Raw genomic sequence first — 70,623 nt, 5'->3', positions numbered from 1 at the left:
TCGCACTGTGTCAAAAACTGATCACGTTTTGTTTTTGGCTTTGTGAACACACCGAGTGAACCTGACAATCGTTGATGGTCTCATTTCTTTATATTGAATGTTAATAGATTTAACCGAATGGGGAGCTTCGTACTTGTGGCAGTGGGTTCAGAGGATTATTCATTAACATGCATGATCTTTTTAGAGAGAGGTGTTGCTTTTGAATGGTTGAATGTCATTTATTTTTGCTGTGCAGTTTCACAAACTGAACTCGACTCGCCACCATTGCATTGGGGTGAAAGCAAAAATGTCAATGATTTCAGCAAACAAAAAACACAAAAAGCTTTGACATGCACGCAAAACAAAGTCACTTTCCACAGCCCAGAACAACAATGGCGAGAAATAAAACACTCATTGTAATTAAATGTTCTGCATTTGACTCCTGACATACAGCTGGATTAAAAACCTGGTTTGAAGTTCAAGTGAACAAAATGGGTCTAAAATACAAATATATAAAAACACATTGATTGTTAAACAGAACAGTGATGGACTGACAGACTAAATTACATCATTACTTTTAAGTGTTCATACTGTATGACATCATTAATCTGTAACGTCATTAAATTAATTTCAATGTTTCAATCAGACTGCTGATGGGTAACCAGATTTTTGGAAAGCTTTGTTTAAGCCTTGCTTTGTTTAATGTTGTGTATTTAATTTTCTCTAAGTCTAGCACATTTCCTAATTCCTTCAGCTATTTATGAAAAGTTTAAGGTGTTTGAAACTTTCAGAATTTTTCCAGAACCAGCAGAGTTTGTTTGTTTTCTAACAATGCTGAATAAGAAAATGGCTGAACTATATTTTGATCTATGTTTGCTGTCTCGGTCCATTTCTCTATTCAGTTTTCACGAATGATTTGCCGTATGTCCTGGATAAATCTCATCTTGTAATGTATGCTGATGATTCTACCATGTGGCAACTGTGTCGAAATGACAAGTGTATTACAACACGATTTGCTTAAATGTATCCAAATCCAAATATATGTTCATAGGAAGTAGAGTACACTTAGTCAACAGCCCACAACTAAATCTTTCCATAGCTGGATCGGTATTAGAACAGGTCACCCAGATTAAATTACTTACCATACCATAAACCACCACCTTTCATGGTCTCAGCACATTGACTATTAAAATTGGGGCAGGGCATAGCTATTATGACCCTGATGAAGGCCACAAGCCGAAACGCGTTGGTCAATTATTAAAGTGTTCATCTTACCTCAAGTGTTGCTGGAGTTCCTGCACAGGGCATAGCTATGGCCAGGAAAAGCTTTTATATTACTTCTTCAGTTATGAAAAATGTCATTAATGCACTAGTATTATCTCATCTAGAGTACTGTTCAATCATTTGGTCAGCAGCTAATAAGACCGATCTGAACAGACTTCAGTTAGTCCAGAACAAGGCGGCCAGATTAGTGTTAAGGTGTTCATATTATACAAATATCAATAAAATCCATGATAAACTTTCTTGGCTTTCTGTACAAGCTAAATTATACTATGGCTTACTTGTATTTTTAAAGAAAGCAATACTGTTAAACACACCATATTGTTTTTCTGCTCAGTCGCAGCATCCAGATGAAATACATAATCAGTACACGATTTTCAACAAACCGCAATTTACTAACTCCTCGAGTTAAAAGTAACTTTTTGAAAAACTCTGTTATATTTAGAGCATCTTTTCACTGGAATAAGTTGCCTTATGCAATTAGAGAATTGGCTTCTATTCATAATTTTAAAAATCACTTAAAAGCCTATTTAGGCAGCTTTTAAATTTAATTTATTAGAAATACTGTAAAAGGGCAATGTCATTTGTAATGGAAACTTGTTATTATTATATAAATATAAATATTTATATGCTTCACAACTGTAAAACCTTACTGTGGATGTAAGAGTCAAGTTATGCGGATATTTAGTATCCACTTTATTGTGTAATATCTTATTTGATTGTATTTGATAGTTTGGGCCCCAGAAAGACTAGCAACCACTGTTGTGGAAGCTAATGGGGTTCCTTATAAAAAGACAAATAAACATGTACCCAAATACTATATCTCTGGTACTGATCTCTGGTAAACAATGAAGTGTCCAGCAAGTCCAGTTTCAAGGGATAAGTCCTTTCTCAGGCAGCCAAACATGGCACAAAGATCAGTTTGAAGTGTGATGATGAAGCTTGTTTTAACATAAAAATGAAAAATCAAAAGTGCTTACATTAAGGTAAGCACTGTTTTGGTATGATGAATGCAAACAGAGCCATGAAGTCACAAACGTCCCTGCTCTGCCTCTAAAGTAATGTGGACTCTCAAGGTTAAATCACTATTTCAACACAACTGGCTGGAAGCCTTTTTAAGGTTACATCCTCTATATTCTCCCATATTCTTGAGCACTCTCAACTTATATTGTTTGCTGAAAAGAAGGGTGGTATGCAGTCAAAATGGTCTGCAGTCTCTCCAAATAACCAAAATTGGGACAACCCAGAGGAAGAACACATCACCATTCAGCTCATCCCCAAAGACAAAAGTGTCCCGCTGTACATGAATTAAACAGGAGAAAAGGGGGAAGAAAGAAACAGTATAGGTGGGCAGTTTTCAGGGGGTGTCTGAAACAAACACAACTTCAAAGCAAGATGGAGAAACAGCTTCCAGTTCGGTCCATCCAGGTCGAGACTTGTGGGGTGGTACATTTGCTCAAAGGCAACTTTCTAAAGTGTAATAACAGTAAGTTCAGACTGAAGACATCTGAGTTGGTAAAAGCTGACAACGTTGTCACATTTGTTCACAATGTAGAAAATTTTTTTCTTATTAATGAGCGTGCACAGGTCCATATAAGCTGATGTAGTGTAGTGTTTTATAAGCCACCTCTGTCTTAGTTTGGTGCCTTGACATGTCAAACATGATGATACTGACCACAAAGAAATAAACTGGTCCGCCAGGAGACCTTGATTTTATGTTTTGCTTTTTTTGTCCAGTTGCGGATTTATTTCATTTTATTTTCACTTGCTTTTTACTTTCTTTACCTTCTGGCTAGGTCAAAGAGCTAACAGCTATTAGATTGAATCTATAGAAACTACTGAATTAAAAATATCAGTTTCTCATCGGTACCACTTCACACTGGAAAACTGACATAAATATTAATATATGGTATAATAATACTTGTGCATGAAGCATTTCCACCAAAAAACATTTTGTGGGTAAATGATCGACACCAATTGCTTTAACAAAACATTATTAACTGTATTAACTCATGCCCTGGGAATGACAACGACCTAAATAAGTCACAAGTTGCATATTTCTTTTTATGAGTTTAAAGTAAATGATCTCATTTTCCAAGTCCCAGTTTGCACATTACAGATCTCATCAGACAGGCCTCCAAGCTAATATTTGTCTCCTTTTTAAAATATAATGTAGGTTATTTAGCTCATCGTGTTGCCTTCCACACTCTTGAAATACACATCTGCCTTAGACTGCAACAAATTAACCTAATTGGTAACAATAAACAGTTGCTGTAGTTTTATAAGAGGTTTTATGTTAAAATGACAAAAACTGTTCACAGTACGAACTCGGGGCAGGTTTACGGGCTGTGTTTTTAGCTGCTTCTTCTTCTTAAAAACTGTACTTGTTCCATCCTGTGTTTCTGGGGCCTCAACTTTTTGAATGTAGTTTCTAACTGTTTATCAGCAGCTGACAGATGTGTTGAATGCTCAGTAGGTTATACAAAGATGTTTTCGGTGGGCTTTTTGGGAGATATGACACTTACCTTGCAACCACAGCATCCAGGGATGGATTTCAGCTGTGAATACAAACTCAACAATAATGCAGGAAATGCATCAAAAATTGTTAAAAGATAAAATTGTCGATATTTGCACCCATTCACCTTCAAGTTTTTTGACAGAACAAAAACCCGCTAAATTCTCTGGGCAGCACAAAAGTCTGCACAACTGTCGTGGTGAAAGTGGCAGACCAACTGACTGACACCGCCATGCCAGCATGGCTAAAAGTAGCTGCTATTTGGCTTTAAAATATCTTAATTTCCATAAAAGTGCTTCCACTGAAAAATAGAACACAAAAGTGTGTCATGTTCAAGTTCAAATTTTTATTCGCCACATGCAGTGGCAGGTGGCCCTGCAGTGGAATGAACCCGCCCCCGACCTTACACACACAACACAGACATCACATGGGGATACAAGTCAGAGAACGGTTGCATTACAGAAAAACCACTGAAATGTACACTACAATGGGAAAGTACAAGAGGGAAAAAAGGGCTATAGGAGGACAGCATGAGAACAGGAAACAAAAAAACTCCTCTGCACAGAAAGCACATAAATGTCCACAGTACAACATTATAGAGCACGTGACCAGCAACAGGGGTGGGTAGGGGATGAGGAGTAATCCTAGGCAACAGCAGCCATCCTGCCAGTGCGCCGACTCTCCAGCGGGGGCCCAAACCCGACCGTGTTCCCCAGGAGGATACAAGCATCGAAGGCGTTGGAAGGGGAGGGGGGATGAGTGAGTGCTTATCAGTGTAAGTATATGTGTGTGCGTGTCCATAGTTCAGCTGAGATAGTGTCCTTCGCCCTGCCAGGCTAAGTAAGCAGTCTACCAGCCAACCCAGGTGACCTTGCATAGAGTGGGAAGAACAGTCTAAACACAGTTGTTATCAGGGAGTTTTGTTCAGCTCCAGCTATGAGCCCACAGCTGGCGCCAAAAGGATAGCCACATTATGATGGTGGTTTTTCTTTTGTGCGAACAGCTCATGAGAATTTCAAAGCTGTTCTTTAAAACTCCAACACGTTCAGAAACATGAAGACTGTTTTGCCCTGCGGTCATAAGAAGTTTGAAAAAGTGGGTCACAAAGCACGAGACAGTGATACAGGCTGTGAAGCTGTGTTGTGTTTTCCTTGGAGTTCCTTATAAGTTTGCATGCACTTTTACTTCCTGGTTAGGGTTATGCAACTACTTGGTTTAGGAAGGGGATAAAGGCCACCACACCACCTTGATTCTTTTCTGTTTCAGACATTCTGCTGTAGATTTGGGCCAAGCTGTAACTGTAGGACAGACGGCCTAACATTTGACCCTTTTAACATTTTTCTAATTGAACTGTTATGAACTTTAACATTTGACTTGCTAACTGAGGCCTGTAGAGTCTGAAATGTAAATCTTGGGCTTTTCCTCTTTGTATTGCAGAGTTGGATTTTCAGGATGAATTTGCTGGGGTGTCCACTTATGGAAAGACCATCAGCTGATTTGAGTGTGTTTCACTTGTGAGTAATCTTTCTTAGTGCAGTAGAATTACTTCAAACATCTTATAACAAACCCCAGAGTGTCATTTCTATTTTAGATGACTTTATATACTATTTTGAAATGCACTGGAAGCATCAAGTGCTGTGTATGGCAGGCAGGAATGGAAGACCCAAAATCCAGACTCCGGGAGGCAAACATGAACTAAAGACTTAGATTTATTACTTGGTGGCAGGAAAAACAGGAAACAAACTAAACTAGAAATAGTAACAAGGTTTAGACAGGCAGAACATACAGCACAGAATGAGGGAGATCGCAACACGGGACAGAGGGAGACGCTGAGATAAATACACAGAAGGATAACGAGGAAATGAGAACACATGAGGAACACAGCAAATAACCACAACCAGACAGGGGAAGCAAAACTAAACATAACACATGAGACGAGATACCTTCAAAGTAAGAGGAGCAAAACAACAAATCACAGGGGACTACCAAAATAAAACAGGAAGTATGGCTAACACATGCAACGAGAACATGACTGGGGAAACATGGATAACATGACAGGAAGGGGAACACAGAAGGAAACATGAGGGAAATAGGAACTCACAACAAAGACAATCACAGCCACACAGAGGGAGACACAGAGGGCAAAGACACAAGGGGGGAAATACTAACTAATACAAATCTAAACAGGGACAACCTCGGCACTAGAGAATCAACTTAACCAAAGACGACTTAAACATGAGACATAATACAAAATGACATCAAAACACAAGAAAACTCAAAACGCTGGGTCAATGATCCAGGATCGTGACAGGAAGTGAGAGACATGTTCCCTTTTTTTGCCATAACCCTTTTGCATGTGACAAGTATTCATTTATATCACCTTCTCTTTTTTGTGCCATGTATTCATGTCAGTTCATATTCTCTGATAACGGTTTTCACAGTTTGTGTTTAATGAACTCTCTCCCTGAAACAGTGGGAGCCTTTCACTCACTCTTACTCACTTAGTTGCTTCTGTAAAGCTGAATTGTTGATGGCAGCAGAGAAAATGAGACACAAAGATCATAGTTTTGATTCACTGCATGAGGGAGCCCTCCCTATAGGAGGAAGCTGTAACCGTCTGGGTAATTGGAAAGTAATCTGTTCTTTCTTTTAGTCAGCTCTCTCAACTCAGCTGGGACCTGAATACAAACAAACAGGAACAAGTTTAAAGAAATCTCATCTTGTTGTTGCTTCATGTAAAAATTGGATAAGATGCTCTAGACATTTCATTTTTTAGTACAAATGTTCTTAGCATAATTGTATATTCCTTATACTTTAAAGTGAAAGAAAACTGGTGGTAGGTTGGGGGGATTTTTAGTACCCAAGACCTGGATCACTCCAGCACTGAATCAATGCTTTGAATTAAGGCTTTGAGGCCTCAGTGTTGTCACTGCAGTAGATCAAGCAGTCAATATAATAATCCTGACATGTTTGTATAGTTGCATGTAGATCAAGTGTAAGCATACCACAGGTTATTATTTATTTATTATTTGCTACTACATATGTCATATTAGGTAAACTGACATAAGATTTGATGCCAAGAAGCATTTTTACAACAAAGAAATAAATGACCAGACACAACTTTCCTTACATTTCATACAAAGTTTAGATAGTTTTCCATGTTTTTGTTTGTTTGTTTCAGAAATACTAGAACATGGATTCTCCTTTATCGAGCTATTTCACTGCTAACCTCTAAATCCTCTCACCTCCAGAAACCCTGGATGGATGGATGTTAAGACATTATTACTTTATTGCAACAGCAGAGAGTCCAGCCAAACTGATCATTTCATCAGAGCACATTTTTAACTTTTCAGTGGTTGTTTGTTTTGGGGAACTGAGCAGCAGTTAGCCTGGGAAATAACTATCAACATCAGATTTAAGGAGATAGCAGCATAACTAAAGGCTGCTTTAGCATCACTGCCCTTTTTATTTAAAAATAAAGTTTTATACCCTATATCTTAAAAGTGGCGTTTGGCCTCAATTATGATCTCTGGACCTGAACTCCACGTAAGACTGAATGATGAATAATTCAACATAACACTGGATGAGAGAAATTAAGGCATGCACCCTGGCAAAATAAAAACACAATGAAAGTGAAAAAAAGTGAAAATGAAAAGTGTTGGTTGTTTGTAAATGATGTCGTACTTGCATAGGTCCTGTCTACTCACAGCACTTTCTGCTACATGTCTCATGTACCCAGTCACACACATTCATGCAGCACTTCTATCTGTGCCTGAGGGCTTTAGCCAACATTCACACACGCTGATGGACTTGGGGTTCAGTGTCTTGTCCAAGGATACTTTGGCATGTGGACTGGAGGAAACTGTGGACCAATCCACTGAGCCTGTGACTGGTACCAATTGTACCACCTGAACCACAGCTGGGACAAGATTAAAGCTGCTTAATAAAAGAAAACAGCAAGAGCAAAAAATAAAGAACACTTGGGAAAGTCCGAATAGAGATGACATGTGTTCACTGCTTGAGCCGCAATCTACTAGCTAACCTGAGTGAAGGAAAAGATTTGTCACGATTAACCTCTAAAGTTGGCAGCTCCTTGTAATGAATCATTTGACATTTCCATTTACTGCCAGTCTTTAGTGACTGAAACACTAACATGTGAAATTGGCTGTCAGAATTCACAGTTATGTTCTGCAGCAGATTTTAATCAAACTTCATGCAGCCTGGCGGGTGTTCATCGGCCTTCCTGGTGATTGAATTGGCCAGCACCTTAGCGTGCAAGGTGAATACAGCATGAATCACACAGGCTGCCATAAACAAAGTTACGCCCAAGACACATATTTGAAATTAAAATCAGCTGAGGACCTCGGTGCTGCTGCATACACACCTCCACACCACGTTATACACCTGAACACCACAGGGCTCATCAAACCTGTCACGATGAGCCAGACGACTGAAAATATGTTGTTTTTCTTTCTGGAATTTATTTTTTACTTAGAGATTGATGTTCTTTAAGTAAGTTTAAAAGTATTTAAGAGATTTATTTTTACAAATCATTATCAATTCAATTCAGTTTTATTGATATTGCACCAAATCACAACTACAGTTGCCTCAATGCCTTTTCTATTGTAAAGTAAAGAACCTACAATAATACAGAAAACAGAGAAAACACCAACAATCATATGACCTTTATGAGCAAGTGCTTTGGTGACAGTGCTGCTGGGTTTTAATACAGTGAGCCTATAAAAAGGTGTCTGTCTCTGTCATTTCCCATAAATGACTCTTTTTATCTTTAATCTCTTTTTTGTGCTACAATCAGAAAGCGGTAAAATATACTTAATAAAGTATAAATAACTTTTTTCATGCAGCTGTACTTAAAGTAAAAAAGAAAAGAACGTGACCCAGTTTGGGAAGTTACTTTCTCAATAAAACTTTATCACTGAGTATTAAAAGTTTTGAGGCAGAAGTTGAGGAGACTTTTGCACATCCCCATGCTGCTGCTGTGAGCGCTTCATTTGATCAGATGTAGCTTTAACATGACCGTGCCTCTGCAGACAGCTGCAGCTCAACGTCTGCAGGTTTATGGAAAATAAAGGCGTTTACGGCAACAGTTGCTTTAGATCGCGCCTGTCGCATCCAACAAAAAGTCAGCGCCTTTAGCTACAATTAAAGGAAATTTAATCCATCAGCAGGCTTTTGAGAAGCAGCTCAGAGCAGATGAGAAATGTACCGTAGCTGGAGACGACTCAGTGCCTGCTCAGTTTTATGAAAGAAATCTTCAGTCTTTCAGTTCCTGCTGAGGACTCCAGAGGTATAAACATCTGTTTTGTTTCCTGGAGCTCAAAGAGTTTGTCAGAGTCAGAAGCCACAGACTACAGACGAGCTCTTTTCTCCTCCAGTCCTATCAGCACATCTCCAGTTTAAAGCTTATACATGAAAATGGAAAGTATTTACTTAAATCCACCTGCTCTGTCAAACTCAGTTCATTCAATAAAGACAAAAACATCAGAATAACTCAAATGATTATGAGATGAATCAGTTAATTTACAGCCAGAAAATTAATCTGCCTCAATTTTAATGACTGAGTTTTTTGTTTGAATAGTTTTGAATAGTTTTTCTCTATTTCTGCTTCCTCAAATCACTAAAGCTTTTCTTTAGTGCTTTGCTTCATTGTGCATGTTGGAGTGTGTACTACACTGAAGGCTAGATGAAACAGATCAGTTCCTAAGACCAGCCGGTGAAGTGATTAATTGAGAAAATAAAGAGCATCCATTCATCTTCATCCGCTTTATCCGAGGCCGGGTCGCGGGGACAGCAGCCTAAGCAGAGAGGCCCAGACCTCACTCTTCCCAGCCACCTCCTCCAGCTTATCCGGGGGAACACCAAGGCGTTCCCAGGCCAGCCGAGAGATATAATCTCTCCAGCGTGTCCTGGGTCTGCCCCGGGGCCTCCTCCCGGTGGGACATGCCCGGAACACCTCACCCAGTAGGCGCCCAGGGGGCATCCTTGTCAGATGCCCGAACCACCTCAGCTGGCTCCTTTCGATGTGGAGCAGCAGCGGCTCTACTCTGAGCCCCTCCCGGATGGCCGAACTTCTCACCCTATCTCTAAGGGAGAGGCCAGCCACCCTTCGGAGGAAGCTCATTTCCGCCGCTTGTATCCGCGATCTCGTTCTTTCGGTCACTACCCACAGCTCGTGGCCATAGGTGAGGGTAGGGACGTAGATCGACCGGTAAATTGAGAGCTTTGCTTTTACACTCAGCTCCCTCTTCACCACGACGGACCGGTGCAGCGTCTGCATTACTGCAGCTGCAGCCCCAATCCGTCTGTCGATCTCTGGCTCCCTTCTCCCATCACTCACAAACAAGACCCCGAGATACTTGAACTCCTCCACTTGGGGCAGGAACTCATCCCTGACCCGGAGTGGGCACTCCACCCTTTTCCGGCTGAGAACCATGGCCTCAGATTTGGAGGTGCTGATCCTCATTCCCGCTGCTTCACACTCGGCTGCGAACCGTTCCAGTGCGAGCTGGAGGCCTTCACCCGATGAAGCCAACAGAACCACATCATCCGCAAAAATCAGAGATGAGATTCTGAGGCCACCAAAGTGAAAGCCCTCCGCCACTTGGCTGCGCCTAGAAATCCTGTCCATAAAACTAAAGTTAAAATAAACAGCAGATTAACCAAATGCAAAAAATATTTTAAAATTTATTAAATTGTACCTGCACATGTTGTATAGCAAAATAATTTTTTCTGATAAAGGCGATGATTATTCCTCATTTATTGTATTTAGATCCCTTATAACAAAGGTTTCAAACATAAAGCTCGGGGGCAGAATCAGCCTCCAGAAACTGGAAAATGTGAAATGAATTTTAACATTTATCACTACTACTACTAATAACAATTTTAGGTTTTCTTGACATTGTAAAGAATCCCCCTTAGTTGCTATTCATACTACACCAAAGTCATTAGGTGACAGTTAAACAATTAAAGTTCCTGTTTTTTTTTCCCACTAAATTTGTAATTTATTTCTTTGTCTTTTTTTTTTATAGTGGATTCTTGAAAAATAGGACATTATTTTTAAGTTAATGAAAGACTTTATATTTTATAATTACAGGACAGTCTGGGGAATCAACTAAAAGAACTTGTCTGTAATTTTACACATTAATCGTGCAGCTTCACATGTCCGGCCCACTTATGATCAAAGTTACCTGTAAGTGACCCACAGTGTAAAATGAGTTTGTCTTATAGATTCTGTGACATGATTAGTAATACTCAGTAACATCCATCAACCTCGGGTTTAACTGGGCAAAAGGCAGCGTTCACCCTGCACAGGGTTAACACACAGTGACAGAATAGAAAAGAAACAATAGAAAATATTTGACACAGAGCACTATGGTTACTGGTTTTGTCTCACCTTCCTTGACTGAAAATAGGAGGCCTGGTGCTCTGGCTCTGCAGGGATGACATGAAACATTGAACAGACTGCACCCCGGCAGCTTTGGAAACTCCTGTTTTGGATGGTTTGACACATGAACCAGAAGCTTCTGCATGCATGGACACTGGAGGCACCAGCCTGAGGTTTGATAACACAAGACCATCATTCTGCCCTAGAAACAGGAAGATAATCTGAAGTTACCTTCAGGTGCTTTTAAGAGACTCTTCAAGTGGAATCTGAAAACTGAACTTTACAGAATACCTTTCAATGAAAAAGGTTAATGTCTGACTGTCATGCTCCTGGGAATTTGACCCAGGTTTTTGAGTTTGTTGGACATTTTATTCATTCTTCAGAATTATGAAATAGTTAGGTTCAGGTTTTGAGAGCCTCTGAGTTTTGTTGCTTATGTTTCTAGGTTTTGGTTCCTTTTTCTGTTCATGTTTGTCCCCTTTTCATGTCTAGTCTGTATTTGTCTCATCTTTGTGTTGTCTTTAGTCTCTCCTGTTGTCATCTCTCTGTCTCTCTATCATCTGTGTTTTGTCCTTTTGTCTCCAGGTCTGTTTATTCCCCAGTATCAAGCTTACATGTCTGAGTCTCAGTGTGCATCACTTGCTGCTTTATTTTGTTCGTTTTCTGTCTCCTATACACTGAAAAAAATATGTTGTTGGATTTACTTAATTCAATGGTGGACATTTGTTGCACACAGATGTTTTGCTTTGGCAGCAACTTAAACAATTGAGTTAAATTAACACAATTTATTCATGTTCAATAAACCTGTGCAATTTGTGTTGATAAAATGTGACTTAAACATGTTTTGATGAAGTAATTTGAGCTCTTGAAATATTTTAATCCTTCACAATTTTCTCACTTTATCCCAACACCATTCAATAACTTTTACCCAATACTACTTGGTCACTTAAATACTACATGTTATCTTCAAATTACATTTTGCTATTATATTCTAGTATCAAATACACAATTTTCAAATGGAGGCCTTATAACAGATTGTATTGTTCTCTTCCAAGATGGTTGCTGGCATCCACCAGTAACCTTTCAAAACAACATGTCTAATTTCACTGCAGTAGGTAAAGAATTAAACTGACATTACTCCTCTACTGAATCTATATAAATCAACAGTTAAATAATGTCAGTTCTTCCGTGTTCTCTGGAATCAATCGCAGCAAAGAAATTAGACTGTTTCTTTTGAAAAATGTTGGGAAAGAACAATACAAAACATTCTATTTAAGGCCTCTGACGTCAAGATTCAGTTAAACAACAATTATAACTAAACAATTTGAGGTAATGTTAGTTTCCATTAACATTAAATTAGGTTACTGAATTGGCAAACACCTTCCTATTAACACTACCCATTTTACCCCAATAACTAAAGAAATTAGCACCTGCAGGTCAAAAACTTTATTCAAGAGATGCAAAAATAACATTGATACAGTGACTGTCAAAAATTACAGCACTGATCATACTGTGACATCTTGGTTCAAAACAGCACACTTAGAAATATTCAACGTTCTTTACTTCAACTGAATGAAATTGAAAATACCATTTCACACGACCCATATGGGATATTTAGACTGCATAACTGTTCACGCTACATCTCTTCACTAGTAAAAGAAAGAAAAAATACAAAGAGAAATTTAAAAATGCTGCCAAACAGACAAACAGAACTTGTACAGAGCAAAAGGAAAAACAAACAACAACAAAAAACAGCTCGTCCTCATGGCAGTTGCAGAGTATATAAAAATGAACCCTGCGATCCGTTCCTGGAATTGAGCTTCAAAAATGCAGCAGAACAAGTGTGAGATTTAAATGTCCTCTCACCTAGAGCTGGTCACCTCACATGCATAACAGTGAGCTTCGTTGCAGGAGCAGTTTTGTCTTAGTTGTGAGCTTTTCTTGAGAGCTGAGTTGCATCCAACTCCATTACCACCCTTTGAATCACCTCAAAAGTGTAGCAGAGTTGTGATGGGTAACTCATGTTGAAGGAATAAAAAAGGTCCAAACAGCATGGCTACTGCAAAGGTCACGTTATCCAGATCTTGAAGAACAACATCAGAAAAGTCATTGCCTGGTGCATCTCTGGAGACAGATGTTCATTGTGGTTTTCTCAATCTGTGCAGTGGCCTCAGTCAAGTCCTGGTTAAACACAAAACATTTCTTTAAGATTCCTTTTTAAACTCATCTCTTTTGAATCTACCAGTTCTAATGTTAGAGTAATTTAAACCAATGCAAGCAACATAGTAAATAGCTATAGCCAAAGAGTGGCCTGCCATGCTGCCATTCATGGTCTAACAGAGTTTCTAAGAGAGGGTGAAAAACATAATTTTACATTAGTTTTTGTTAGAAAGACACCGGCCCATCAGAAATCCAGGTTATGTCACTCAGAAGATGTTAGAATTTAGACTTTCAGCCCCACAATTTGGTTAGCTGTTGGTCAGTTGGTCTTTTTTTTTTTTTTTCAAACAAAAGCTAATGTAAATACTGGTGGGATTTTCCTTTGTTCATTAGAATGACAAATTTAAAGTTTTTTTCACACTGATGTGACCCCTAATACAGGGGTGGGGCCTCAAGGGCCGGCGGCCGAGTTCACTACCAGGCCTCATGTGAACTTCAAATTATTAAAGAGGACTACTGGTCCTAACCAGTCCAATGAGGATCAAGTGGATAACTAAATGCATTTTTAAATGTTGCAAAGCCACAATCTACTCATAAAACACTCACCATGAACTCCTGCACCAAGATGTTGCAATTGTCTTTCACACAGATGCGGAGCACTTTGATGAGGGACTCCGAGCATTAATGTCATCCTTGAGTATTATAACAAAGAAAACAAAGATTTGTGAACTTTTCAGTAGCACAGAAGAAAATGATCCCAGACCAAAACTTAAACCAGTCAACATGCAACACCAGCATCTACAAAGCAATATCAAAAGTTCCTGTTTGACATCAACTTTATGGATATATAGTTTCCAGAACATTTATTTTTAACAAAAAGATAAATTTTTCTCAGTGGGCCAGTAAATGCATGACGAAAATTATGGCATCCTTTTAGTGGAATCATTACTCACAGGTAATAGTTGACTGTTTCAATGGATGCAGCATAAAAATCTTTTACTGACCTAATGCAATACATATACACTTTGTAGTTAAAGAATTTTAAAGTTCTTACTGTCATCATGGCAGCTACATCCTTTAGCTTTGTGCCCTGTTCCCCCGATCACTTTGCAAACACTTTCAGCAGACTGTCAGAGAGAAACTCAGCTCCGTCAGAAACCTTGACTGTAAAGGCATGGTTGGGATGCACTGGAATGCTGCATTTCATCTGAAATGACATAAAATTATTTTGAAATAACAGCAGGCACTGTGCTTGGTTAATCAGTAATGTTTTGTTGAATAAAAACTGTGTTTCCAGATCTTATGGGATTAAAAAAAATCCAAAGATGTTTGTTTCTGATTTGCAACCCAACAACCCACAAGTTACAACCTCATTTCAGTTCAAGTGTGCATTAATGCGAGTCCAGTAATCACCTTTCTGACAATACATACAGGTTAAACCTATGGCAGATTTTGGATTTCTCAGTTGTATTAATAGGGTGAGTATGCATGCACCTAATAATTATAAAAAACCTATTATAATTAAGTTACAGAAACGAAAATAGAATATACTTTCTTACCATAACACCTTGAACCCACAATCCATCAGCTGACTCCTGGTGAAATGCAGAATAGAGGTCGTCTCTCAATGTGCAGCAAAAAAAACAAAAACAAAAGGACAGCAGGTGAGGGCAGGAGGGGTAGGGATGTAAGCTAGCATAATGCCGCTGATGATATTAGCTAAAGCTGTTCAATGTCCAAAATCTCACTAACACCACGGTGCAGTAAATACACAATGTAACTGAAGAGTCAGTTGACAAATCTATTCACACAGAAAACCAAATTAGGTTATGAGTGCCTCGTAATTAGGTTTAATGTGATATTACGGCTCTTGTGCCAAAGACAAATTCAAATGAAAAAGCGCCAATTCTTTGACAACAGATAAAACAGCAAATAAGCTAACGGCTCTTTTTTAGCATGTTACATGGCGACACTCTAGACGTTTAACTACATTTGGCTGAAATATGGTAAATATTAATTCAAAAAATCAAGACATACCAAAAACGTAGAGTTGGCTGCTCGACTTGACTGAGATGGATGCCTTTTTTAAACCACGATCCAAAGCCCGCGAGATGAAATCACGCGTGGTTTCACGAGATTTAACGTTGCTATCTTATTGACTTACTTCACCTGAACATGATATGAACAATTTAATACACCCTTTCTGCATATCATGTAGTTTTTACACTATATAGTTACATTTAACTTTAAAACATGAGGCAATTGTGTTAAATACATGCAAGATGCTTACATAAATCCAAGAGATGGCCAGTCCCTTTTTTTCAGTGTAGCTGAGCCACATTTAGTCATGCCAACATATTAAACGAACAATATTTGTCTCTTATATGATACATCTATATATACACTGTCAAAGATACTTGTCTTTGAGTGAATATTTAAGGTGATAGGAAATATAAATAACTGCAACTTGAATCTTTACTGAAGCTCAGTATTTGACACAGAGTTCAAACTCACTGCTGTAATAACTAATAATGATTAATATAATAACTTTAATATTGGCTATATTATATTTACATTACCAAAGTGAGATGACTTTAGTCTCATGAACAACATTAGCTAATTGTTATTTACTAGCTAATCTTAAAATGACCGTTCAGTACAGAAATGAAGCCCAACAATCATGTTTTACAGTCCTGTGGTCTCAGCCTCAGATACTTATTAAATCACACAGAGCTCATGTAGAAACAAATGAACAAAATATCTTCTCCTTCATTTCTGTCAAACAAAGCTGAATGAAACGTTTCCAGCTGTTAGTATCATGGTTGCTAGGCAACCTGGGCAGCGCGACGGAGGCTTTAACAAGCCTACAAGCCTCGCACTTCCGGTCTTAGCGGTCTTTGAGTACGCGGACCTTGAGGACCGTTAAGGCTGCCTACTTTATTGGGATACAGCCCTTGCCAGGAGCTCACGCTTGCTGTGTGTCTTGTCTGTGTTGTAGTCTAGCTTCCTAGTGAAGTTCTTTGCACTATGGTTTCCTGCAAGCCCAGCAATAAAGCTGCCTTTTAGGTTCACTTCTACATCTGAGTATCTGCATATTGGGTTTATGCCTCTGTCTGCTGCACAGCACATCATGACCAAGACAGTGTTAAATTATTGAAACTGTTCCCTGCTGTTGGTGGAGGTTTTGTCCACAATATGGAGTTACTGAAGGTCACAAAACATACTTTCATAAAACAAAAACATGTAAAATTAGATTAAATATTTCACTGACACTTGAGAGTAGCAATACACCTTAAAAGTGTCGATTTACTTTTGGACACTGATTAACAGAAGAGACGTGTAAAGACTTTTGGGAGGTTTTTGAGAAATGTGAATTTGTGAAACCTGTTTGCTATGGGGATGTTTCTCAGGTGGTGAAATTGGATGAATATTTGGCTTTGCCCTCAAAAAAAAGTTTTATTGCCAAAAAATATTTAACTTACCAAAGAATTTCTCCTCAGTTTTCTATTTAAATATATAAAATAGGAGAATTTGCAAAATAACAGAAAAATGTTCAAGTTCAATGTGAAAACAAAAATGTTAAAGTGAAAAAAACGCAGTTCTCTGTCCTTGCAGTGAGTTTCCATCTTTAGCAAACTGTTATTAATCTGTATTTAAGTTCATTTTGTCTGAGGATCTCCTCACCATGAAATAATCATTCGATCAGGAGCTGGGTCTCAGGTCGGACTAGAGGTTTGTTTTGATGCCGTTTTATTACTTACAAGCTAATATCGCCATCTGGTGGTTATACAGTTTATGACAAAAGTTAATGCTTGTCATTTAAAGACTGCTTCCAAAAGAGGACTGAAGAGTCGTTTAGCTTCTAGTTTAATCGGCTTTGCGGTGTAATCTTTGCTGCCAACAGTGTAGTGAAACATTTAAGATGTACATGAAAGTTAATGGGTAATTATGATGATCTTTACCACAAAGATTTTAAATGAAAGAATAAACAAAGGGCATGAAAACTGATTCTTATGTCTACTGTGTATCTTCAGTGTGAATGTTGAGTTATATTTGAGTGTCTGCATATAAAGCACATATTAATGTATTGCTTCGAAATCCATGGAGGTACACAGGAAACATTACTAAAGAATGTAGAATTAGAACACTATCTGTATTTGTTTTTTAAATAGTTTTACATATATTTTACCATTTAAAAAATAAATAATCAAGAAATCAAGCTTGCTGCCAGTTAAACCAGTTTGCCTGGGTCAGACTTGTTACTGCATGCTGTAACCAAACATACCACACCCTGCGTCATGTGATTGGCTCTTGGTCGCTCTGTAAGAATATTTCTTTAGTGCCTCCCTTCACAGATGTGTCTGTGTCAGGATGGGTCTAAACAACATGGTGTAAATGCAGTTGCTGGTGAGCCTCATTTCCTGTAGGAGGTGAACAAGAGCAGAGATCTGTTTCCCTTCAGAGCACAGAGGTTGTTTGTGTTCAGAGGAAGTGAAACTGTCTGACAGTCACTGAGAGACGGTGAAACGGCACAGCACATGAATCAAATGGATCAAACAAAAATCTGCTGTTCAGTCTGTTTGGATCTACTGAAGGATCCGGTGACTATTCCCTGTGGACACAGCTACTGCATGAACTGTATTAAAAGCTTCTGGGATGAAGAGGAAAAGAAGAAAGTCTACAGCTGCCCTCAGTGCCGGAGGACTTTCACAGCGAGGCCTGTCCTGGTGAAAAGCACCATGTTAGCAGATTTAGTGGAGGAGCTGAAGAAGACTGGACTCCAAGCTGCTCCTGCTGATCACTGCTATGCTGGACCTGAAGATGTGGCCTGTGATGTCTGCACTGGGAGAAAAATGAAAGCATTCAAGTCCTGTTTAGTCTGTCTGGCATCTTACTGTAAGAAACACCTTCAGCCTCATTATGATGTGGCTCCATTAAAGAAACACAAGCTGGTGGAGCCCTCCAAGAAGCTCCAGGAGAACATCTGCTCTCGTCATGATGAGGTGATGAAGATGTTCTGCCGTACTGATCAGCAGAGTATCTGTTATCTCTGCTCTGTGGATGAACATAAAGGCCACGACACAGTCTCAGCTGCAGCAGAAAGGACTGAGAGGCAGAGAGAGCTGGAGGTGAGTCGACAAAACATCCAGCAGAGAATCCAGGACAGAGAGAAAGATGTGAAGCTGCTTCAGCAGGAGGTGGAGGCCATAAATCAGTCTGCTGATCAAACAGTGGAGCACAGTGAGAAGATCTTCACTGAGCTGATCCATCTCATCCAGAAAAGAAGCTCTGATGTGAAGCAGCAGATCAGATCCCAGCAGGAAACTGAAGTGAGTCGAGTCAAAGAGCTTCAGGAGAAGCTGGAGCAGGAGATCACTGAGCTGAAGAGGAAAGATGCTGAGCTGAAGCAGCTCTCACACACAGAGGATCACATCCAGTTTCTACACAACTACCCCTCACTGTCAGCACTCAGTGAGTCTACAGACTCATCCAGCATCAATATCCGTCCTCTGAGCTACTTTGAGGATGTGACAGCAGCTGTGTCAGAGGTCAGAGATAAACTACAGGACATTCTGAGAGAGGAATGGACAAACATCTCACTGACAGTCACTGAAGTGGATGTTTTACTGTCAGATCCACCAGAGCCAAAGACCAGAGCTGGATTCTTAAAATATTCATGTGAAATCACACTGGATCCAAACACAGCACACAAACAGCTGTTATTATCAGAGGGGAACAGAAAAGCAACATTAATGAATCAACAACAGTCTTATTCTGATCATCCAGACAGATTCACTGTACGATATCAGGTCCTGAGTAGAGAGAGTCTGACTGGACGTTGTTACTGGGAGGTGGAGTGGAGAGGGGGAGTTTGTGTAGCAGTCGCATACAAGAATATCAGCAGAGAAGGAGGGGGTAATGAATGTGGATTTGGACTTAATGACAAATCTTGGTCATTAGAGTATTACAACAACAGTTATACATTTTGGCACAACAACATCCAAACTCCTGTCTCAGGTCCTTGTTCCTCCAGAGTAGGAGTGTACCTGGATCACAGAGCAGGTATTTTGTCCTTCTACAGCGTCTCTGAAACCATGACTCTCCTCCACAGAGTCCAGACCACATTCACTCAGCCGCTCTATGCTGGACTTTGGCTTTACTATAATTATGAATATGATTGTGGAGCCACATCTGAGTTGATTAAAGTGAAATAGACTGAAGTCTTTCATATTGTGGGTTTAAATCTGTGTTTTAGTTTCATTTTATTTGCTCTCCATCATTTCTGCACAGAGATCAGCTGTCAGTCAAACATTATGGGTGGTACCTCCACATCTTCTAGTTGTTCTCTTGATGTTTCTGAGTTTTTAAAGGAGATCTTTCCTGTGACTGTTTATGGAGGCTATCACTGCTCATCATCATTTTGATTTACTAAAATATTTCTCCACATGAAAATGTAAACTTCTCTATCCTCTAAATGTTTCTGGAATATTTGTCTTGAAAAATGTCGACATTTCTCTTTCTGAGTATGGCAGACCATGTGTGTGTGTTTGTGTTTGTTTTTGTCAAAATCATCAAACAAATGAGGAAAAACTGTGATTTTTAATGAATGAATTCATATATTGTGTTGATGTTTTATTGTGTGAATAAACTGGAAGGTTTGACTATAAATCAAACTTTGAACAAAGTCTTTTCTTCTGTCTTCATTCCAGGATCTCACTCAAATCTGATGCAGAAAATATGAAACTAATCTGAGAGAATAACTGAAGCAGTTTTCCTCCTGAAGCATCACAAAGTTCAGAGTTCATGTTTAGAGCAGAAGATTCAGCAGTCGCTCTGTGACCTTTCAACTTTCTTCACTAAAACAGCTTCATTACAGAGAAACAAGTCACATTTTCTTCATGTTCTTAAGTCCTTTCAAATGTTTTTAATGGTCCTTGAATGCAGCATCAGTGTCGCAGGTTTAAAAGGTCACTTTCTGTTGTGTTCAAAGATTTCCTTCAGATATGGTCTTTAATCAGTAAAGCCAGTGATACAGCAGTGTCATTAGCTGTGTTATTGGCACCAGGCTGTGTTTATGTATGTATTTAATTCTGTCTGAGGATGTCTTCAGCATGAAATGATCATTTGCTCAGCTGCTGTGTCTCATCTCTTGTCAGACATTGGTTGGAACAGAGTTTTGTTGCTGACCATCTGACAAGAGGGTGAAGAAAAGCTTCAGGCTTCATTTGGACACTACGGTGGACAGAAGTCTCCACAAAAATGACTCAGAAACACAAATATTATTAATGAAAGTCCAAATGTCAAAAAGGGGTCATACATGATCCTGAGAAATGTCCTTGAACATTTGAACATGAGTCAGAGGGTTGTCAGGTTTCTACACTGCATCGTGGCATCAAGCCTGAGATGTCTGTGGAAACAAGTATGGAGGACACAAATGCACAGACGCAGTCGAGCTGTTTACTGCTGATGAGGAAGGAAAATAGTCTGTTGGATATTAAAGCAGCATTTATTAGAGTAAGAACAGATACTTGTGTCCTTCATTTGATCCCCGTCAATTTACAGAAGACTTAAGGACCCTTTGACTTCTAACATACAGCTGCATGTTTACAATTTTATTATTGATTTATTTATTTCTAGCAAAGCGAGACTTTACTGATTAAAGACATATAATCAGACATATTACTGTTACTCTCTGAAAAAGACTCACATAAAGCAGATTTATCACAAGCAAACATCAAGACACATCCTTCATGGCTTAAAGTTGCAGTGGGACTCTTTCGCCATCTGGTGGTTGTACAATTTTCTCTTGTCTCTTATTTGCTGTGTGTGATCAGGACAATTCTGGAGAAGATGAGCCTGCAGGGGAAAGTCACCCCCTGCAGGCCAGAAGGAAATGGGATATCTTAAAAATACAAAGTATGTATGTGTGATATCAAGAAGATAATCCTTAAGAACACAAGTTAATAAATGCAGTTACTAAGAGTTGTTGTGTTGTATTGATTTGCTTCCTGTCCTAATTCCCTCTCTCCCTGAGGACACTCCAGGGCCATTTATGCACACAAATAAGTTACAGGATCAAATGAATAATAGAAAATAAACAGAAATAGAAAATGTTCTTCTATAAGTTTCACAGAGATTTGGTTTACATATTTTATATAATATAGTAAATGTGCACAAATGACCAGCAATCATTCAGTCACTGCGACATTTCTGGGTCCATTTTAAAGTTGTCATGCTTTGGCGCTAGCGACCGGAAAAACACAGAAGTGAGTGCAGACTTTACTGAAGGCTAGAAGACTGTCCAATTTCACAGCAGCTCACTTCCGGCCTACCCGGCCTTCGAAGGACCCGCCTTATGTGGACCGGGTAGGTCAGGTCCTTCGAAGCATGATACCCTTGAATTTGGACACAGCCCCAGAGAACATGACTGGGGAAACATGGATCACATGACAGGAAGAGCAACAGAAGGAAACATGAGGGAAGCAAGAACTCACAACAAAGACAATCACAGCCACACAGAGGGAGACACAGAGGGCAAAGACACAAGGGGGGAAATACTAACTAATACACATCTAAACAGGGACAACCTCGGCACTAGAGAATCAACTTAACCAAAGACGACTTAAACATGAAACATAATACAAAATGACATCAAAACACAAGAAAACTGAAAACGCTGGGTCAATGATCCAGGATCGTGACAGGTTTGAGGCCTCAGTGTTGTCACTGCAGTAGATCAAGCAGTCAATATAATAATCCTGACATGTTTGTATAGTTGCATGTAGATCAAGTGTAAGCATACCACAGGTTATTATTTATTTATTATTTGCTACTACATATGTCATATTAGCTAAACTGACATAAGATTTGTTGTCAAGAAGCATTTTTACAACAAAGAAATAAATGACCAGACACAACTTTCCTTACATGTCATACAAAGTTTGGATGGTTTTCCATGTTTTTGTTTGTTTGTTTCAGAAATACTAGAACATGGATTCTCCTTTATCGAGCTATTTCACTGCTAACCTCTAAATCCTCTCATCTCCAGAAACCCTGGATGGATGGATGTTAAGACATTATTACTTTATTGCAACAGCAGAGAGTCCAGCCAAACTGATCATTTCATTAGAGCACATTTTTAACTTTTCAGTGGTTGTTTGTTTTGGGGAACTGAGCAGCAGTTAGCCTGGGAAATAGCTAGCAACACTAGATTTAAGGAGATAGCAGCATAACTAAAGGCTGGTTTAGCATCACTGCCCTTTTTATTTAAAAATAAAGTTTTATACCCTATATCTTAAAAGTGGCGTTTGGCCTCAATTATTATCTCTGGACCTGAACTCCACGTAAGACTGAATGATGAATAATTCAACATAACACTGGATGAGAGAAAATAAGGCATGCACCCTGGCAAAATAAAAACACAATGAAAGTGAAAAAAAGTGAAAATGAAAAGTGTTGGTTGTTTGTAAATGATGTCGTACTTGCATAGGTCCTGTCTACTCACAGCACTTTCTGCTACATGTCTCATGTACCCAGTCACACACATTCATGCAGCACTTCTATCTGTGCCTGAGGGCTTTAGCCAACATTCACACACGCTGATGGACTTGGGGTTCAGTGTCTTGTCCAAGGATACTTTGGCATGTGGGCTGGAGGAAACTGTGGACCAATCCACTGACCCTGTGACTGGTACCAATTGTACCACCTGAACCACAGCTGGGACAAGATTAAAGCTGCTTAAAAGAAAACAGCAAGAGCAAAAATAAAGAACACTTGGGAAAGTCCGAATAGAGATAACATGTGTTCACTGCTTGAGCCGCAATCTACTAGCTAACCTGAGTGAAGGAAAAGATTTGTCACGATTAACCTCTAAAGTTGGCAGCTCCTTGTAATGAATCATTTGACATTTCCATTTACTGCCAGTCTTTAGTGACTGAAACACTAACATGTGAAATTGGCTGTCAGAATTCACAGTTATGTTCTGCAGCAGATTTTAATCAAACTTCATGCAGCCTGGCGGGCGTTCATCGGCCTTCCTGGTGATTTAATTGGCCAGCACCTTAGCGTGCAAGGTGAATACAGCATGAATCACACAGGCTGCCATAAACAAAGTTACGCCCAAGACACATATTTGAAATTAAAATCAGCTGAGGACCTCAGTGCTGCTGCATACACACCTCCACACCACATTATACACCTGAACACCACAGGGCTAGTGATGGAAATTCCAGCTGTTTTTTTCCCTTTTCAGATCTGAAGTGTGTTCAAAGCATTGTTTTAATTTGTTTCAGATATAATGCCTATTTATGTCCTGTTTCATATGTAACATGAGTTCGCCTTCTGAGGCTGCACATTAAAATGTACTCTCAGCTATTTGTTCAAAAGTCACTGAAAACAAGTGAAATAGTGCAGCAAGGAAATCAGATGGACGAAATAAGATTCTCTATTTTGATCTGTTTGGATCTACTGAAGGATCCGGTGACTATTCCCTGTGGACACAGCTACTGCATGAATGGTATTAAAACCCTTCTGGGATGAAGGGAAGAAAATCTATAGCTGCCCTCAGTGCAGACAGACTTTCACATCGAGACATGTCCTGATGGAAAGCACCATGTAAGCAGATTTAGTGGAGGAGCTGAAGAAGACTGGACTCCAAGCTGGACCTGAAGATGTGGCCTGTGATGTCTGCACTGGGAGAAAAATGAAAGCCTTCAAGTCCGGTTATGATGAGGTGATAAAGATGTTCTGCTATAGGAAAATATCTGCAGATGTGTTTACATTTTTATGTTGAATATTCTTTTTAAGATTTGCTACAAAAACTGAGGCAGGATTTAAATGGCTAGTTTTGATCTTTTTATCTATAATTTGTTAAATTTTAAATTCCTTCAAGTTTTTTGTAAACTGGAGTGCCCATTATGAATAATTGAATTATTTGCACTGGTAATAAATACAGTAAAATACATTCACGAATAACAAAAAGTTTTTTCGTTTTCAATTTTTTTAAAAATATAACCAAACAATACAACAATGCACCAAAATTTTCAGGACTGTGGATGATACAAAGTGCTGCTGTAACTGTGACAGGGTGGAAAACTACCCTTATAGCCCCTTAGCAGTACCAAAAGACTCCATACAGGTGTTATTCATAAGTTGATTTTGTACTAAAAGAGTTGACAGTAAAAAAAAAAGGCACTCAGTTAATACAAATTCTTAAGCCTGAAAACAATGTAAATACACTGCGAAATTGTTTTAAATTGGTTATTTTTCATGTTGCATTAATGGTTGTCATTTGATTCAAGAGAACTGCGATCTGTACATCAGTAATCGGCTAGTAAGTCTTTTCTGGGATCGATTGGTAATGGCTTCTTTCTCTACCAGGGGGCTTTCGCGCGCTCTCTCCTCATTACAAAACTACTGCAGAAGAGAAGCATCTCAAAATCACCCTCGTCATTCTTTCCTCCGTGTTTTAAGGTAATGGTGATCAAAACATGATATTTTATACTCTGTACGTTGTTGAGATATTTTATAGGTAGTCTTTCGTTATTTTGTGAGCTTCAGAGACATTTTATTATAGATTTTTAGTGGGTAGATCGCGGTTTTGAGCCTCAGTTGCACAATGACCATTAAGCTAACGGTGTTCCAGATCTACTGGCGTTTAGATCAACTGGCGTTGGTCGAACAGATGTGTGTCAGTCTTGCGTTTCAGGAGCTGCTACCGACAAACCAGCAAAAAAAACACCAAATGTGTCACCTGTGACATTTGTGAGGTTGTCTCAAACACACTCCGTCAGTCTTGATGCTGTTGAACAACAAAATGCTTAAAAATGTGGCGAGTTCACCTGGTGATATCCTCATGCGCGACGCGATCGCGAAAACAGCAAACAAGTAACACCACGCCGTTGTTGTTCACAGGACACAAAGAGTAAACGATCGGGAGACTCTTGTCGTCATCGTTCCCCTCGCACGGTTTATTTCTCCGAATTCAGCGTTTTTGCTTCACAACTACAGCGTGCTGTTTACTTTGTGCACTAACATGGAGTCGAGTCAACCAGCGCCACCTCTGGCCAAGTGCCACAGCCTACAGCCAGATCAACCTGTGACACACATCTGCACCACGTTTGAATTCGTGTCATGCACATTTGTACCTTTCAATTGTGTCTGTTTGTGCGTCATGCAAATAAACCTTTGAAAAGAATGAAATGATATCATATATTCCTTATTGGCCTACATTTGTACAAAATTCCAAATTATATACACAAAGTCATAGAAATCACCACTCCAATTGGTCATCATGATTTTGATATTCTCTTTTTCCATAACAATGAAATACGCCTTGGACAAATATGACACATCAATATTTCATTAGTGTTGTAACATCACATGTCGCTAGCATAGTCTGTGTCTTTTCCCTGAAAATGAATATTTCCAGCCAATATAGGCAATTCATCAACATGGCTGGAGTTATATACAGTCTGTATAAGTGTGGTTAATCTAATGAACATTTGTAAGGAGACGACAGTTACTGTGAATTCACAGCAGTTACACAGTGATTAGTAATAAACAGCCAGTGAGAGTGAGTGGATATGACTGTTCCCACCACTAACACATGACCATAGCCCACTACTAGATTAACTTGTGACACATCTGCACCTGCTGCTATGATCACAGTGAGTAGAGGCTGAGTGGCTGCACTTACCCCTGGTACATCCAAATCTGCCCACAAACATGTTGAAAGATGCAATGCCAGCAATGTGGATTGTCAACACTGAAAACAATCAGTAAGCAAAGACAACAGGGATCACTTTTTTCTGTTTATTTAGCACCCACAACATTTGTAGTCGCCTTCTGCACAAGGGAAGTCCACACACACCGTGTGGTATCACTTTCCACAGAAGGTGCAATCTGCAAGATTGAATGAGATTGTCAGAGCCATTGTCTGGCTGTTTATTACTAATCACCTGCTGTACATTCACAGTAACTGCCATCTCCTTACAAATGTTTATTAGATTGACCACACTTATGCAGACTGTATATCACAACCAACTCTAACATGTTTGTTTGCAGAGGGCAGACACAGACAGACTACGCTAACGACATGTGATGTTACAACACTGGTGAAATATTAGTGTGTTCACGACATTTTTCGTATGGGCAAAAGTATTGATATCAGGATGGTGATTCTTATGTGTATGTCATTTGGCATTTTGTACAAATGTAGGCTGATAATAAATATATGATATCATTTCATTCATTTCAAAGGTTTGTTTGCATGACGCACAAACAGACACAATTGAAAGGTACAAATGTGCATGACACGAATTCAAACGTGGTGCAGATGTGTGTCACAGGTTGATCTGGCTGTAGGCTGTGGCACTTGGCCAGAGGTGGCGCTGGTTGACTCAACTCCATGTTAGTGCACAAAGTAAACAGCACGCTGTAGTTGTGAAGCAAAAACGCTGAATTCGGAGGAATAAACCGTGCGAGGGGAACGATAACGACGACAAGAGTCTCCCGATCGTTTACTCTTGCTGTCCTGTGAACAACAACGGCGTGGTGTTACTTGTTTGCTGTTTTCGTGATCGCGTCGCGCATGAGGATATCACCAGGTGAACTCGCCACATTTTTAAACATTTTGTTGTTCAACAGCATCAAGACTGACGGAGTGTGTTTGAGACAACCTCACAAGTGTCACAGGTGACACATTTGGCGTTTTTTTGCTGGTTTGTCGGTAGCAGCTCCTGAAACGCAAGACTGACACACATCTGTTCGACCAACGCCAGTTGATCTAAACGCCAGTAGATCTGGAACACCGGCACGAGCTACAAACGTTTCTATTGTTATCTATTTTGTACGGAAACATGTTCAGATACAAATAGTAAGCACTCAATTGTTATTTTTGGGTTATTAATTAGCTCTTTCTTCCACTGTGTGACATTGAGCAGTACGCAATGTGAATTACTTATGTTCATTTTTCATTGCATTAAACTACTGCATGAGAGAATCACTTGAAAATCACTCGTAATTTCCCCTCTGCTTTCAGGGGTGTAACATAACTGCGCAATACAGCTGCAGTGAGCAAAGCTTTGGATGTACAGTTAGGAAATTAAAATACTAAAGCTAAGTAGGTGAAGCAAGCATGCAGTTAATGACTTTTTTTACACCACAGTACACTTGGCATTAGGGCTGCCAAGATTAGTCGACTAGTCATTATTACGTCGTTTATCAAAATCGTAGACTACTAATTTAATAGTCGACGCGTCGTTTGAAGCTTTGTAAGATCCTGAAAGACAGGAATAAGCAGTAGGATTTAAGAGTGTAATAACGGACTGAAACAGAAGATGACAGCAATGCATGTTCAAGGATGCCAGCTGCCGTTAAAGGCAAAAGAAGAAGAAGCAGTCTCCGGCATCGTAGCTCTGTCCAAATTCAGGGGCGGCATCCTTCGGAGGCCGCATTTGTAGGCCAAATGCGTTACAGCGACGCGACGAAGGCTGTCCATTTCGAAGACTCCGACAAATGCGTCGTCCTTTTCCCCGGATTTGGAGGATGGGTCATGCTAGTGCAGTAAGCTGTGCGTCCAATGGATGCATGGTCTGATCAGTCAACTAATCGCAAAAATAATCGGTGACTAGTCGACGATCAAAATGATCAAGCCCTACTTGGCACTGGTCATTTGTATAACAATTCTTACATAATGAGTGAAACATATGTTTGATTTATTGTAGACAGTTGTTCCCATGCTTATTTTGAGAAAAAGTCAACACGTGAGATTAGTTGTTTCAAGAAAAACTGCCATGGCTGCTGTACCCTCTACAAAATGCCTTGTTTAGATGAGTTAAGAGTGTAACAAATTCGTCCTGTTTAATCCACAAGGGCAGGGGTGTCAAAGTCCTGAAACTTTTACATGTGTCCCTGCTGCAACACACCTGAATAAAATGAGTAGGTCATTAGCAAGAGTCTTGACTACATGCTGAGGTGGGAACCCCTAAACCTCAACATTTTTAACTTAACATTCAGCAATTATTTCAACTCAAAACGTTCAGTTATCAGCATTCACACTGCAGTTTCTTCAGAAAATGCATTTTCTAGTTTGAAATAAATGAAAGTGTTTGGAAAAAATGTACTTACACAATAAAAATGCTTATATTGTGCCACGTTCATTCATGAGCTGCTATAACATGAATTTAATGGCTGAATTGCCACCTCAGTATGCAGTCAGGGCTCTTGCTAATTTATCTAATTTTATTGAGGTGTGTTGGAGCAGCGATGCATGTAAAAGTTTCAGGACCTCAAGGACTGGAGTTTTAACACCTGTACACAAGGGTGTAACCAGCGTTATCATGGAGCGCTTTATTATCTCAAAAGGTACTATACCAATAAAGTAGAGCTGGGCGATATAAGATTTTTTCATATCACGATATGTTTTTTTCATTTCAGGCGATAACGATATCTATCACGATATAAGCCAAATAACTATATTTGTAAGATTTAAATGTGCCGTTGCTCACAAGTAAAATGTGAAATAATCAGCAGCTTGTTTTTATTTAAATATTTATTTCCCATAATAAGTTCAACAGGGTAGATGTACTTAAGGAACATGAGACTTTTTCAGATAAATAAAGGCAAATATTGCAAACTACACAAAAGGCAGCCGCTAAAGCGTTTAAGTTTCAAAATAGAACAAACGAAACAGACTAAATTGTCAATTCCACTTAGAAACAAAATATTAATTCTAAAAATAAATCTTAGTTTGTTTTACAGAAGAACAGACAAAACTGACTAACTTTTGTCAATATCAAATAAACAGAACTAAAAGGAAATTCTCAATCTCTCCTTGTTGTATAGCTTAGCTTTTCAAACAGTTTTAACAGTTACTTTAGTCTGACAAAAGCCGAATGACGAATTAGCGCTTCCAGTCAGAGACTGAGGCTACGTCCACACGTACACGGGTATTTTTGAAAACTGAGATTTTCCGTTTTCGTTTTAAAAAATAATCCCGTCCACACATAAAGGGAGAAATGAAGGAAAACGCTGCTATGAACATGCCAAAGCAGCAGGTGGAGCTAGATTCCTAACCGTGCAGAAATGTTGGCCAATCAGAAGTCTAGAAGCCTCGGTGGGAAAAAGTAAACAAAGCTGGGGCATAGAAGCAGAACAGAGTCGTATGTGTGGAGGGACAGTAACTGTGTGTATATGTAAGCATTTAAACACTGCAGAAATTAGAATTAACAGTAACAGTATTGTAGAAATTCATTTCACCGACACAATAACGTGGCGCGCAGTGTGACGTCAAAAAATCCTTTGACGCTGCGTTTTCTCCGTTTTTCTAGTACACACCTAAATGCAAAAACGGAGTTTTCAAAAATCTTCGTTTTCAGTGACCAAAAACGTCGTTTACGTGTGGACGAAAGGTGCAAACGCATAGAAAAATCTGCGTTTTCAAAAATACCCGGGTACGTGTGGACGTAGCGCATGCACCAGTTTATTGTATTTCCAGACTTGCTTTCGGCACAATTTACAGTGCACGCTACTGTTTTTTGTCAGACTTGAAATAGCCGAAATACCTTCACACTACGGAACTTCTATGGCTCTTCCGTTCGACAATCTCTCCGGCATTGGAACCATCATCTGTTTTCTCTTCGGTAACCTTTGGTCACGCTCGGTTGATTTTTCTAGTCGGCACACTCATTTCCTCCATTACCCGGGCGGTACGGTGGCTGGCTGCTTCCCAAACAAATACACATGTGCGGCTTGGCACTTGTGCTGTACGTAACAAGTCACGTGACGCTGCGGCTGTGATTGGTTCGGCTCTGCACTACTTAATTTGGATTGGCTGTTCTTGTTTTTTTTTTGTTTTTTTTTTTTTAAGAGGACAAGAGCGGCGAGGTCTATTGCGATAGTTTAATTTTTCTATCGAGAAAAAGTTATATCGCGATACATATCGTTATCGTTCTATCGCCCAGCTCTACAATAAAGTTTTACCTTACTTAAATCATCGCCACAAGGCATTTCATATAGAATAGAATAGAATAGAATTCAACTTTATTGTCATTGCACATGCACAGGTACAGGGCAACGAAATGCAGTTTGCATCCATCCAGAAGTGCTTTAGTGATATAGATATATTACAATATATATTAGCAATATTATAGATATGTGAGTATATTACAGAAATGGGTCTATTATGGTATGTTATAATGTACACGGTATGAAGTATGTTGTGAATATTCTATAACTATAAGTATGTACAGGCTGTAGTGAGTACAAGCTATGAACAGGATATAAATATGAAAAACTATACAGAATATGAAATAAATAACTTTACAGGAATCTGAGATATACAGCTATACAGAAATGGGAACTATGCAAGTGGTAAACAATTGTAGGATTAAAGATTATCGAATGTAGAATGATTATTTACACAGAGCTATACAGTAGTGCAGTTAAGATAAGTGAGGGTGTAGATAGTTTCTACAGAGGCTATATAAAGTGCTAGTGGTTGTGAGTGGTGGTTCAGTCCATGTTATTATTGTGTGTTTGAGGGTACAGTTGTCCATTGTGGGTGTGTGTATGTTCAGTCCATGAGTTTAACGTGGGTCAGATGTCAGGAGGCAGAGTTCAGGAGTCTGACAGCTGTGGGGAAGAAGCTGTTCCGGTACCTGGTGGTCTTAGTCCGGAGGCTCCTGTGGCGCCTCCCAGAGGGCAGGAGGGTGAAGAGTCCATGTGATGGGTGACTGGGGTCTTTGATGATTTTCCCAGCCCTTTTCAGACACCACCGACACAGGAAGTGGTGCTCGGGCGATGCGCTGGGCAGTTTTCACGACCCTCTGCAACGCCTTCCGGTCCGAGGCAGAGCAGTTCCCGTACCAGACTGTTATACAGTTGGTCAGGATGCTCTCAATGGTGCAGCGATAGAAGTTCACCAGGATGTCTGAGGACAGGTGGTTCTTCCTCAGTCCTCAAGAAGAAGAGGCGCTGGTGAGCCTTCTTGACCAGCTTGGAGCAGTTGGTCGTCCAGGTGAGATCCTCAGAGATGTGGACTCCCAGGAACTTGAAGCTGCTCACACGCTCCACAGCCGTCCCCTTAATGTGGATGGGTGGATGTGGGTCAGCATTCCTCCTGTAGTCCACGATGAGCTCCTTGGTCTTCTCAGTGTTAAGCAGCAGGTTGTTTCTGTCGCACCACTCAGCCAGACGATCCACCTCCTCCCTGTAGGCGGCCTCATCGTTGTCACTGATGAGGCCAATCACCGTGGTGTCATCTGCAAACTTAATGATGGTGTTGGAACCATCAGCAGGTCTGCAGTCGTGGGTGAAGAGGGAGTAGAGGAAAGGGCTCATCACACAGCCTTGTGGTACACCGGTGTTCATCGTGATTGTAGATGAACAGTGATATAGGCTAAGTTACTAGTTAACAAGGTTAGCTAGGTCACAGTTTTAACTGCATATTGTAAATCAAACATAACAAACCCTGGCACTCATGAAATAAGCATTTATGACTTGTTGTTGCCTCCCTTCACAGATGTGTCTGTATCAGGATGGGTCTAAACAACATGGTGTAAATGCAGTTGCTGGTGAGCCTCATTTCCTGTAGGAGGTGAACAAGAGCAGAGATCTGTTTCCCTTCAGAGCACAGAGGTTGTTTGTGTTCAGAGGAAGTGAAACTGTCTGACAGTCACTGAGAGACGGTGAAACGGCACAGCACATGAAGCAAATGGATCAAACAAAATTCTGCTGTTCAGTCTGTTTGGATCTACTGAAGGATCCGGTGACTATTCCCTGTGGACACAGCTACTGCATGAACTGTATTAAAAGCTTCTGGGATGAAGAGGAAAAGAAGAAAATCTACAGCTGCCCTCAGTGCCGGAGGACTTTCACAGCGAGGCCTGTCCTGGAGAAAAACACCATGTTAGCAGATTTAGTGGAGGAGCTGAAGAAGACTGGACTCCAAGCTGCTCCTGCTGATCACTGCTATGCTGGACCTGAAGATGTGGCCTGTGATGTCTGCACTGGAAGAAAAATGAAAGCCTTCAAGTCCTGTCTGATGTGTTTGGTCTCTTACTGTGAGAAACATGTTAAGCTTCATTATGAATGTCCTGCATTTGACAAACACAAGCTGGTGGAGCCCTCCAAGAAGCTCCAGGAGAACATCTGCTCTCGTCATGATGAGGTGATGAAGATGTTCTGCCGTACTGATCAGCAGAGTATCTGTTATCTCTGCTCTGTGGATGAACATAAAGGCCACGACACAGTCTCAGCTGCAGCAGAAAGGACTGAGAGGCAGAGAGAGCTGGAGGTGAGTCGACAAAACATCCAGCAGAGAATCCAGGACAGAGAGAAAGATGTGAAGCTGCTTCAACAGGAGGTGGAGGCCATCAATCAGTCTGCTGATCAAACAGTGGAGCACAGTGAGAAGATCTTCACTGAGCTGATCCATCTCATCCAGAAAAGAAGCTCTGATGTGAAGCAGCAGATCAGATCCCAGCAGGAAACTGAAGTGAGTCGAGTCAAAGAGCTTCAGGAGAAGCTGGAGCAGGAGATCACTGAGCTGAAGAGGAAAGATGCTGAGCTGAAGCAGCTCTCACACACAGAGGATCACATCCAGTTTCTACACAACTACCCCTCACTGTCAGCACTCAGTGAGTCTACAGACTCATCCAGCATCAATATCCGTCCTCTGAGCTACTTTGAGGATGTGACAGCAGCTGTGTCAGAGCTCAGAGATAAACTACAGGACATTCTGAGAGAGGAATGGACAAACATCTCACTGACAGTCACTGAAGTGGATGTTTTACTGCCACAACCACAGCCAAAGACCAGAGCTGAATTCTTAAAATATTCATGTGAAATCACACTGGATCCAAACACAGCACACAAACAGCTGTTATTATCAGAGGGGAACAGAAAAGCGCAAGCAGTGAATCAACAACAGTCTTATTCTGATCATCCAGACAGATTCACTGGATGGCGGCAGGTCCTGAGTAGAGAGAGTCTGACTGGACGTTGTTACTGGGAGGTGGAGTGGAGAGGGAGAGAAATTTATGTAGCAGTCGCATACAAGAATATCAGCAGAGAAGGATGTGGTAATGAATGTTTGTTTGGACATAATGACAAATCTTGGTCATTAGAGTGTTACAACAACAGTTTTACATTTTGGTACAACAACATCAAAACTCCTGTCTCAGGTCCTCGTTCCTCCAGAGTAGGAGTGTACCTGGATCACAGAGCAGGTATTTTGTCCTTCTACAGCGTCTCTGAAACCATGACTCTCCTCCACAGAGTCCAGACCACATTCACTCAGCCGCTCTATGCTGGACTTTGGCTTCACTATGCTGGACTGATGGTTTACTACCATTATGATGATTATTGTGGAGCCACAGCTGAGTTGACTAAAGTGAAATAGACTGAAGTCTTTCATATTGTGGGTTTAAATCTGTGTTTTAGTTTCATTTTATTTTCTCTCCATCATTTCTGCACAGAGATCAGCTGTCAGTCAAACATTATGGGTGGTACCTCCACATCTTCTAGTTGTTCTCTTGATATTTCTGAGTTTTTAAAGGAGATCTTTCCTGTGACTGTTTATGGAGGCTATCACTGCTCATCATTTTGATTTACTAAAATATTTCTCCACATGAAAATGTAAACTTCTCTATCCTCTAAATGTTTCTGGAATATTTGTATTGAAAAATGTCGACATTTCTCTTTATGAGTATGGCAGACCATGTGTGTGTGTTTGTGTTTGTTTTTGTCAAAATCATCAAACAAATGAGGAAAAACTGATTTTAATGAATGAATTCATATATTGTGTTGATGTTTTATTGTGTGAATAAACTGGAAGGTTTGAAAAGAGTAAAGTACAAAGTAGATTTACTCACTGCAGGAAAATAATGCCTCAATCTGATATATTGTCTTATATGACAAACTGAAAGTGATGCATCAAAGTGTAAGCAGCATTTTCCTGTTACAGCTGGTCTAGATGGAACTGATCTGATCTCCTTTATGTGCAGGTAGATATCCAGTGGGTTTGCTAAGGGTCACAGATGAGGGGCTGTGTGAGATGTTTAATGGGAAAGGAAATAAAACCATTGTTCCAGACCTGCAGCTAAGATACTCGAGTATCTTCAAATATGAAGCTGAGTATTACTTCCATACTTTCCTCCACTGCTGATGACCTTGTTACCTGCTGCTCCCTGTTAATGATCAGCCTCAGTTCTGATAGTAAACTGTTGGCTCTCTGGGGGGAAGAAAGAAGTTTGTATTTGTTTAAGATGCAATGAAATCATATTTTGACATATTGGAAGATGACATGGAGCTGAAAAAATACTACAGGTATAAATGGAAACTACAGTTTATTTCTGTTATTTCCTGTGATAGTGTTTATACACTCGCTCATGATAACTGTTCATTCAGCTGCTGTTTTTGTCTGCTGGACATCTTTAGCTTTCAGTAAGGATGCATTCATAGATCAGCACATCTTTTTGAACCACATTTCTTATGAGACTCAGAGTTTACATTTTGGAAATGTGGTGAGACCTGGGGTAGAAAGAGACTGAAGCCAGCTTCAACCTCGGCAGTTCAGTCTCCTTCCTGATGGCAGCAAACTGAAGAAGGTGTTGGACGGATGAGTGGAGTCACCTGTGATGCAGATAGGGTTGCCAACCGTCCCTTAAAAAACGGAATCGTCCCGTATTTCGAAACAAAAGTACACGTCCCGTATTGAGCTAATAAGGGACGCACTTTGTCCCGCAATACAGTGAGAATCAAAAGTAGTCTATAAATGTTAATGGAATTAACGCTTTGTTTGAAAACATAATTCCCAGCCCCTCTCCTGCTTTGTGACCAATGAGCTGACAGCACACTTATGACAATTCGAGTATGACAATTCAGATTACCGCTCATCTCATTGGTCGAGGAAAGGTCGCTTACGGAGAAAATACCGGAAGACAACAGATGACCACAACAACAAGCATGGCCAACAGGGAAACAAACGCCGACACTGCGGTGCAAGTCTCGGACGACAGTACACCTGGGCAGTAAAGCTGGGCAGACACTGTGCGATTTTTTCAGTCACGTTATTCAGCTCCTGCTCAAACTGCACGATTGACGCGCAGGGGTTAGAAGTTGGTAGGTCACGATGCAGGTCTCACACTATACCGCCCGATGCTCTGATGCGACCTGAGCGCTCACACTGTGCGTCCATAAAATGAAGGTTATAACAGAAAATCTGTCGCTCTCTCTCTCTCTGTCTTTCACTCACACAGACACACACACCACCAACATCAACTTTGCTAAATTGCTAATGAAAAACATGATCAGGCAGCTGTGATTGAGCAGCAATGTAAATCCAACTATATTCACGGTTGTTGTGGTCGTGATAATTTTGTGATGCCACATCGAAAAGGCTCGGATGAGCTTTCCAAAGTTCTACAAGTTGTGCCTCCATCGCTTGTGTCCAGTTCACACGCTGCACAGCCGTGCTGCTCCATCTTTTTCACCGACGTTTACGTGTTTGCGCGTGAGCAGTGTTAGCGGCTCACGAGCGATTGATATCGGGAGCTGGTCGTGAGGTGTTAATCGCTTCTCGTTACCCCACGTATACTACACGATGCACGACGAAGGCCAAAATCGGGCCGATCACCAAATCGGTCGCACGACTCAAAAATCGGCTCAAACTGGGCCAAAAATCGCACAGTGTAAGCCCAGCATTAGAGCAGCAATGTTTGTTTGTTCAGACAAAGAAAAAAAAGGCTGCAAAAGTACAGGGAGGAATGGGAAAAGGAAAACACCTGGCTGGGAAAATGCACGATAACACCTATAAAGCGCACTGCACTGTGTGCCGGCGCACTTTTTCCATAGGCATGCTTCTAGTGGTGGGCACATGAAGAACATTAGGGGCGTGAAAGCTCGGAGAACCCTTAACCAATTTTTTGTCCACCAGGCCACGGCAGAAGCAGATATGGTATGTAAACACTGGTTTGTTTTTTTCAAACCCTCTGGTTAATATGGGCATGTGCAGTGAATATCAGCGCTATGTGGCCAGAAGTGTGATAATATAATTTATTTTGTGTAATAAACAACTGCAAGGATAGATGATTACAACAAATAGGTGACTAATACATAAAAGTAATACATAGATTAATGATGATGATGAGTTATGATGCGTAATCATGGGAACAAGTGGGTTTACAAACAGGAGCAGCTGATTAGCATTAGAAAAGCTGAAATAATACCTCAACTGAAGCCAATTGTACTAAATGCACTAAATGTGCACTGTTACAAGAATATTTTTCGTTCTATTGTTTTCTATTATTTTATATAATTTTAAGTTAAGCAGGACAGAGTTCTTTTAAAGAAAGATTTACTTATATTCTCAAAAGTTAAGCATGACAGGCTTCTATTTAAGAAAGAGACCTGTTTTACTGTGTTAATGTTGTCATTTTGAGCTAAAAATAAATGGCTAAATGATCATTTGTTTCCCATATGGTCATATCACAAAGAATATGCATCTGCTTAAATCAAATTCAAGTCAAATGGTTAAAAAATAATTTCACACACAAAAAAAGAGCTACAAAATTCACCACACTGGGAAGGGTGAACTGGGTTGCCCGGCCCTGGCCACGAGGTGTCTCTTATTTATTTTTCAGGGAGTTGGCAACCCTACATAGCAGCCACCCAGCCCAGCTCTAGAATTTTCTTTTCCTCCCTTGATCTGATGAGGAGTGTTGTTCTTGTGCCCACTGCCAGCTGGAAACTTGGGTACATTTAATATGAGCCGCTGTAGATAAGTTTATGAAACATTTGTACTTGAAACTGATGTTTTAATGTGTTGTTAGACAGAGAAGTCATTAGCCGAATCTGACAGGCATTGGCCATTGCATGAACTCCTCTGGGGAGTTAGCTTGCAGCACATGTTCAAATTGAATGTTCTGGGTCTTATTATGCTGCAGCGAGATTCAAATCCACAACTGCGATGTTTTTGTTAAGGAAGAAAGCTAAATGTTGTAAAATATGTGAATGAAGTTATTACCGGGCTGGATAGCAGACTGTTAGCAAGCTAGCAGCTAAGGAAACCTGGCTACCTTTCCAATATGGCGGCTGATACAAGGTCAAATATCAAGATTATGTGCTTTTGCCTAAGAAAATTTGGTTAACAGCATTTATTTTTCTGTTAATATTTTTTATATGGACCAGCCTGTACCTTTATGATGTTAAGACTGCTAGATGAGCTGTTAGTGACACTGAGTTAGTCATGACTATGCTTTCTGTGTTTTTTCCCTCCCCTTTTGGTATCCTGTTCCTGCTGGATGAACCACTTCATGATCATCCTCATCTGATGACTCCGCTGCGCTATCCTGCCTGGTAGATTCTCCTTGCTGCAGGTGTATGCTTCTGCCAGCTGGATGCTGTTACTGGATAGTACACTGTTCCAATGGAGCGGTAGGAACAAATTGAAACACACTAAAAGAAAAGGGTTATTGTTTAAAATTGTGTTTTAATAAATGTGTTAATGTTAATTAAGTGTTCATTGTGTGCTGGAGGTCCTACTGGTCCTATGGTGGAGCAGCTACTACCTCTCCTTTAAGAAACTTGCCTCTGATGGGATACAGATATTTGGGACACATTTCAATTCTTGTAAGGGTTTAAAAAATACACAAACTTGGAAGAGTTGACTGGATTTGTACAAAATGAGATGGCTGGCAATGGAAAGATGCAATTCGATTGTTACATGTTTAACTCTTTAAAGCCGGTCGGAGCGGGCACGCTCTGTTTTGCGTAACTATTTTTAAATCCCTGTAGAACCGGGAACCGCGTAAGCTAGCGCAATAATTTTTTTGCATATGAAACCAGAGGAGTTGTACTTACATCTTATGCCATCAGCTTGTCCTAGGTCACGGTTTCCTTCCACATACAGCTTTGCAAAAATTGCATAAAAAGCGCTTGCAGTAACAAAAACATAATATTCCAGAAACACGCTTTGCCGATCCGATCAGCTGTTCGTATTCCAGATGTATTTAATTTTCAATCAAGATGGCAGAGCTGTAATCATGCTCTAAAATTATATATTGTAATATGACAATTGTAAAGTTACTTAACCTGTGAGTCCTTGGTAAAGACATTCTCTTCAAAGTGAACGCTGCAAAGATGAGATGAAAGTTTCAAGTACATCCTTCTTATGTTAGCTAGCCACTAGTTCAGTCTCTGTGCTACACCATCACCTACAGGACAACTGCAAAACAACAACAACAACAACAAAGAACAAAAAAACAAAACATGTAGTTAAGATGATGGTTTTAATTAGCTGCTGTAAAACAATGTAATAACAATAAATAAATGCAACATTACATTAACTGCTTTTTAGGTAAGTACTTTATGTACTTTTGGAGAACTGTTAGATCATCCATGTTTTCTACAGTCATTGGTTTGCTGGACAAAGTGGCCCACCTGAGGGGTTCCCTGCCATTGACCAGCAAGCCACCCTGGCTGAGGATCATCTGATTGCCAGGGCAGAAGGAGCAGAGCATGCCAGGCAGTCATGGAGGTACAGCATCCTAATAAGGTGTCAAGGGGGTATACACCAGGCTTTGGTGGACACGGGCTGCGCACAGCTCCTGGTTCACCAAACCCCGCTTTGCCCCGGGACATTATTGGTGTTGCAGTGGGTGGAGGTTACATGTGTACATGGGGGCATTCACAGACAAAACACATGGAATAAAGGCTGCAGTCAGTTATATTTTATCTCAGATAAACTAGTCAGTGTTTATTAGTGTTTGCTCAACTAGAAGTCTTCATAGTAGCATCCACACATCAAGTCTTTAAACAAATAATGAAAGGATAATGAAAGAAAGTTTAATGTGAAATTACTGAATTATATGAAATATTATGGCTTTGTCTGCCAGAGTGTTTTTCTTTAAACTACTTGGAACACTTTTACTGGCAGTCAGTGATGTCACTAAAAGGCAAGCTTCTTATGTTGTGTTGCCATAGTCTCCGGAGTTTACTTTTAAAGCTCACTTACAGAACTGACTTATACAGCTTAGTTAGAAAAGTCAAGCATCCAGACATTTGAAGGACTATTCACTCATTAAGGTGACATTTTCTATTTTAAAAGTTCTCAAAAAATTAAAATGAAAAAGGAAACAAGAAAAGTTACGACTGAGGCAGATAAGAAAGATCCAGGAGATCAAGGTAAGTAAAAAAAAATCCCCCAAATAACAGAATCTACATTTCTAACAACGTTGAGGCTCTGTGTATAAAATGATTCATTTTTAGAGGATTTAAATCCTGGTTTTGATCGAAACTAACGTAAGTGCAACATGTCTAATCAAAGAAAGGTTACTGGGGCACTTTGTCTTTTGGTAAAATAATGTGACAGGTTTATTCTTGGACTGAGCAGTGAAAACAGAGCAACAAGTGTCATCAAGATCTAAGACTTAGTAAACCTAGTATCAATTCGCACTGGTCAGTTTTTTTATCCCAAGAATAAACTTGTGATAATTTAAGCAAAAGCAATTTCAAATTCTTTGCCAAACTGCTTCCAGTCCTGATGTCGGGGACTCTTTTTCACCACTGTGTTGTTGTCGTTTATAGATTGTAAGAGCAGGACTGCTAAAAGAAAGGCCAGTCCTGAAAAGAAGACCCCAATAAAAAGGAGGAGGGTCGCTGAGCAGGCTGGTCCTTCCACCAGCTCAGATGTGGTCAAAGGAGTGAAGCGCAAGGTTGTGCAAGATGAAGAGGGCACAACAAAGAAAGCAAAGAAGGCTAAACTTCTCGACCATATGAGCGGTGACAAGGAGCAAGCATCCTCCTTGTTGGACTCTGGTAAAGGTAGGCTAATTAGTTGAATAAGGGGGTAGATTAAGTGTGGTTGCTAGGTTTAAGATATTAGTGTTTAGTGTTTGTGTCTATCATCCAGTGAGCTGATGTGCTTTTGGTGTTTTCCACATCTCCAGACTTGAACAACAAACAGGTGTGCGCAAAAAATGGCAAAAGAAAGGCCACGGGAGACAACAGAGAGTCACCCAAGAAAAAAAAAAGGAATGTGGACCAGGACAAAAAATCAGTGGCAGACCAAAAACGTAAGTAGCAAGCAGCTTGGGTTTTATATTCAGGGGAAGGGCAAAAGGAACATTTATGCTACAGAGGAGAGTAATTTGTGTCACAGCTGTAATAAAACAAGATTTGTTGTTTTGTCTGTTCAGGTGAATTCCAAGCCAGATATGTGGAGGAGCACCAGCTCGGAGAAGGAGGCTGCGGAGCAGTGTTTGCTGGCTACCGGATAGAAGATCGTTTTCCAGTAAGTGTTCAGATGATGGTAGTAAGACAGGCAGTAACGCAGATAATGGATAATATCGTAAACTGAGACGTCTGCTGTGTTTCCACCTTTCATTATGTCATACTGAGGAAATGCTCACCAATGCTCTGTGTCTTCTAGGTTGCCATCAAACACATTCCCAAAAATAAAGTCTACTGCAAAGTGGCGGTAAGCGTCCAACACTTGAATCAGTTTTACATTACTGGATTGAATGCGGCGTTCCTCATCATCCACTTTGTTGTAACATTTCAGGATGAAAGCGGGAAGAAGCTCTCAGTGGAAGTGGCCATTATGGTTAAACTTGCAGGTGAAGCAGAAGGGTCAGTGGGAATATCTGCACCTGTGTCCTTGCTGGAGTGGTTCGACCTTGGCAAAGAGCTGATCCTGGTGCTGGAGAGACCTGTCCCCGCTGTGGACCTGCAAAAATACAAAGCAGAACATGGAAGAACTTTAACAGAGGACAAGGCCAAGGTAGGTTGACTGGGAGAGCCTTAGACTGTACAGCATTCAATCAAGGCAGAAAAGCATTAACTCATTATTGTGTTTTTCATCTTTTCCAGGTCATTCTGAAGCAACTAGTTGATGCTGTAAAGGAACTTGAGGATAAACACATCTTTCATCGGGACATCAAGGGACCAAACATTCTGATTGAGACCGGCTCAGATGTGCCTCGAGTTCGCATCATTGACTTTGGACTGAGCTGCTTTGTTAAGCAGCGATCTCTGTATCGCATCTTCTATGGTAACATATTCTGCTCCTGCTTTTCACAGATGTAACAATTTGTGTCTTTTGTTTTAGAAGAAATTGCAATTGTGTCTGTTTGTTAGGCACTCCTCTTCACATCCCTCCCGAGTGGTACATTAGGAGCTGCTACAGGTGTGGACCCACCACGGTGTGGCAAATGGGAGTGGTGTTGTATGAAGCGCTTCATGCACGATACTTTAGTACCGCGAGGTTCCTCACAAAGCAACTGAGCATCAAAAAGCGTCTGTCCACAGGTAAGAAAACTTCACACTTCCAGATTCACTGATGCCTTGGATCACTAGAACTATCATCTTCATCTTTTTGATCTTTTCTTTCTTTCAAGAATGCCGGGATTTCTTGGACGCATGTTTAGCTTTAGTCCCGGAGAAGCGCCCAACACTGGAGGAGCTCCAGCTTCACCCCTGGCTAAGATAACACACACAAACACACAATTCACACCTCATCATATAAGTGTGATACGCTGTAGTAACTTCCTTCCTTTTTTCTGTTGGACAGGAGTAGATAGAATGGGTCAATCTTAAAAAATAAATAAATAAAAATTTAGCTTTTTTGGAGTTCCTGTAACCCCCCCAGCCATCCCAGGAAAGGGGATCTCTCTTTGAATGGGCTTTCCCGAGGTTTCTTCCCATCGATCTGGCCCCCTGGGGAGTTTTTCCTCGTCTTCATAGAGAGCTTGGGCTGGGTCAGGAGCTCCATCAAAACTGTCTTTATTTGATGACATTAAAGTCATCAAATAAAGATGTGTTTTACTTAAAGTAAAATTGGATCAAAATAAAACTTGTTTAATTCATCTTTGCTGAGGATTCTCCTTCATTACTATTTTGTTTTGTTTTTTGTTTTGTTTTTTACCCATGGTGCATTTTGACAAATAAGAAAACTGAATCAGGTTAAAGTGTGCACAAAGACAGTCACACTGCAAATGATCTGAAGACTTGCATCTGTTGCTCTAACCCCCAACTAGTTTAGACAGATTTCCTGGTTCTACCAGAGGTTTTTTCCTTCAAGAAGGGAGTTCTTCCTTCCCACTGTTGCTGAGTGTTTGCTCATAGTGGGTTGTAAAAGCATAAAAGTTAATAAGAGGCATTCATAGCAGAGTTATCACAGCGGGAACTATATAGCTTAAATGTACAATTTCTACAGGACGAATTATAACTTCATTATGTATAAAAGCTCCTGTGGATAATTACTCCTATTTGTAACTTTACACAAGAGAAAGTTTGCTGTCACACTATTTATAACAGGTTGGATTTTGTCCTCTGAGTTGAGCCTTTGGTTGCAGTTTATTGAAGAATTTCCTCTAAAGTAGCTGTTGATAAAGATTTAAAGTCCTGTTTATATACAGAAATATGCTTTAGTTCATGTTTTTTTACATGTCTGCCTCAGTGGATCAGTAGAAGATCTGGCACAGTAAACTAGATGATGAAAAAAGGGTACGAATATATATATAGATAGATAGATAGATAGATAGACACAGGTTGCAACGTAGTATTTTCATTTTTTCTTAGCATTTCTTTAACGTCTTGGTGCAAAAGAATACCTGCATTTGTGTGTAAAGAAATGTTACATATATACTCAAAACAGTTGGAAAAAAGAACTACAAATTTGGAAAGGAATTTATTCATGTTCTCACTCATAGATGGAGTACATGGTTTAAAAAACACTGAGGAAACAGATATGAGGCGGCTGTATCAACATAAAAACATTAATACAGTTAAAAATGAATAAAAAGTTGCACGCTTAAACTTATTTCTCTACAGTTTGTACAATTCATCCATGTAACAACAGGTTCTCTCTTAATATAGTAGTTAATTAAAATATCTTTACATAAAATACATTTTTAAGTACTCTCCGGTGGAAGTCTGTTGTGGCTTATGTTTCTAAATGACACAACCATAAAGCAGCCCACAGAATATACAAATATGTCTTTGATAAGTGAATGTTGGCTCCCACAATGGCCTGTTAAGTTATTGCAAAAATAATTTACTGCATAATATGTCAGATTAGAACATGTTATAAGCACAAAACTGAAGGGGAAACAATAAAAACAAAAATGAAAAAACAAATACTAAATTAAGTTAAAGGATATTTCTTACTATACTATATAATTGTATAATGTTGCGTTTGATTGCAAATGAAAACCCACCAAGAAAAAAAGAAAGAAAGAAAAAGAGAGAATAGAGTTTAATTTATTCCAAACACATTCTTTTCTTTTATTTAAGCTGTAGCGAGATTCAAATGGACAAAAGAGAAAGAAAAATATTACAGATTTGTTTTATTAATCATGAATAAACTTTATTATACACAACTCTAAATTTCAGTTGGTCTTAGTCAGATGTGTTTTTAATTAAATCCTGCAACACTGTGCTCGCTGCCATCACTTTATAGCTTAGTGTGCAATTCAAATATATACTTATTACAATATTTTTCCCCTTAACTCTCAACTCGCGTTTTTAAAATGTCTGTGATCATATTTGTCCGTTGACTTCTGTCTGGGCCTCGAACGATTCATCAGACAGGTTGGCAGCCTCCAACTGATGCTCCAGACTTTCATCATCGCCTCTATTCTGATCAACTCTTATCTTAAACTTAGTGATGAACTCATTACTGGCCAGCGCGCCCTCCTTTTTAGGGCATGTGGGCTTTGATAACAGCCGGCTTTCCAGTCGCTCTGCAAAGAAAATTCATAAAACATTTCTTATTTGGTAAGCTTGTTAACACATTTTAGTTCAGTTTTGCTGAAAGTTATAGCATGCATCAGGTAAGAAGCAATTGGTTTTTAAAAAGCATATACATTCCCCAAAACATTTTTATTATGTGCATTCTGGAGAATAAAAGATTGTACACAATTTCCCTTTTTAAAGTAAAAAGATTATTAAGTCTAATTCTTACTTATTCAGTAGATTAAAGTATTGAAACATCATTATTCATAAAATATGCACATTACAAAATTAAAGTTATTCAAAAATTACTCAAGTACTTACTCCAATACTCACATTACTCAAGTAAATTTAATTTTTGCCAATGTAATGTCACATAAAATCTTAATCTGAATAAGGGATTTGAACCCCACTGTCACGGCCAGGGGATCAGCAGGCCGCTGACTAGTAGTGTTCTCTCTCTCGCTCTCTCGCCAGGGCGGAACTCATGGTGGGTTCACGCCCTCGGCCCACGCCCCTCTGAAGAGGAAACACCTGGGCCTCATCAGTGCAGCCAGCATTTAAGCCAGGGAGTGGCTTCTACTCATCGCTGGATCGTGTGTGTGACTCGCGTCAGTGCAGCCCGGCTCTGAGCAAGTTCTCTTTTGCTTCCCTGTGCAAAACCTCTAACGTGTGTTTCCTTCTGTACATAGATCCCCTGGACTCGACTCTGCATTCCCCGAGCGGATTCCCTTTTTGTGTGAGTGTTTGGAGAGGAGCAAGTGTCTTTTCCCTACCTGGATTTCCCCGGAGCCTTTTCCCTGTCACCGCTTTGTATATAGCACTATCCCCTGCACTGTTTGTATATACACCTGGTGGAACTGTAATAAATACTGACTGTGCCTCTGAGTCCTGCGTGTGAGTCCTCAAGCGAACCGTGACACCCACACAGATGAGGGCTTAGCAGTGAAGCTCTCTCTTAAAGGGACGTCCACACACTGTCTGGGGATAGTCTCACCACCCGATCGTTGGGGGGGTCCTCTGTGCGGGGGTGAAGGTCTGTGCCTCAAAGCGAGCGAAGAATTTGTTTAGCTCATCCGGTAAAGACATGAAACCAATATTAAATTCAGTTCTTTTGAACTTGAACTTCTTATTTGTAAATATGTGTACAAATGGTTGGTTTTTTGTACTGTTTTTATCAATAAATCTCAGCAACAAAGGACCTACACCCATGTGTGTTGATTTCTCCCTAAGATGGCAAACTGAAACACTCCCAAGTTGGTGACTTTTGGAGATTTATTTCCCTGGATGATTGAGAATGCATCAAGATGAAACACAAAAGGAAGTTCAGCTTTTAGCAGCTCCCCCACCCCCCTCCCTCCAGAATTCCCAGCTAACAACCCAATTTACATATGAATGACTAGCCAATTTAGCTTCCACTTGGCTGAAGCTAAAGCTTAGCTAAAAGCCTACCAGCCATTTGGCTGGTGGCGGGTTTTAAAGGTAGAAAGGTAGAAGCCTGGGACTCCTAGTGTTAAATGAACGATAAACAAAGGCCAAGAAAACTGAGTTAAACTCCTGAGTCTACTATATATTTGCACTATGAATAAATGAATTGTTAAACTTTAACTGGGTCAGACTTGTTACTGCATGCTGTAACCAAACATACCACACCCTGTATCAACTGATTGGCTCTTGGTCGCTCTGTAAGAATATTTCTTTAGCGCCTCCCTTCACAGATGTGTCTGTATCAGGATGGGTCTAAACAACATGGTGTAAATGCAGTTGCTGGTGAGCCTCATTTCCTGTAGGAGGTGAACAAGAGCAGAGATCTGTTTCCCTTCAGAGCACAGAGGTTGTTTCTGTTCAGAGGAAGTGAAACTGTCTGACAGTCACTGAGAGACGGTGAAACGGCACAGCACATGAATCAAATGGATCAAACAAAAATCTGCTGTTCAGTCTGTTTGGATCTACTGAAGGATCCGGTGACTATTCCCTGTGGACACAGCTACTGCATGAACTGTATTAAAAGCTTCTGGGATGAAGAGGAAAAGAAGAAAATCTACAGCTGCCCTCAGTGCCGGAGGACTTTCACAGCAAGGCCTGTCCTGGAGAAAAGCACCATGTTAGCAGATTTAGTGGAGGAGCTGAAGAAGACTGGACTCCAAGCTGCTCCTGCTGATCACTGCTATGCTGGACCTGAAGATGTGGCCTGTGATTTCTGCACTGGAAGAAAAATGAAAGCCTTCAAGTCCTGTTTAGTCTGTCTGGCATCTTACTGTGAGAAACACCTTCAGCCTCATTATGATGTGGCTCCATTAAAGAAACACAAGCTGGTGGAGCCCTCCAAGAAGCTCCAGGAGAACATCTGCTCTCGTCATGATGAGGTGATGAAGATGTTCTGCCGTACTGATCAGCAGAGTATCTGTTATCTCTGCCCTGTGGATGAACATAAAGGCCACGACACAGTCTCAGCTGCAGCAGAAAGGACTGAGAGGCAGAGAGAGCTGGAGGTGAGTCGACAAAACATCCAGCAGAGAATCCAGGACAGAGAGAAAGATGTGAAGCTGCTTCAACAGGAGGTGGAGGCCATCAATCAGTCTGCTGATCAAACAGTGGAGCACAGTGAGAAGATCTTCACTGAGCTGATCCATCTCATCCAGAAAAGAAGCTCTGATGTGAAGCAGCAGATCAGATCCCAGCAGGAAACTGAAGTGAGTCGAGTCAAAGAGCTTCAGGAGAAGCTGGAGCAGGAGATCACTGAGCTGAAGAGGAAAGATGCTGAGCTGAAGCAGCTCTCACACACAGAGGATCACATCCAGTTTCTACACAACTACCCCTCACTGTCAGCACTCAGTGAGTCTACAGACTCATCCAGCATCAATATCCGTCCTCTGAGCTACTTTGAGGATGTGACAGCAGCTGTGTCAGAGGTCAGAGATAAACTACAGGACATTCTGAGAGAGGAATGGACAAACATCTCACTGACAGTCACTGAAGTGGATGTTTTACTGTCAGATCCACCAGCAGAGCCAAAGACCAGAGCTGGATTCTTAAAATATTCATGTGAAATCACACTGGATCCAAACACAGCACACAAACTGCTGTTATTATCAGAGGGGAACAGAAAAGCAACATTCAGTTTTTTTGGACAGTCTTATTCTGATCATCCAGACAGATTCACTGGATCGTGGCAGGTCCTGAGTAGAGAGAGTCTGACTGGACGTTGTTACTGGGAGGTGGAGTGGAGAGGGGAAGGAGGTTATGTAGCAGTCGCATACAAGAATATCAGCAGAGCAGGGAATAGTAATGAATCTAAATTTGGACATAATGACAAATCTTGGTCATTAGATTGTGACAACTACAGTTATACATTTTGGTACAACAACATCCAAACTCCTGTCTCAGGTCCTCGTTCCTCCAGAGTAGGAGTGTACCTGGATCACAGAGCAGGTATTTTGTCCTTCTACAGCGTCTCTGAAACCATGACTCTCCTCCACAGAGTCCAGACCACATTCACTCAGCCGCTCTATGCTGGACTGTTGGTTTACTATGTTGGAGACACAGCTGAGTTGATTAAAGTGAAATAGACTGAAGTCTTTCATATTGTGGGTTTAAATCTGTGTTTTAGTTTCATTTTATTTTCTCTCCATCATTTCTGCACAGAGATCAGCTGTCAGTCAAACATTATGGGTGGTACCTCCACATCTTCTAGTTGTTCTCTTGATGTTTCTGAGTTTTTAAAGGAGATCTTTCCTGTGACTGTTTATGGAGGCTATCACTGCTCATCATCATTTTGATTTACTAAAATATTTCTCCACATGAAAATGTAAACTTCTCTATCCTCTAAATGTTTCTGGAATATTTGTCTTGAAAAATGTCGACATTTCTCTTTATGAGTATGGCAGACCATGTGTGTTTGTGTTTGTTTTTGTCAAAATCATCAAACAAATGAGGAAAAACTGTGATTTTAATGAATGAATTCATATATTGTGTTGATGTTTTATTGTGTGAATAAACTGGAAGGTTTGACTATAAATCAAACTTTGAACAAAGTCTTTTCTTCTGTCTTCATTCCAGGATCTCACTCAAATCTGATGCAGAAAATATGAAACTAATCTGAGAGAATAACTGAAGCAGTTTTCCTCCTGAAGCATCACAAAGTTCAGAGTTCATGTTTAGAGCAGAAGATTCAGCAGACGCTCTGTGACCTTTCAACTTTCTTCACTAAAACAGCTTCATTACAGAGAAACAAGTCACATTTTCTTCATGTTCTTAAGTCCTTTCAGATGTTTTTAATGGTCCTTGAATGCAGCATCAGTGTCGCAGGTTTAAAAGGTCACTTTCTGTTGTGTTCAAAGATTTCCTTCAGATGTGGTCTTTAATCAGTAAAGCCAGTGATACAGCAGTGTCATTAGCTGTGTTATTGGCACCAGGCTGAGTTTATGTATGTATTTAATTCTGTCTGAGGATGTCTTCAGCATGAAATGATCATTTGCTCAGCTGCTGTGTCTCATCTCTTATCAGACATTGGTTGGAACAGAGTTTTGTTGCTGACCATCTGACAAGAGGGTGAAGAAAAGCTTCAGGCTTCATTTGGACACTACGTTGGACAGAAGTCTCCACAAAAATGACTCAGAAACACAAATATTATTAATGAAAGTCCAAATGTCAAAAAGGGGTCATACATGATCCTGAGAAATGTCCTTGAACATTTGAACATGAGTCAGAGGGTTGTCAGGTTTCTACACTGCATCGTGGCATCAAGCCTGAGATGTCTGTGGAAACAAGTATGGAGGACACAAATGCACAGACGCAGTCGAGCTGTTTACTGCTGATGAGGAAGGAAAATAGTCTGTTGGATATTAAAGCAGCATTTATTAGAGTAAGAACAGATACTTGTGTCCTTCATTTGATCCCCGTCAATTTACAGAAGACTTAAGGACCCTTTGACTTCTAACATACAGCTGCATGTTTACAATTTTATTATTGATTTATTTATTTCTAGCAAAGCGAGACTTTACTGATTAAAGACATATAATCAGACATATTACTGTTACTCTCTGAAAAAGACTCACATAAAGCAGATTTATCACAAGCAAACATCAAGACATCCTTCATGGCTTAAAGTTGCAGTGGGACTCTTTCGCCATCTGGTGGTTGTAACAGTTATGACAACTGTTCCTGCATATATGTCCCTCCTCAGTGTGAAGAAGACTGGACTCCAAGCTGCTCCTGCTGATCACTGCGTGTTCCTCCTGTGTCTAAAATCTATTTCCATTATGAATCAGGAAACTGTTTGCACCAATCATAAAGCCAATAAAATACGTCACACACTAAGAAATAACAAAAAGGAATTGTGCATTTCAAGGAGATTTTTCCCTCGTTTTTTGAAATCATAAGAATACAAACTAATGCAAGACTGTCATGTTTTCATAAGTTTGTAGAGACACTGTTCTGTTGTATTCTAGGACATCAGTCACTTTTTAAATGCATGCTACTCCTCATCATCATCAGCATCATCATCATCATAATCATCATCAGCACCCAAGACCTCCTTTTAATCTTTGTTTTGTTATTTTTCAGAGTTCAGGAGACGTTCTTATGGGATTTCCACAGTGTACAAGTACTGTTTAGAGCCTTTACCTAAAAGAAAAGAGTAAAGTACAAAGTAGATTTACTCACTGCAGGAAAATAATGCCTCAATCTGATATATTGTCTTATATGACAAACTGAAAGTGATGCATCAAAGTGTAAGCAGCATTTTCCTGTTACAGCTGGTCTAGATGGAACTGATCTGATCTCCTTTATGTGCAGGTAGATATCCAGTGGGTTTGCTAAGGGTCACAGATGAGGGGCTGTGTGAGATGTTTAATGGGAAAGGAAATAAAACCATTGTTCCAGACCTGCAGCTAAGATACTCGAGTATCTTCAAATATGAAGCTGAGTATTACTTCCATACTTTCCTCCACTGCTGATGACCTTGTTACCTGCTGCTCCCTGTTAATGATCAGCCTCAGTTCTGATAGTAAACTGTTGGCTCTCTGGGGGGAAGAAAGAAGTTTGTATTTGTTTAAGATACAATGAAATCATATTTTGACATATTGGAAGATGACATGGAGCTGAAAAAATACTACAGGTATAAATGGAAACTACAGTTTATTTCTGTTATTTCCTGTGATAGTGTTTGTACACTCGCTCATGATAACTGTTCATTCAGCTGCTGTTTTTGTCTGCTGGACATCTTTAGCTTTCAGTAAGGATGCATTCATAGATCAGCACATCTTTTTGAACCACATTTCTTATGAGACTCAGAGTTTACATTTTGGAAATGTGGTGAGACCTGGGGTAGAAAGAGACTGAAGCTTCAACCTCGGCAGTTTTGTGTGTGTCTGAAGCAGAAAGATAAGAACTGTGTGGCCAACTCATCACACACATAATCCTGAATCAGAAAAACAGCATCAAGTGTTGTAATTGTTAAACACAGAAGTGTGATTTATATGTGGTTTTACTGATGGTTAACACAGTCGCACAAACACCTGAAACTGATCAAAATATAAAACAACATATTAAACATAAATATGTGCCAGTTACCAGAACTTATATGTGGTTTCACTGAGGTTTAATTCTGCTCAGTTTATCAATACTCACTCATACAAAAGTTTGTTATGTCTTATTGATTATTTGGCTTTAGGTTTTCCAGTTTTCCAGCTGCTGCTGTTTAATGTTTGCCTGGGAAAAGAAATTTCAGTTAGTGTGGGAAGTTTGGTTAAGCTGGTGGAAAACAATACTGTTACACTGACCTTTTGGATAAGATTGTCTTACCTGTGGTTTCTCTGATGTGCACGACAAAACAGTCTCCAGGCAGCTTGAGTGCCCATTTAAAGGTTCCTGGTGGTACCAAGTGATTGAAGAGAGGATTGAAAAGCCATATTAGTTTATTGTAGATTGTAGTCAGTTGGCCAAGCTTGTAATGAAAAACGGTTCATTACTCGAAGCTTTCATCACAGTCCTCTTTGGTGACATCTGGTGGACAAATATATGAAGAGCAGCTTGAGTCTGCAGCTTATAATGAACTGCTTCATTATGATTGCCCACTCTGCAGAGCTGACAGCTTGTGTTTGATGTCATGTGACAGTTCTGTGTGATATCGGGCTGATATGTTGCTTTGAACATGAATTTTTGGGGGGTGAAAAAATTATGTTATCATCAATCAATCATGTGGTCAGAAGAATCTGTGCTTACCTTGCAGGAATGTTTTAAATTGACAGATTGGGAAGTTTTTATTCAGTCTTGATGCTTTGGTGGATGTTAGCTCATATGCAGGTTTTGTAAAGACATGATTATACCCCTTAAGCATGCTAAAGTGTACCCTAACAATAAGCCATGGGTCACCAAATGCATCAAATCCTGTTTAAGGAAAAAGAGACAGGCTTTTAAAGAGGGGGCTGTTACTGACTTTCAGGCAGTCACCAAAGACTTGAAAATCGAGCTCTTGAAAGCAAAACAGATCTACAAAAACCTTCTTGAAAGAAAATTTGCTGCAAAATGTTTTGGGTCTGCCTGGACTTGTATGAAAACAATATCAGGGTTTCAAAATCCCCAGAGCAGCAGTCAGATCATTGTAGACGGTTTTAAGTCAGACAGAGATTTGAATATGCTTGATGCTCGTTTTAGTTCTTCTGAACTGAAACAGAAACTGAAAGATACTCAACACTTCATCACTGAACTCAGCGATGTCCAAAAGGCCTTTCATACAGTTAATGTGAACAAGAGCCAGGGCCCTGATAACATTAGTGCCGCCTAATTAAATCTTGTGCTAAAGAGCTCAGTCCTAAATTTCAGCTTATTTTCAATAAATCCTTTCAAATACAAAATGTGCCCTCGCTTTGGAAGGAAGCTGTCGTCGTTCATGTCCCTAAATCTAGTCGTCCAAACGTCCTGAATGACTTCAGGCCTGTTGCCTCACCTGAGTTGTCATGAAAGTCTTTGAAAAAATCCTCAGAAATGTGATTATGGAAGAGATTGAATATCAGCTGGATCCAATGCAGTTTGCGTACAGGCCCAACAGAGGAGTGCAGGACGCGCTTTTGACTAAATCTGATTCTTAAACATGTAGAGAGTAAAGGGACTTTTGCAAGACTTCTTTTCATTGATTTTTCTTCTGCTTTTCATACAACACAGCCCCATATTTTAATGAAAAGACTTTTAGAAGAGTTTGAAATCAGGAAAAACCTGGTTTGCTGGATTTTAGATCTTTTAACTGACAGGTCACAAAGAGTGAGAATAAATGGGGTTCTGTCTGACCCAGTGTTCTCCTCCACAGCTTCTCCTCCAGGGTGTCTCTTATCGCCCTTATTATTCATTCTCTTTACAAACACGTGTCAGAGCAGATATGAAAACAGGGCCATCATTAAATTTACAGATGACTTTGTTATTGTCAGCTTACTGAAAGAGGGTGAAACTCACCACGGTCCAATCATTGATGACTTTGTTCAGTGGTGGGAGGAGTCTTATCTCCAAATGAACATATCTAAAACAAAAGATATGGTTATTGATTTTAGGAAACAACTAAATGGGGACAGAGTCACTTTAATTAAAGGTCAGAAAATAGAGCAAGTGCAATCATATAAATATCTTGGGACCATAATCAATGAAAAACTGAACTTTTATTGCAAATCGGTCTGTAAAAAGGGTCACCAGTGCCTTTACTGCCTCAGGAAACTTGCTCATTTCCACATTGAGCGAAAGATTTTAACTTTGTTTTCTTGTTCTTTTATTGAGTCTGTTTTATCTTTTTGTTTGGTGCCATGGTTCAGTCAGACCTCTGTCACAGAGAAAAATTGACTGAATTAGTGAGTGAGATGGTCCAGTCGTCTGATAGATGAGTCACAGGCCTGTTTAGACTCCCTGTACTCTAAACAGGTACCACAGATGGCTTAATCAATCCTTAAAAATGGTTCCCATCCTCTACGGGGTGGATTTAGCTTCTTTCTTCAGGACGGAGGTTTCTAGTTCCAAGATGCAGGACAAAGCATTATAAAAACAGCTTTGTCCCTGCTGCTGTCACTGAACTCAAGAAGAATTGTTTTTGATTTGATTCATTTTGTTTAATTACTAAATATGTGTTTTGTCAGGTTTCATTAGGTGTGTGTGTTTGTGAAGGGAGGCCAAATGCTATCATTGTTCTGTAAAGCAAATTTACCTGTGGGTATAAATAAAGTAACCTTAACTTAAAGCTTATAGGAGGTTGTGAGGTCACTGCCTCCACCTGATTATGTAATTAACCAGCAGACTGGTACGTTTATATATAATATACTATAAGTTATATCATTATAATTATGTGTACATCATATTTCTTATGTACATTTTAGACCTGGGAGCAGAAATGCTGATGAACTGGTTTTTATTGAGGAACAGGCAGAGCGTCCTCTCTTCCTGGCTCCATGTCTATAATTATGTCACACACTGATTCGCTCACACAAAACCACCAAAACACAGCACAAATCCCACCAATGGTTCAATTCCTTATAAATCTTTGAATCAGGTACTGAAGCAGTGACGTGCTGAATGAAGCTTCAGACGTCATTGATCACGTGACTCTGTTCAGTCAAACCAAGCCTCAGCACAGCGTTTCTGAAGCAGTGTGTTGATTTTTTGACACACGTGCCGGAGCTTCAGCTTCAAACGGGCCGTCACCATCAGAGTTGCTGGAACCATGTCCCACTACTGGCTACTCTGTTTTATTCTGTGTTAAGTTTTTGAATGTGAATTTTCTGTGTTAAGAATAACAAAGAAAATGTAATGAAGTGATTTTAAAGTTTAAACTTTGTGTTAAATCTTGTGAGTCAGAGAGAGAGAGAGAGATGAGGTGTGGGTGGACATCAGATGATCAAATGTCAACAACCTGATTGGCCCAAGTGTGAAGATGTGACGTCCAGTGAGGGAAGGGGGGAGAAAGGGTGAGCAGGTATAAAAGTGAGGTGAAGAAGAGATTCGGAGTTCTTCCCTTTTGTCCTCTGTGAGATGAGCAGTTCAGAAGTTTGGATCTAAGAGGTTCACAGTTAAAATTCCAGCAGAGACGCTAAAAGGAGAACCACAGTCCAACCTGTGAATGTTTTTAACCCTTTGTGAAACAACAAAGGCATAAATATGATCATATCAATATCATCTACTGGGTCAGACTCATAGGATCAGGGATTAGAACTCCTTTTATCAGAGAGATGAAATCTACTTCCTGTACAGGGTTTTTTTTGTGGGCCTAGCGATCGACAGAAACTAGAGTCAATAAAAAAACTGGACATTGGCTCAATGTGTGTGTGGCACAGGCAAACAAGGACTGAGCGCTGTGTAGTCCCACATAAAGTCAGACACCTGGTCACCCTAGGTGGACCATGGCATGGTCTATATGGAGGATACAGACACTGCTGAAAACATGACTCTGTCTGGTTTAGATGATCAAATGTCTTTACTTTAGGAGGCTGTGGCTCAGAGTACATTCACATAATGCCTTTGAATAAATGTAAAAAGCTTGTTTTGCTCCTGCTTTGATTTCTTTGTCCAGGTAGAAATTCTGCTTTTTGCCTCTAAAATCTGAAACAGTTTGAAACAAAGTTTGGCGCTCTAATCCTCTCTGTGTTTGTCCTTTGGTCAGATGGTGATATTGAATGAAATATTCCAGTATTCAGTAGCTCAGCAGCTTTGTAACATGTGGTTTTGCACACTGTTCAAACCTCAGATGTTTGTGTAAACAAGTGTGGAGGACACAAACTGACGGGGGGAGGAACGACATTTACTGTTGATGTGTCTGACATTTAGTCTCCATGAGTTCTCATAAGACTGAAGAACTCTGTGATCTCTAACATGCAGCTGTATATTTTGAAATCATGTGTCTCATTCTCTGGACTTTACTAGACAACGAGTGAAGAACAGATAACGAATATCATCTTTAAAGTGATGAATAATAACTCTGCCTCTGTGTCTTCATAAAAAGATCGTACTTCTGAAAGGTCAGAGGGCAGCATCCACTCTGGGTTTACACAGTTTTGCAGGTTTAGCTCTTCTGAAGTTCAGCACCTGCTTTTTCAACCAATCAGAAGCCAGTATTGTAGAGAGTTCATATTTCTTTTCATGCAATTGAATCATTTTGAATGTTTAGGTGAATATTTATATTTAGAGTATTTTCTCGATCAGTGTCTTCAGTCCTGACCCTGAGTGCGTACGTTTAAAAATAAAGTGATATAACTTCTTTTACATTACTGTGAACTTCTTGTACAGTTTGACAGCTGATTGTTGTCGTGTTTGTCGTCATATGAAGATCGTTTCCTAAAGAGGACTGAACAGTCATTTAGCCTCTGGCTCCATCCATGAATCTGATGTTTGCTGTATAATCTGTGCTGTTAATAGTGTAATGGAACATATAATTTGTACATATAATTTCATATGTAATTATGATGATCTTTACCCATTAAGATTTTAAATGAACGATAAACAAAGGCCAAGAAAACTGAGTTAAACTCCTGAGTCTACTATATATTTGCACCATGAAGAAATGAATTGTTAAAGTTTAACTGGGTCAGACTTGTTACTGCATGCTGTAACCAAACATACCACACCCTGCATCATGTGATTGGCTCTTGGTCGCACTGTAAGAATATTTCTTTAGTGCCTCCCTTCACAGATGTGTCTGTATCAGGATGGGTCTAAACAACATGGTGTAAATGCAGTTGCTGGTGAGCCTCATTTCCTGTAGGAGGTGAACAAGAGCAGAGATCTGTTTCCCTTCAGAGCACAGAGGTTGTTTCTGTTCAGAGGAAGTGAAACTGTCTGACAGTCACTGAGAGACGGTGAAACGGCACAGCACATGAATCAAATGGATCAAACAAAATTCTGCTGTTCGGTCTGTTTGGATCTACTGAAGGATCCGGTGACTATTCCCTGTGGACACAGCTACTGCATGAACTGTATTAAAAGCTTCTGGGATGAAGAGGAAAAGAAGAAAATCTACAGCTGCCCTCAGTGCAGACAGACTTTCACACCGAGGCCTGTCCTGGTGAAAAACACCATGTTAGCAGATTTAGTGGAGGAGCTGAAGAAGACTGGACTCCAAGCTGCTCCTGCTGATCACTGCTATGCTGGACCTGAAGATGTGGCCTGTGATGTCTGCACTGGAAGAAAAATGAAAGCCTTCAAGTCCTGTTTATTCTGTCTGGCATCTTATTGTGAGAAACACCTTCAGACTCATAATATTGTTGCAGCTTCATTCAAGAAACACAAGCTGGTGGAGCCCTCCAAGAAGCTCCAAGAGAACATCTGCTCTCGTCATGATGAGGTGATGAAGATGTTCTGCCGTACTGATCAGCAGAGTATCTGTTATCTCTGCTCTGTGGATGAACATAAAGGCCACGACACAGTCTCAGCTGCAGCAGAAAGGACTGAGAGGCAGAGAGAGCTGGAGGTGAGTCGACAAAACATCCAGCAGAGAATCCAGGACAGAGAGAAAGATGTGAAGCTGCTTCAGCAGGAGGTGGAGGCCATCAATCAGTCTGCTGATCAAACAGTGGAGCACAGTGAGAAGATCTTCACTGAGCTGATCCATCTCATCCAGAAAAGAAGCTCTGATGTGAAGCAGCAGATCAGATCCCAGCAGGAAACTGAAGTGAGTCGAGTCAAAGAGCTTCAGGAGAAGCTGGAGCAGGAGATCACTGAGCTGAAGAGGAAAGATGCTGAGCTGAAGCAGCTCTCACACACAGAGGATCACATCCAGTTTCTACACAACTACCCCTCACTGTCAGCACTCAGTGAGTCTACAGACTCATCCAGCATCAATATCCGTCCTCTGAGCTACTTTGAGGATGTGACAGCAGCTGTGTCAGAGGTCAGAGATAAACTACAGGACATTCTGAGAGAGGAACGGACAAACATCTCACTGACAGTCACTGAAGTGGATGTTTTACTGTCAGATCCACCAGAGCCAAAGACCAGAGCTGGATTCTTAAAATATTCATGTGAAATCACACTGGATCCAAACACAGCAAACAAACTGCTGTTATTATCAGAGGGGAACAGAAAAGCAACATTTATGAATCAACAACAGTCTTATTCTGATCATCCAGACAGATTCACTGGATGGTCTCAGGTCCTGAGTAGAGAGAGTCTGACTGGACGTTGTTACTGGGAGGTGGAGTGGAGAGGGAGAGGAGGTTATGTAGCAGTCGCATACAAGAATATCAGCAGAAAAGGAGGGGGTAATGAATGTGGATTTGGACATAATGACAAATCTTGGTCATTAGATTGTTACAACAACAGTTTTACATTTCGGTACAACAACATCCAAACTCGTGTCTCAGGTCCTCGTTCCTCCAGAGTAGGAGTGTACCTGGATCACAGAGCAGGTATTTTGTCCTTCTACAGCATCTCTGAAACCATGACTCTCCTCCACAGAGTCCAGACCACATTCACTCAGCCGCTCTATGCTGGACTGACATTTTACTACAATGCATTTGGAGATACTGCTGAGTTGATTAAGCTCAAATAGACTGACGTCTTTCATATTGTGGGTTTAAATCTGTGTTTTAGTTTCATTTTATTTTCTCTCCATCATTTCTGCACAGAGATCAGCTGTCAGTCAAACATTATGGGTGGTACCTCCACATCTTCTAGTTGTTCTCTTGATGTTTCTGAGTTTTTAAAGGAGATCTTTCCTGTGACTGTTTATGGAGGCTATCACTGCTCATCATCATTTTGATTTACTAAAATATTTCTCCACATGAAAATGTAAACTTCTCTATCCTCTAAATGTTTCTGGAATATTTGTATTGAAAAATGTCGACATTTCTCTTTATGAGTATGGCAGACCATGTGTGTGTGTTTGTGTTTGTTTTTGTCAAAATCATCAAACAAATGAGGAAAAACTGTGATTCTAATGAATGAATTCATATATTGTGTTGATGTTTTATTGTGTGAATAAACTGGAAGGTTTGACTATAAATCAAACTTTGAACAAAGTCTTTTCTTCTGTCTTCATTCCAGGATCTCACTCAAATCTGATGCAGAAAATATGAAACTAATCTGAGAGAATAACTGAAGCAGTTTTCCTCCTGAAGCATCACAAAGTTCAGAGTTCATGTTTAGAGCAGAAGATTCAGCAGTCGCTCTGTGACCTTTCAACTTTCTTCACTAAAACAGCTTCATTACAGAGAAACAAGTCACATTTTCTTCATGTTCTTAAGTCCTTTCAAATGTTTTAATGGTCCTTGAATGCAGCATCAGTGTCGCAGGTTTAAAAGGTCACTTTCTGTTGTGTTCAAAGATTTCCTTCAGATATGGTCTTTAATCAGTAAAGCCAGTGATACAGCAGTGTCATTAGCTGTGTTATTGGCACCAGGCTGTGTTTATGTATGTATTTAATTCTGTCTGAGGATGTCTTCAGCATGAAATGATCATTTGCTCAGCTGCTGTGTCTCATCTCTTATCAGACATTGGTTGGAATGTCATTGGTCATAGCAGATGGCCCCGCCCCTCCCTGAGCCTGGTTCTGCCGGAGGTTTCTTCGTATTAAAAGGGAGTTTTTCCTTCCCACTGTTCCCAAAGTGCTTGCTCATAGGAGGTCATATGATTGTTGGGTTTTTCGCTGTATGTATTATTGTAGGGTTTGCCTTATAATATAAAGCACCTTGAGGCGACTTTTGTTGTGATTTGACGCTATACAAATAAAGTTTAATTGAATGGACACAGTCAAACTGCACGATGCAAATAGAATGACTAAAATCATCTTTCTTGTGGTTTATTGACTTCAGACCAGCAGACAAAGCCGACAGATTCTAAAGTTGGGGAGAAATCTAGATTGTGTACTAAAAAGTTTTCTTGTTATCAATAGACATTTGGAATGACAGTGTTATGACGTGGACCGAAAACGCAGACAAAGGAGAAAATCAAAGAAAAAAAAATGTAAAAAAGGTGAACCGTTTCTTTTGGGCTGAAGTCAAAAATGGAAAACAATTCAGGCAAAACGTCCTGGGACAAACTAAACTACAAACTAAACTGGGAGCAGCTAAATTACTATGATGACTGAAACATGAAACTGAACCGGAACATGAAGAAAAAAAAACATGAGCATGAACCTGAGAAGTAGAAATAAAACGTTGTGACCAGACGTGACTTGACATGGAGAAAACACACAACCTGACAAAGAACAGGGGAAGGCAGAGGACATGAATACACAGAAGGGTAATGAGGGAAGTGGAAACACAGCTGACACAAATGTACCTGAACGCCACAGGGAAAGTACAACTAAACACACTGATTATGGAACAGAATCCACAATAAAACAGGAAACATTGAGACATGAACTGGGACACGCAAGCTTGACACGAGACAGAGGGAGCGAGACACAAAGGGAACCTACAGACGAGGAGATAACACATGGAAAAAAACAGAAAGAGACTCAAACAAGGAGACGAAGGAGAAACATAAACTAGGTGAAATCTCAACTAAACCCTAACTAATACTAAACACCAGAACCTAACATATTTACAATGTAACATAAAGAAAACTCAACTCAGTTGTTGGTTGTTCTAAAGTAAAGTTCACAGTCTTAAGTGTTGATATTCAACACAAAGAAAAGCTCACGTGTTTGAATTTACTTACAATTAGTTTTTATAAATTCTGACCGTAAACAATTTTTAAAGGTTTGATATTCTTGGACACTCGATATCAGGTGAAGCGATTTAATAAAAATTTTAAAATTTGTAATTTTATATGTCCCAATGAGTCATTTGCACTAAACAGTGACAGTATAACAGATTTGTCATTTAGATCCCAAATTTCTGAGAGAAATAGCTGAATTTAAAATATGGCAGACCTCAAATCAGACTTAATTGATAGAGATATATGCAAATGTGGTGGCACAAAGGTGGAAAACAGGTAAAGGCAACTAGATGGTGTTGACAGCGCCACCTGGGGAGGAAGTTACACCCCAGGAGAGGTTACAATAGCCAGTGCAAACGTAACAGTTACAAAAGGCACACAGGCTCGTTATTAATCCTTTCATGGATGATGGGGGCGATCGTGGCTCAAGAGTTGGGAGTTCGCCTTGTAATCGGAAGGTTGCCGGTTCGAGCAAACCTTCCGATTCTGTTCGGTCGTTGTGTCCTTGGGCAAGACACTTCACCCGTTGCCTACTGGTGGTGGTCAGAGGGTCCGGTGGCGCCAGTGTCCGGCAGCCTCGCCTCTGTCAGTGCGCCCCAGGGTGGCTGTGGCTACAATGTAGCTGCCATCACCAGTGTGTGAATGTGTGTGTGAATGGGTGAATGACTGAATGTAGTGTAAAGTGCTTTGGGGTCCTTAGGAACTAGTAAAGCGCTATACAAATACAGGCCATTTACCATGGATGAATTATGACAACCTCACTCAGGATTGTTTTCTTGAGTATTTTTATTCATCTTTAGTCATGAAAAAAAGATTTTTGAACTTGAGTTTTTTAAACGTAGTTTTCAAAGAGTTTTTTACATGTCCACTTAGGTGGACAACATATGTTTCAACTTGTGAATTTGACACTGTGTGTTGTGGTTATGTGCAAGTATATCATCAACACTGACACAAATACAAGAAAACAGCCTTTGAATAGCTGTCCACTGTAGTGACCACTATGTGTGAAAGGTCAGAGGTGAGGAAGGTCAGTTTCATAAAACAAAGTTTAGACAAAATAACTGCAAATGTAGAGCTGCAGAAAAGAAACTCCTTAGATAGCAGGGCTGTCAACACAGAACCGTGAATGAAAACACTTTATTAGCAAACATTAATTAAATGAACAGGCTTCACTGCAGTGATGGTGGAGACCGGCCACTTGAGGAGGCAACCTACAGCAAGTGAGAGCAGCTAAACAGATTCAGCACAAAGATGTAAACACAAAGCGTGGATCGTTCACCCGATGGCACGTACACAGACACATTGTCGGGGCTGAATGCTGACATCTCACATTTTCTGAAGCTGCAGGTTTTGTCACTCTCTGACCAAAATTCACTGAACGAGCAGCAAAGAAGATCAAAACTGCTTCACATTTGATGAACATCATCATAAAATCCCTCCTACCTTTGCTGTTTTGGTTCCACCAGGGTAAAATCACACCTCCTGCACAGCTCTCTCTCTCTCAGTGTACTTCAAGAACAGTTTCCCATCTCAAATCTGTTCTCTGCATTATTCACTTGCTTATTATGCACCAGTCTACCGTTGTGTACAGCGCTGTCAGGTGCTGTTTTTATGAAATAACCTCTGACAAAAAAGCCTCATTTCGGTTGTTCAATACTGAAGAAATCTAAACTTTTTAAAATGATGCCAAATTGCAAAACGCTTAGCTGTGTCTCTAGTAAAACCTCTGTACCTTTGCTCTGCTTCACTTCAGCAGCATCACGTAATCTTCATATGCTGAGTCAAAATTGGATCGAAATGGTGATTGAATCGAATCGGGACCTTGTGAATTGGAATCAAAATGATTGTAGAAATCAAAATCGATACCCAGCCCAAGATATAACCCCACATACAGCTGAGCCACAAAGTGAACCAACTCATCTAATTACAACAACAGAGGACCAAATGCACCTAACCAGCCTGCACCAACCTGACATTTCTTCCCCCTAAGTTAAATGAATAGATGGAAGTTAAATGACTGCAGACATAAAAGCGACTAGTTCCCACACAACAGTTCCCCGACACTGTGTTAATTTGTTTAGTTTTTATCAACAGTTGTAACAGACTAAGCTACCTGAGACATTGCATTGAATTACTGTTTATATCTTAATTATTTCACCTGACTGATTTCACCTCAGATATCTTGTTTTTTCCTTTTGGTAGATCAAAGCAGCTCGTGCTGTTTCTTCTTTCTTTTTCATGCCAAAAAGAAGAAGATTGCTTCAAAGAAGTGGAGTTCATGGTCTCAGTGGATTGTTGTTTGGAGATGTGTAATATTAGTGCATGCTACAGTTTGTTATTCAAAATTGTTCACTTGTTATCTGTTTTGCTGACAAAGCATTCAAACTGAGCAGAATACAGAAAGAGCAGAGATTACAAAACAAATCAGGAAATGACTTCAAACTTACTGAGAGCAAGGCCTCTGTTACAAATCTGTCTCATACAAAAACATGCTGTACAGGTACAATATGGTAAGTGTTCACGGGAATTCAACAGCTGGCTCTACCTGAACCACTTAAATATTTTATAAAGTCACTGAGTCAAGAGTTTCTAACGTTTGTTTTCTTACGGTAATTGCAGTTAATTTCAGCAATCCAGTGAACAGACAGGAGATTAGAGGACAGTTTGGTGTTATATATCAAAATTACAGCCAATGAGATGTTGCATGGTGGAGCATCTTCTGATATCATATATCATATCATGTCAATTCAGGTGTCAAAGTAATTTGACAAACTTGAAATTGCCAAAATTTTCAAAAAGTGATCATTATAGTGAAGAAAATCTCTTTTTCATCCGTTTAACCAAACATTTTAAACCTCAGCTGTCTCAGTCCTTCTATAGCGTTCTGCAACTACGACTAACCTGAGGAGGCTTGGATTTGGTTGCAGGCGTCCCTGAACATCCTCCTCAGCAGCACACATGTGGGTACCATATAATATCACACTTCTTTCTGAGCTTTGCTTCCTCTAGACTAAAGATGGCATCCTGTGTCACACAGTCGTATCATCATCCACCTGGAGAAGAAACATTTACAGTAATCCTGGTTTTGTTTTCTGATCCTCTAAAAAGATTGAGGTCAGCAAAGCCCAGAGAACGCAAAATACACAAGGTCAAACATTCAAACTCAAACAGCTTTCATCAATGAAGAGCACAAGGTTGGTCCAATTATACTAGATATCATCATACATCACATTACTGTGTATGAATAATAACCAAGAAACAAACTCAGAGATGCTGAGGATGTGGTCCAATCATCAGACTATAAACAAACATCTACCAGACTTCTTTGTTGGAACAGGTAATGCCTAAAGTAGGGCTGATTCTCCCATCAGGGATCTGTACAGTGTATTCACCTGTGGTATAAGCAGCAGTCACTGAAATAAGAATAAGAATAACTTTATTTATCCGGAGGGAAATTCTTTTGTCATGTACATGCTCAAAGCAGCAGGAGAGACAGAGGAACAGATGAATAAGATATACAATGTATACAATAAGAATAGTAGTGTACAGTAATATACAGTAGGATAGTGCAAGACATAGTATCAAATAACTCTAACGAAGTAATATATATAACTATATCCTGGAGAATAAATAACTTAACTATCAGTGCAGGCGATTCTATAAAGTGACATATTATTGTGCAATTGAATAAAGGGAGTAGCAGCATATGATGGAGGGATGAAACAAATATTCAATAAGGTACTGTTGGGTAATATTGCACGGTCTGGAAGGGAACAGAATAACATTGGTAATAGTCTCAGGAGACGTCTCCAGTCTGACACCCAGGACAGAACCAGCCTTTTTAATCACTTTGTTCAGTCTGTTGGCATCAGCTGTCTTCACCCCACTGCCCCAGCACACAGCTGCAAAGAACACAGCGCTCTCTACCACAGAGTGATAGAACATGGTCAGCATTTTCCTGCAAGCATTAAAGGACCTGAGCCGCCTCGGTAGGAAAAGCCGAATCTGCCCTTTTTTAAAGACAGCATTGGTGTTCTTGGTCCAGTCCAGTTTACAGTCCAAGTGTACCCCCAGGTACCGGTAGTCCTCCACGATTATGCCGGCTTGTACACATACACGAGAGACACGAGAGTTCTTCTTTACTGATGTTTACTGTGCTTCTCTTAACGTACACAGGTACACCGTAGAACTGGTGAATACAAATGTACAAGAAAATTATATTTCAGCATTAAAACATATTACAATATAAAATTCACAAAATATAAACAAACATACCACTTTGGCCTGCAAGTAGGCAAACCGGTGTAATTGGAACTTAGGGCTTATTTCTTCTTTAACATTCACACGGCTAGACCGTCACCATGAGCGGCTTCTCTGACCTTACTTCCCAAAACAGGAAGTGACCTCTGCCCTTACCTTATACTTACGAAATTAACCGGTTATTTTCCATGTACCAAATTAACTGTACACCAATCCGGTAGGCAAAAAAAGGAAAATGTTAACATGCTCAACACAAAAATAAAACACACAAAATAAAATGCGTTAATTACATTATCATTACAAGAGCTCCGCCTTGTGGTCAAATAATAACATTTCACCAACTGTTACAACGATCTCTACATCAGCCCCCTCTGATGGTGACTGCGGTAGGAGGAGGAGCATGCTTCCTAAAGTCCATGATCAGTTCTTTTGTCTTTGTGATGTTAAGTTGTAGGTGGTTTAGCTCACACCACTCGACAAAGCTGTCCACCACACTCCTGCACTCCTCCTCCTGTCCATCCCTGATACAACCCACAATGGCAGAGTCATCCGAGAATTTCTGCAGATGACATGACTGAGACTTGTACCTGAAGTCAGATGTGTAGAGGGGGAAGAGGAAGAGAAATATTATTGTTTCACATAATAAGATCTACTTCATAAAAACCAGGGTGGGAGGATTTTAGATGACCTCTGAAAACTGACTCACCTCTGCGAGTGTGAGGCTGTTCCTCCAACCTCAAAAAAAATCTGACTCTCCAGTCACAGACAAAAACAAATATCCAGCAGGGCGATGGTAAACGCTGACTGGGTGGATGCTGGAGGTTGCTGGTCACACACATTAGCAGAGTGCTTCTAGTTCCCACTGACCCATGTGGACAGTGACTGTGGAGAGCTGCCCTGGCAAACTGAAAAAGGGAAATAAAATTTAAAAAGCCAAACAGGATTTCCGTAAAGACCATCTTGGAATCAGTAATCAAAGATGGATCACAAACTTATAGACAATCATTGGTTCATCAAATAAATATGAACAGGTTCCTTAACTGTAGTGATTTGATTCCCATCCTTCATGTACACAGCACATTTGTCAGGGCCTTCAGGTAAATACAGGAATAATCTCAGGTAACATGGCTTATTGTAGGAATTCTGTGAGAAAGGTTGCTCTAATATTAATACCACAAAATCCAAGGACAAAGCAACAGCTCAGATTTCTTGAACAATTTAAAAAAAAACGTCAGCCTATCGATCCATTTTCTTCTTTATATTTAATTCAGGGTCACAGTGGGAGGGTTGGTGGGTGGGTGGGGACTAGGGCCTGTCCCAGTAATTATAGGTAGAGTACACCTGGACAGGTCACCAGTCTGTGGCAGCACTAACAGAGACAGACATTAGAGTAACAAGTCTGTTTAAAATGACTGCAAGCTTGCTACAGCTGCATATATGACCATGTGTTTCTGTGCATACAGTCCACTGCAGGAAGCTGCTGTCAATTTGTTTGAGTCAACTTTAAACAGACCTCACAAAAGGCTGATGGAGCTCGTCCAGTAGTCTGAATTAAGAATGATACCTTTGGCCAGGGATTAATCCAGCACATCTCCTCACCACCTTCATTTTAACGGTCCTGGAGTGTGTACTCTTAAGTATTTTTCCCAAACCTAAATAAAAAATACTGGTATTTAATAAAATACTCGGTTAAGTAGGTGAGGCAAAGTTACAGTTACTGGATCAGTTTAAGACCAAAATACATTCAAATGAATTACTGACATGGACACTTTGTAAAAAACAAAAATTACTAAACAGTTCATGCAAAAATTTTACTAAAACCTTTGAATTAAACTTCAAAGTTTTCATTTCAAGCACATCTTGATGTTTTCTTTTAAATTCCATTGTGACTGTGTACACAGGAAAAACTACAAAATAATGTTTGTTTGTTTGTTTTTGTAAACACTGTGGAGCGATCTGCATTTGTTGTTGCTAAATTTAAATATTTGTTACTATTTAATAATGGATTGGATTTATATAGCGCTTTTCAAGGCACCCAAAGCGCTTTACAATGCCACTATTCATTCACTCTCACATTCATACACTGGTGGAGGCAAGTTACAGTTGTAGCCACAGCTGCCCTGGGGCAGACTGACAGAAGCGAGGCTGCCATATCGCGCCATCGGCCCCTCTGGCCAACACCGGTAGGCAAGTAGGGTAAAGTGTCTTGCCCAGGGACACAACGACCAAGACAGAGAACCCAGGGATCGAACCGGCGGCCTTCCGGTTACAGATGCGATTCCCAACCCCCCTGAGCCACGGTCGCCGATCATAATCTCATTTGAACATAGGTTTGATTTAGTGGAGTCAGTTGTTCCCATGCATCATTCTGTAAGTGTGAGAATGAACTAAGATTAGAAAATGTCAAAATATAAAGTTTGATTTATTTTTATTCATCACAGCATCCTAAACTTTGCTGAACTTTTTGAAATATAAAATGAACTCGCTGAGTGTTGACTGTCATAACTCAAAAAAGTTAAACTGGGCTGACCCAGTTGAAACTAATTTTAACAGTTTAAACCAGTTAAACTAGTTTGCCTGGGTCAGACTTGTTACTGCATGTTGTAACCAAACATACCACACCCTGCATCATGTGATTGGCTCTTGGTCGCTCTGTAAGAATATTTCTTTAGTGCCTCCCTTCACAGATGTGTCTGTATCAGGATGGGTCTAAACAACATGGTGTAAATGCAGTTGCTGGTGAGCCTCATTTCCTGTAGGAGGTGAACAAGAGCAGAGATCTGTTTCCCTTCAGAGCACAGAAGTTGTTTCTGTTCAGAGGAAGTGAAACTGTCTGACAGTCACTGAGAGACGGTGAAACGGCACAGCACATGAATCAAATGGATCAAACAAAATTCTGCTGTTCAGTCTGTTTGGATCTACTGAAGGATCCGGTGACTATTCCCTGTGGACACAGCTACTGCATGAACTGTATTAAAAGCTTCTGGGATGAAGAGGAAAAGAAGAAAATCTACAGCTGCCCTCAGTGCAGACAGACTTTCACAGCGAGGCCTGTCCTGGTGAAAAGCACCATGTTAGCAGATTTAGTGGAGGAGCTGAAGAAGACTGGACTCCAAGCTGCTCCTGCTGATCACTGCTATGCTGGACCTGAAGATGTGGCCTGTGATGTCTGCACTGGGAGAAAAATGAAAGCTTTACAGTCCTGTTTAGTCTGTCTGGCATCTTACTGTGAGAAACACCTTCAGACTCATTATGATGTGGCTCCATTAAAGAAACACAAGCTGGTGGAGCCCTCCAAGAAGCTCCAGGAGAACATCTGCTCTCGTCATGATGAGGTGATGAAGATGTTCTGCCGTACTGATCAGCAGAGTATCTGTTATCTCTGCTCTGTGGATGAACATAAAGGCCACGACACAGTCTCAGCTGCAGCAGAAAGGACTGAGAGGCAGAGAGAGCTGGAGGTGAGTCGACAAAACATCCAGCAGAGAATCCAGGACAGAGAGAAAGATGTGAAGCTGCTTCAACAGGAGGTGGAGGCCATCAATCAGTCTGCTGATCAAACAGTGGAGCACAGTGAGAAGATCTTCACTGAGCTGATCCATCTCATCCAGAAAAGAAGCTCTGATGTGAAGCAGCAGATCAGATCCCAGCAGGAAACTGAAGTGAGTCGAGTCAAAGAGCTTCAGGAGAAGCTGGAGCAGGAGATCACTGAGCTGAAGAGGAAAGATGCTGAGCTGAAGCAGCTCTCACACACAGAGGATCACATCCAGTTTCTACACAACTACCCCTCACTGTCAGCACTCAGTGAGTCTACAGACTCATCCAGCATCAATATCCGTCCTCTGAGCTACTTTGAGGATGTGACAGCAGCTGTGTCAGAGGTCAGAGATAAACTACAGGACATTCTGAGAGAGGAATGGACAAACATCTCACTGACAGTCACTGAAGTGGATGTTTCACTGTCACAACCAGAGCCAAAGACCAGAGATGGATTCTTACAATATTCACGTGAAATCACACTGGATCCAAACACAGCAAACACATGGCTGTTATTATCAGAGGGGAACAGAAAAGCAACAGCAGTGGATCAACAACAGTCTTATTCTGATCATCCAGACAGATTTACTTCGTATAAACAGGTCCTGAGTAGAGAGAGTCTGACTGGACGTTGTTACTGGGAGGTGGAGTGGAGAGGGGGAGGAGTTTATGTAGCAGTCGCATACAAGAATATCAGCAGAAAAGGAGGGGGTAATGAATGTGTGTTTGGACATAATGACAAATCTTGGTCATTATATTGTAACAACAACAGTTTTACATTTTGGTACAACAACATCCAAACTCCTGTCTCAGGTCCTCGTTCCTCCAGAGTAGGAGTGTACCTGGATCACAGAGCAGGTATTTTGTCCTTCTACAGCGTCTCTGAAACCATGACTCTCCTCCACAGAGTCCAGACCACATTCACTCAGCCGCTCTATGCTGGACTAACATTTTGGTTAAATTATGGAGATACTGCTGAGTTGATTAAGCTCAAATAGACTGAAGTCTTTCATATTGTGGGTTTAAATCTGTATTTTAGTTTCATTTTATTTTCTCTCCATCATTTCTGCACAGAGATCAGCTGTCAGTCAAACATTATGGGTGGTACCTCCACATCTTCTAGTTGTTCTCTTGATGTTTCTGAGTTTTTAAAGGAGATCTTTCCTGTGACTGTTTATGGAGGCTATCACTGCTCATCATCATTTTGATTTACTAAAATATTTCTCCACATGAAAATGTAAACTTCTCTATCCTCTAAATGTTTCTGGAATATTTGTCTTGAAAAATGTCGACATTTCTCTTCATGAGTATGGCAGACCATGTGTGTGTGTTTGTGTTTGTTTTTGTCAAAATCATCAAACAAATGAGGAAAAACTGTGATTTTAATGAATGAATTCATATATTGTGTTGTTGTTTTATTGTGTGAATAAACTGGAAGGTTTGACTATAAATCAAACTTTGAACAAAGTCTTTTCTTCTGTCTTCATTCCAGGATCTCACTCAAATCTGATGCAGAAAATATGAAACTAATCTGAGAGAATAACTGAAGCAGTTTTCCTCCTGAAGCATCACAAAGTTCAGAGTTCATGTTTAGAGCAGAAGATTCAGCAGTCGCTCTGTGACCTTTCAACTTTCTTCACTAAAACAGCTTCATTACAGAGAAACAAGTCACATTTTCTTCATGTTCTTAAGTCCTTTAAAATGTTTTAATGGTCCTTGAATGCAGCATCAGTGTGGCAGGTTTAAAAGGTCACTTTCTGTTGTGTTCAAAGATTTCCTTCAGATATGGTCTTTAATCAGTAAAGCCAGTGATACAGCAGTGTCATTAGCTGTGTTATTGGCACCAGGCTGTGTTTATCTATGTATTTAATTTTGTCTGAGGATGTCTTCAGCATGAAATGATCATTTGCTCAGCTGCTGCGTCTCATCTCTTATCAGACATTGGTTGGAACAGAGTTTTGTTGCTGACCATCTGACAAGAGGGTGAAGAAAAGCTTCAGGCTTCATTTGGACACTACGTTGGACAGAAGTCTCCACAAAAATGACTCAGAAACACAAATATTATTAATGAAAGTCCAAATGTCAAAAAGGGGTCATACATGATCCTGAGAAATGTCCTTGAACATTTGAACATGAGTCAGAGGGTTGTCAGGTTTCTACACTGCATCGTGGCATCAAGCCTGAGATGTCTGTGGAAACAAGTATGGAGGACACAAATGCACAGACGCAGTCGAGCTGTTTGCTGCTGATGAGGAAGGAAAATAGTCTGTTGGATATTAAAGCAGCATTTATTAGAGTAAGAACAGATACTTGTGTCCTTCATTTGATCCCCGTCAATTTACAGAAGACTTAAGGACCCTTTGACTTCTAACATACAGCTGCATGTTTACAATTTTATTATTGATTTATTTATTTCTAGCAAAGCGAGACTTTACTGATTAAAGACATATAATCAGACATATTACTGTTACTTTCTGAAAAAGACTCACATAAAGCAGATTTATCACAAGCAAACATCAAGACACATCCTTCATGGCTTAAAGTTGCAGTGGGACTCTTTCGCCATCTGGTGGTTGTAACAGTTATGACAACTGTTCCTGCATATATGTCCCTCCTCAGTGTGAAGAAGACTGGACTCCAAGCTGCTCCTGCTGATCACTGCGTGTTCCTCCTGTGTCTAAAATCTATTTCCATTATGAATCAGGAAACTGTTTGCACCAATCATAAAGCCAATAAAATACGTCACACACTAAGAAATAACAAAAAGGAATTGTGCATTTCAAGGAGATTTTTCCCTCGTTTTTTGAAATCATAAGAATACAAACTAATGCAAGACTGTCATGTTTTCATAAGTTTGTAGAGACACTGTTCTGTTGTATTCTAGGACATCAGTCACTTTTTAAATGCATGCTACTCCTCTTCATCATCAGCATCATCATCAGCACCCATGACCTCCTTTTAGTCTTTGTTTTGTTATTTTTCAGAGTTCAGGAGATGTTCTTATGGGATTTCCACAGTGTACAAGTACTGTTTAGAGCCTTTACCTAAAAGAAAAGAGTAAAGTACAAAGTAGATTTACTCACTGCAGGAAAATAATGCCTCAATCTGATATATTGTCTTATAT

General features: G+C 40.1%; 6 protein-coding genes and 3 long non-coding RNA genes across 14 annotated transcripts; 6 read left to right on the top strand and 3 right to left on the bottom strand.

The window, feature by feature from the left end:
- Nucleotides 1-12,611: 12,611 nt before the first annotated feature.
- LOC145421693 (uncharacterized) lies at nucleotides 12,612-15,678 on the bottom strand. Its single transcript, XR_013903048.1, has 4 exons — nucleotides 14,900-15,678; nucleotides 14,395-14,547; nucleotides 13,947-14,032; nucleotides 12,612-13,361 (listed from the first exon to the last, which is right to left on the bottom strand). It is a non-coding gene; the product is annotated as an uncharacterized LOC145421693 (long non-coding RNA).
- A 2,153-nt stretch (nucleotides 15,679-17,831) lies between these two features.
- LOC113010428 (tripartite motif-containing protein 16-like) lies at nucleotides 17,832-20,025 on the top strand. The gene has a single exon (XM_080292590.1). The coding sequence runs from the start codon at nucleotides 17,879-17,881 to the stop codon at nucleotides 19,553-19,555; it is 1,677 nt and encodes a 558-aa protein (XP_080148716.1). The 5' UTR covers nucleotides 17,832-17,878; the 3' UTR covers nucleotides 19,556-20,025.
- A 4,519-nt stretch (nucleotides 20,026-24,544) lies between these two features.
- Nucleotides 24,545-33,940, top strand: LOC113011344 (tripartite motif-containing protein 16-like). Its single transcript, XM_080292992.1, has 2 exons — nucleotides 24,545-24,812; nucleotides 31,864-33,940. The coding sequence occupies exon 2, from the start codon at nucleotides 32,047-32,049 to the stop codon at nucleotides 33,742-33,744; it is 1,698 nt and encodes a 565-aa protein (XP_080149118.1). The 5' UTR covers nucleotides 24,545-24,812; nucleotides 31,864-32,046; the 3' UTR covers nucleotides 33,745-33,940.
- Nucleotides 33,941-35,263: 1,323 nt separating this feature from the next.
- On the top strand, nucleotides 35,264-44,963 carry LOC113010034 (serine/threonine-protein kinase pim-1-like). 5 transcript variants are annotated; one of them, XM_080292997.1, is made up of 13 exons: nucleotides 35,264-35,465; nucleotides 36,280-36,300; nucleotides 37,705-37,778; nucleotides 38,755-38,880; nucleotides 39,930-40,166; nucleotides 40,292-40,417; nucleotides 40,541-40,635; nucleotides 40,774-40,821; nucleotides 40,906-41,124; nucleotides 41,214-41,394; nucleotides 41,481-41,651; nucleotides 41,741-44,686; nucleotides 44,768-44,963. In XM_080292997.1, exons 4-12 carry the CDS (start codon nucleotides 38,862-38,864, stop codon nucleotides 41,830-41,832), a joined length of 1,188 nt encoding a protein of 395 aa, XP_080149123.1. In that variant the 5' UTR covers nucleotides 35,264-35,465; nucleotides 36,280-36,300; nucleotides 37,705-37,778; nucleotides 38,755-38,861; the 3' UTR covers nucleotides 41,833-44,686; nucleotides 44,768-44,963. The 5 variants fall into 5 exon arrangements, with proteins under 5 accessions (XP_080149123.1, XP_080149121.1, XP_080149122.1 ...); XM_080292995.1 differs by lacking the exon at nucleotides 38,755-38,880; XM_080292996.1 differs by having other exon boundaries at nucleotides 35,264-36,300; nucleotides 38,701-38,880.
- Nucleotides 44,964-45,562: 599 nt separating this feature from the next.
- On the top strand, nucleotides 45,563-48,109 carry LOC113010919 (tripartite motif-containing protein 16-like). The gene has a single exon (XM_080292991.1). The coding sequence runs from the start codon at nucleotides 45,977-45,979 to the stop codon at nucleotides 47,642-47,644; it is 1,668 nt and encodes a 555-aa protein (XP_080149117.1). The 5' UTR covers nucleotides 45,563-45,976; the 3' UTR covers nucleotides 47,645-48,109.
- Nucleotides 48,110-48,912: 803 nt separating this feature from the next.
- Nucleotides 48,913-51,381, bottom strand: LOC113011351 (uncharacterized). Its single transcript, XR_013903331.1, has 2 exons — nucleotides 50,880-51,381; nucleotides 48,913-50,786 (listed from the first exon to the last, which is right to left on the bottom strand). It is a non-coding gene; the product is annotated as an uncharacterized LOC113011351 (long non-coding RNA).
- Nucleotides 51,382-52,709: 1,328 nt separating this feature from the next.
- LOC113010427 (tripartite motif-containing protein 16-like) lies at nucleotides 52,710-58,060 on the top strand. The gene has a single exon (XM_080292990.1). It carries the CDS (start codon nucleotides 55,918-55,920, stop codon nucleotides 57,589-57,591), a length of 1,674 nt encoding a protein of 557 aa, XP_080149116.1. The 5' UTR covers nucleotides 52,710-55,917; the 3' UTR covers nucleotides 57,592-58,060.
- Nucleotides 58,061-63,121: 5,061 nt separating this feature from the next.
- Nucleotides 63,122-65,817, bottom strand: LOC145421961 (uncharacterized). Of its 2 annotated transcripts, XR_013903330.1 has the most exons (4): nucleotides 65,004-65,817; nucleotides 64,669-64,867; nucleotides 63,978-64,549; nucleotides 63,122-63,891 (listed from the first exon to the last, which is right to left on the bottom strand). It is a non-coding gene; the product is annotated as an uncharacterized LOC145421961 (long non-coding RNA). The 2 variants fall into 2 exon arrangements; XR_013903329.1 differs by having other exon boundaries at nucleotides 64,669-65,817.
- Nucleotides 65,818-65,943: 126 nt separating this feature from the next.
- LOC113011124 (tripartite motif-containing protein 16-like) lies at nucleotides 65,944-68,966 on the top strand. Its single transcript, XM_080292989.1, has one exon. It carries the CDS (start codon nucleotides 66,833-66,835, stop codon nucleotides 68,495-68,497), a length of 1,665 nt encoding a protein of 554 aa, XP_080149115.1. The 5' UTR covers nucleotides 65,944-66,832; the 3' UTR covers nucleotides 68,498-68,966.
- The last annotated feature ends 1,657 nt before the right edge of the window (nucleotides 68,967-70,623 follow it).

Source organism: Astatotilapia calliptera, chromosome 18, assembly GCF_964374335.1.
Source record: "Astatotilapia calliptera chromosome 18, fAstCal68.1, whole genome shotgun sequence".
Lineage (NCBI taxonomy): Eukaryota > Metazoa > Chordata > Actinopteri > Cichliformes > Cichlidae > Astatotilapia > Astatotilapia calliptera.
Note: the sequence above shows the minus strand (reverse complement) of the source record. Positions and strands in the feature narration are given on the sequence as shown.

Bases quoted from the DNA above. Each gene is read 5' to 3' on its own strand.
- LOC113010919 (XM_080292991.1), top strand. From the start codon at position 45,977: ATGAATCAAATGGATCAAACAAAAATCTGCTGTTCAGTCTGTTTGGAT.
- LOC113011124 (XM_080292989.1), top strand. From the start codon at position 66,833: ATGAATCAAATGGATCAAACAAAATTCTGCTGTTCAGTCTGTTTGGAT.
- LOC113010427 (XM_080292990.1), top strand. From the start codon at position 55,918: ATGAATCAAATGGATCAAACAAAATTCTGCTGTTCGGTCTGTTTGGAT.
- LOC113010034 (XM_080292993.1), top strand. From the start codon at position 39,467: ATGAAAAAGGAAACAAGAAAAGTTACGACTGAGGCAGATAAGAAAGAT. The intron at 40,636-40,773 runs GTAAGTGTTCAG...TGTGTCTTCTAG, and splicing joins GGATAGAAGATCGTTTTCCA to GTTGCCATCAAACACATTCC. The intron at 41,652-41,740 runs GTAAGAAAACTT...CTTTCTTTCAAG, and splicing joins CAAAAAGCGTCTGTCCACAG to AATGCCGGGATTTCTTGGAC.
- LOC113010428 (XM_080292590.1), top strand. From the start codon at position 17,879: ATGAATCAAATGGATCAAACAAAAATCTGCTGTTCAGTCTGTTTGGAT.
- LOC113011344 (XM_080292992.1), top strand. From the start codon at position 32,047: ATGAAGCAAATGGATCAAACAAAATTCTGCTGTTCAGTCTGTTTGGAT.